The 72,089-nt window shown below is 42.3% G+C and overlaps 2 protein-coding genes and 1 long non-coding RNA gene across 4 annotated transcripts; 2 read left to right on the forward strand and 1 right to left on the reverse strand.

Moving 5' to 3' along the window:
• Positions 1–263: 263 nt before the first annotated feature.
• SLC41A3 (solute carrier family 41 member 3) lies at positions 264–28,847 on the forward strand. Of its 2 annotated transcripts, none has more exons than XM_075183647.1 (11): positions 264–372; positions 7,091–7,419; positions 20,915–21,022; positions 23,212–23,283; positions 24,334–24,478; positions 25,666–25,812; positions 26,946–27,090; positions 27,314–27,393; positions 27,533–27,667; positions 27,748–27,896; positions 28,402–28,847. In XM_075183647.1, the coding sequence occupies exons 2-11, from the start codon at positions 7,114–7,116 to the stop codon at positions 28,585–28,587; spliced, it is 1,473 nt and encodes a 490-aa protein (XP_075039748.1). In that variant the 5' UTR covers positions 264–372; positions 7,091–7,113; the 3' UTR covers positions 28,588–28,847. The 2 variants fall into 2 exon arrangements, with proteins under 2 accessions (XP_075039748.1, XP_075039749.1); XM_075183648.1 differs by lacking the exon at positions 264–372 and adding an exon at positions 4,216–4,274.
• A 946-nt stretch (positions 28,848–29,793) lies between these two features.
• Positions 29,794–54,487, reverse strand: ALDH1L1 (aldehyde dehydrogenase 1 family member L1). The gene is made up of 23 exons (XM_075183649.1): positions 54,411–54,487; positions 51,634–51,781; positions 49,414–49,648; positions 47,574–47,739; positions 45,877–45,978; positions 45,109–45,198; positions 44,614–44,751; positions 44,181–44,306; positions 43,686–43,777; positions 42,915–43,059; positions 42,158–42,277; positions 41,799–41,926; positions 40,638–40,788; positions 39,478–39,548; positions 39,191–39,296; positions 38,840–38,927; positions 37,086–37,179; positions 36,028–36,127; positions 34,797–34,895; positions 33,603–33,768; positions 31,200–31,305; positions 30,490–30,689; positions 29,794–30,091 (listed from the first exon to the last, which is right to left on the reverse strand). Exons 2-23 carry the CDS (start codon positions 51,758–51,760, stop codon positions 30,036–30,038), a joined length of 2,706 nt encoding a protein of 901 aa, XP_075039750.1. The 5' UTR covers positions 51,761–51,781; positions 54,411–54,487; the 3' UTR covers positions 29,794–30,035.
• LOC142099791 (uncharacterized) lies at positions 47,582–56,349 on the forward strand. The gene is made up of 3 exons (XR_012678611.1): positions 47,582–47,871; positions 51,955–52,021; positions 56,299–56,349. It is a non-coding gene; the product is annotated as an uncharacterized LOC142099791 (long non-coding RNA).
• Positions 56,350–72,089: the final 15,740 nt, after the last annotated feature.

The following is a 72,089-nucleotide window of genomic DNA, read 5'->3' on the forward strand; positions in this document are numbered from 1 at the left end:
GCTACGGATCAGTCTCTGAGAAATAAACGTATCTAAAATGATTAAATCAAAGAGCAGAGAAGCTTTTCTGGTGCAGTGTGATCCACTCTAAAATCTATCTGTCATCCAACTCTCTTCCAAAATCCCAGCACTATGTTTGTGCCCCCCCCCCCCTCCATCCTGAATCCTGCTTGGTTGTAAAAAAAAAAAAAGTAATAGCTGAGCCGACAGAAACTTAACCCCGTCATATTAGCCGTGACGTTGAGAATGTGGCCCCGTCGAGGGAGCAGCTGTCACAGATACGCTCACACCACCTCCATCCACAACTGTGTCAATCCCCAGCCTGACTACAGCAATCTGCCCGGCTGGATGAGGATTCATCGACACTGCCAGGTAATACAGATCTTTATCACGCTCAATGTACGTTACCTGACCCCCAACTGCTCCTGAACTTACCACTAGTTTCTTACTGCGGTAACCTGGGCAGAATTAATAGACTATAAAAGCGTTTTACTGTAACTAAATAGGCCCAAGTGGCTGCAAAACAGGGCCGGAGGGAATGCAATGGCTCCCAGGCCGCCTAGGATATCTGTATATAAGTGCCCCCCCCCCCCCCCCCTCCTTTCCCAGCTATTATATATAGCAGCTGAGGAGGGGTGTAATTGTGTAATATAACTTATTTTGCTATTAGTAGACTGTTACAGTCACAATGGCTCTATACATGCATAGTACATTGTGAAAGCTTCAACAGGTAACCGTGTATAAAGGAGGCGTTGCCCGTAGCAACCAGGTTCTAGATGCAGTGGTTTTATAAAACGATTGATCTGATTGGTTGCTATGGGCAACACCACCTTTTCTGCACCGTTGCCTTTAGAAAAGCTGTGGTAAATGTTTTTGGAATAAGTGATTTTACTTTCTTTAAAGCTAGAATGCTAGTTATCAGGAGACATAATATAGTCATATGAATAAGTGCTAAATTACAGAAGGTGGTGTTGAACTGTGGGACGAGGTGATGAAGCTAATACAAGTACTGCTTAAAGATGGCTGGTTATAGAGAAGCTTATAACACCAGACGCTGAGGAGAATTCCGCTTCTTCATAGTGATTCTCACGTTAGCGGCGTAACATAGAGCGCTGTAACACAATGTGTGATTGGGTGGTGACGTCTCGTACAAAGTCCAGCATGACCAGCCTGTTGTACCCTGTTTTACTGCCTGGGTTGTACTTATTACATGATCTGAGGTCATACTGAGGTGGATGGTGACACAATTGTGTAAAGTGTAGCTGCAAAGAGGCCGTCGTAGCCTGTCGCCTACAAACAGCGGAGGCAGCCATTTTGTAGACTGAACCAATGTATTAATGAATGAGTCTTTGTCAGCCTGTCAGCGACACACAGCGGACGCAGCCATTTTGTAGAATAAACCAATGTACCTATGAATGAGTCTGTGTCAGCGACACACAGCAGAGGCAGACGTTTTGTACACTAAACCAATATAACTATGAATGAGTCCGTGTCAGCCTGTCATGGACACACAGCGGACGCAGCCATTTTGTAGACTGAACCAATATACCTATGAATGAGTCCATGACAGCCTGTCAGCGACACACAGCGGAGGCAGCCATTTTGTAGACTGAACCAATGTACCTATGAATGAGTCTGTCAGCGACACACAGCGGAGGCAGCCATTTTGTAGACTGAACCAATATACCTATGAATGACAGCGGAGGCAGCCATTTTGTAGACTGAACCAATGCACCTATGAATGAGTCCGTGTCAGCCTGTCAGCTGTGAGAGCCAACCTCCCCTCCTTACACAGCGACACACAGCGGAGGCAGCCATTTTGTAGATTGAACCAATATACATATGTATACAATGTCAACTCACTAAGAATTTGTGACATCACTGAAGCGTGAGGCACTTAATGATTTCTAGTAATTGGTCAGTGCTCCTGACACATGACAACTGCTTATGCGCTGAAAGCCACAAAATTTAAAAATTCCTCTGCTGGCCGAGGCAGGAGAACCAGCTGTTCAGAGGAACCAGAGGGGGGGTAAAGTCTCCTTTAAATTGAAATGTATCACTTCCACCACTTGAATGAACAAGTGATGTGGTTTGTGGTGGCTGCCAAGTTCCTTAAGTTAGAATTAGCAAAGATAGGACCAGTAAGGTGCACCAAGTATACTGCAGCCTTCTAGGATCTAGTTCATGTAAAACACAGGATAAAGCATTTTTTTTGCAAGAATTTATAATCCAGTACATATCAGTCCCTGGCACTGTTTGTATTTGTTTTTTCCTCAGTTATGTCTGTGATTAAGCCTGAAGTGACTTTTAATATCAGTAATAATTGACAGTAGAAGAAGCATTATTCCTTATAATATAAATGTTTCACTAATAATCACTGGTTTATACAGATATTACTTACAGGAGTTTATATGTATGTCACCCCTAGAGTGTGTGTATTATAAGGTAATAATGAATAAGTACTGTATATATCAGTAATATACTGTACGAACTATGTGTGTATAAGGTACTATATAAGTAGTGTTATCCTTCAATAATATATTGTGTGTATATAAGGTAATCAGAGTACAGATCACACTGTATATAAGGAGGAATAATACTGTAATCAGTGATATATTAGGTGGGTATTAGGTAATAATGTGTAATCAGAGTATAGATCACACTGTATATAAGGAGATCACACTGTATATAAGGAGGAATAATACTGTAATCAGTGATATATTAGGTGGGTATAAGGTGTAATCAGAGTATAGATCACACTATATATAAGGAGATCACACTGTATATAAGGAGATCACACTGTATAGAAGGAGATCACACTGTATATAAGGAGGAATAATACTGTAATCAGTGATATACTGGGTGGGTATTAGGTAATAATGTGTAATCAGAGTGGAGATCACACTGTATATAAGGAGATCAACACTGTATATAAGGAGATCACTCTGTATATAAGGAGATCACACTGTATATGAGGAGGAATAATACTGTAATCAGTGATATATTAGGTGGGTATAAGGTGTAATCAGAGTATAGATCACACTATATATAAGGAGATCACACTGTATATAAGGAGATCACACTGTATATAAGGAGGAATAATACTGTAATCAGTGATATACTGGGTGGGTATTAGGTAATAATGTGTAATCAGAGTATAGATCACACTGTATATAAGGAGATCACACTGTATATAAGGAGATCACACTGTATATAAGGAGGAATAATACTGTAATCAGTGATATACTGGGTGGGTATTAGGTAATAATGTGTAATCAGAGTGGAGATCACACTGTATATAAGGAGATCACACTGTATATAAGGAGATCACACTGTATATAAGGAGGAATAATACTGTAATCAGTGATATATTAGGTGGGTATAAGGTGTAATCAGAGTATAGATCACACTATATATAAGGAGATCACACTGTATATAAGGAGATCACACTGTATAGAAGGAGATCACACTGTATATAAGGAGGAATAATACTGTAATCAGTGATATACTGGGTGGGTATTAGGTAATAATGTGTAATCAGAGTGGAGATCACACTGTATATAAGGAGATCAACACTGTATATAAGGAGATCACTCTGTATATAAGGAGATCACACTGTATATGAGGAGGAATAATACTGTAATCAGTGATATATTAGGTGGGTATAAGGTGTAATCAGAGTATAGATCACACTATATATAAGGAGATCACACTGTATATAAGGAGATCACACTGTATATAAGGAGGAATAATACTGTAATCAGTGATATACTGGGTGGGTATTAGGTAATAATGTGTAATCAGAGTGGAGATCACACTGTATATAAGGAGATCACTCTGTATATAAGGAGATCACACTGTATATAAGGAGGAATAATACTGTAATCAGTGACATATTAGGTGGGTATAAGGTGTAATCAGAGTATAGATCACCCCATATATAAGGAGATCACACTGTATATAAGGAGATCACACTGTATATAAAGAGGAATAATACTGTAATCAGTGATATACTGGGTGGGTATTAGGTAATAATGTGTAATCAGAGTATAGATCACACTGTATATAAGGAGATAACACTGTATATAAGGAGATCACACTGTATATAAGGAAGAACAACACAGAGATCAGGGATATTAGAGGCCACGTTCCTGGGTCTGATCTGCGGGCGGGAACCGGGAATCTCCCTCCTCCCCCCAGACCTCGCCCCCTACTCAGACCCCGCCCCCTCCTCAGACCCCGCCCCCTCCTCCCGGGACACGCTCTGGACCAGGGTAAGTAGATGATGGAGCTGGGGGGGGGGGGCACCACGGACAGTGCCCGGATCAGACAGCCCCCCCGCCACGTGGCCCCCACTGACCTCCCCTCGGGTCCCCTCGTTATTGGTTCTTCCCGCTGATCACAGTGCCCCATTACCCCCGGCAGTGTTATAGTAACACAGACTCCCCCTGACCTCACTGTCTGCCCCCCTCCCCTCCCCTCCCCGTGACAATAGCCCCACTGGGGGCTTTATACTTATACCCGTTATTAGTGCTCCTCATTCATTTATAATTTTGGGACAGTTGCACATTAGGGGACAAACAGAATCACGTGGTGCCCACAGAGGTCCAGAGTGCTCCAAATATTACACATAGCTCACTGCGAGGAGCTCTGCTACACAGAACAATGAGGGTGGGAGCTTATACACATGTAATCTGACTGCTCAGTGCAGTCACTGTGAGGAGCTCTGCTACACAGAACAATGAGGGTGGGATCTTATACACATGTAATCACTGACTGCTCAGTGCAGTCACTGCGAGGAGCTCTGCTACACAGAACAATGAGGGTGGGATCTTATACACATGTAATCTGACTGCTCAGTGCAGTCACTGCGAGGAGCTCTGCTACACAGAACAATGAGGGTGGGATCTTATACACATGTAATCTGACTGCTCAGTGCAGTCACTGTGAGGAGCTCTGCTACACAGAACAATGAGGGTGGGATCTTATACACATGTAATCTGACTGCTCAGTGCAGTCACTGTGAGGAGCTCTGCTACACAGGACAATGAGGGTGGGATCCTATACACATGTAATCACTGACTGCTCAGTGCAGTCACTGTGAGGAGCTCTGCTACACAGAACAATGAGGGTGGGATCCTATACACATGTAATCACTGACTGCTCAGTGCAGTCACTGTGAGGAGCCCTGCTACACAGAACAATGAAGAATGGAATGTAACACACAGACATAATAATGATCTGCTCCTTATAAGTCACTACGAGGAGCTCTGAGGCTGAAAGGGATAAAGAGAAGACTGTTATACACCCATATTCCATCACCACGTACCCTCTCCTAATGTCACTGTAAGGAGCTCTGTTGCACAATATAACGTCATACACACAGACATAATCACCGGTCCGCTCATACAGACACTGTGAGGAGCTCTGCCACACAAAGTGAAGTGTGAAATGTCATACACACAGATATGATCACCAAGCACCACATCCTAATCCCGTGCTGGGTAAGGTCATACACCCAGATTAGGAGAACACTGTAACACCCAGTGGTGCAGAAAGTGGAGGTAAATTATCTTTAATATGGTGACACCTTAACTCCACATTCTATAGAAAATCCCCCTCATGTCACCTCCAGTTTATAACCAGAAACTGGGGGTATTTGTATAGAATACGGAGTTAATTTATTACCATTTTACAATGTGTCTGTATAAGGTGGTGTGAGGTGTTGTGTGCCTCGTGCCTCGTGCTCCGAATACAATTTGTTACTGAATAAACATCGTCTTCTGGTGTCAGCTCAGATACACGCTGCACACTATGGGCTACTGTGTGGTTTCATGGTCCGTCACCCATCTCCCTAATGAAGCCTGAGAGCCCTGAGTGCCAATATCTCCAAACATAGACTCCAAGCTGGGCAAACGTACCCACCCTCTAATCCTTGGCACACACCAGCTGACCCCTCATTCAGCCCCAGCTCCAAATATCTGCTTCCCACATTGGGACAGGTGTAGATTTGGGGGGTGCTCAGAGATTTTACTGATCCACATTTTAATTATTTGAGCATTTTAGGTTTTTTTTGGACGACTTAAGACCTTAGCATCTGTTTTATTGTTTTGTGATTGTACTTTAAAAAATATATATAGTTTAATTCCATATTCCAACTTGTTAACAGACTGAATCTGCGCTTAGTGCACCAATAGCAGGTCCCTAATGTGATCTTACACCCTCTCATCCCAGCTGGTATTGGCTGCGGAGATACAGAACTAATACATTATAGTTTATGTGACTCGTTGAGATTAAACGAATCCCTGATATACGGATCAGTCACATATCAGATTCTTTCTTTTTGCAAATGTGCTGCGTTCATAATGGTTCTAATTCAGCCACTTATTTAAAAGACTGAACTATATTAATTGATCTGTGCACAGGAATTAACAGATAGGGAGATATAATAATAATTATAAACCAGCAATCTCTATCCAGTCCATGCCTACAGTACATATATGCTACAGTCATACAGTTTTTTTCCATGTGATGCAAGTCCCTATGTTTCTCATGTTCCCTGCACCCGCACACTATAGATAAACAGGTGTGTGTGTATTTATAGCATGTTAGATCATCGTAGGGCCACTCTGGAATCTGATACAGATATCTTGTGGGACGCTGCTTGCGTCGGCAGGACAGTCTTTCCAGGGATTCTGTTTGGTCACTACCATGCATGAGATTTATATTATAGCACAGTGTTGACATAGCCCAGCGTAAATTCATCATGACAGATCATTCACAAATGCAGGAGTGCAGATTTGGGGACGAAAACAGCTTTTATTTTTCTCTTTCCTTGAATTATCCGGAAGTTGTACATTGCATGTGGCCATATTTCTATGAAAGTCTGTCCCCCATCCTTTGATAAGTAAATTTGCAATGTCAATGTATCTCCTTTAAATGTTTAACCATCATACACGAAAAATGCACCAGCATTTGAGTTAGTGTTGAATTTTCCTTTGCTCTTATAAACAAATGACCGGTGGCTGGCGGGACCCAGGAACGTGGTTCTCATGATCAGTAAAAGTCAATACTATCGTTATCTCTGCAGGGTGACGGATCCGTGTGTACAGAATGAAAGGTGAGGAGACCCGGCAGAGGCGGAAGGAGGGTCGTGCCAAAAACGAGGAGCGTCCCAAGCAAAAAGCAAAGAGGAAAGGCAAACAGAATGAGAGCCGGTCCGTCAGCCGGGAGGTGGTGGAAGAAGAGCTCACGCTCGTTCCAGAGAGGCGCCCGCCGGAGAGGAAGCCAGAGAAGAAGCCCCCCATGCGCAGGGCAGGAGATGAGTCCTCTCTCGCCATCGCCATGCAGGTCTTGTTACCGTACCTGCTGGCAGGACTGGGCATGGTCATGGCCGGGATGGTACTAGACATGGTACAGGTAAGGAAAGCAAATAGAAATAAAACCCTTTCATGTGTTGTAGTAGAGGACAAACAGCTTTCTGTCTACTTCTGGTACCGTCAAAGTCGTTGCATAGTTACACTACACGCTGCCACATTTCTAAGAATGTCCATCCCAAGTCACTGACTAGCTTTAAAGAGTTGATTCTGATTCCAATACTGACTATTGGGAGGGTGGGATAATTACAAACGATAAATACAGAATAAAATGTAATGGGACATAATGCAGGAGCTGATATACAGAATCATTTAATTGGAAGAGAAAGAATACATTTGTTAAATAATTATAAAGACGCTGGTGCTATATGTTTCCCTTTCGTATTTGTCTAACGTAAACATTAAGGGACGAATCTATAAAAAAATATCCATGTTAGGACACCACCTAGTTTCTATGGTGGTGCAGTCGCCATTCAGTACAGATGCCATGGTTTTACTCCTCTTCCCCAAAATCCTTATATCCCCCACCCCCCCTCCCCACGCCTGCTGCTCTTCTGGCAGTCTTATCGAGGTATGATAACCTTCTCAATATAATAGCTTGGGGTCGTGGTCTAATGTGAGCGATGTAATTGGGGGTGGAGTATCACGTAATTAGGGGGCGTGGCCAGATCTTTAAAGGACTGAGGAGGGCAAGAAAAGGAGAAACTGGACCAAATCTCTGAGTTTGATCATAGGCTGCATTGAATGACAACATAAACTATGTCTAACATATATATTCCCCTGTGTTCTGCACTGAATGTTTTGGAGGTTACTGTCCCTTTAAAAACGTTTGAACCAAATGTTAGGTATCCTTTAACACTATTTGGCACTGTGATCGGGTCACTATGGCCCCAGCCATCAGAGAAAGACACAGGACAGTCTGTGCTCATGCCAGAGACTTGTCAGCTTATCCGGATAACATGAAAATGAAACATTAACCATAGACTTCACTAGGACAGTGCCCCTAGTGGTTATATGTCTATATTATGATAGTTTTCTTAGCTACACTATATGGACAAAAAGTATTTGGCCAGACCTGTTAATTATTGAATTGAGGTGTTTCAATCAGACCAGTTGCCAGAGGTGTATAACATCCAGCATCTAGCTGTGCAGTCTCCATTTGCAAACATTTGTGATACAAAATGGGTCGTTCTGAAGAGATCAGTGACTTCTAGCGTGGTACGGTGATATGATGCGTGGTACGGTGATAGGATGCGTGGTACGGTGATAGGATGCGTGGTACGGTGATAGGATGCGTGGTACGGTGATAGGATGCGTGGTACGGTGATAGGATGCGTGGTACGGTGATATGATGCGTGGTACGGTGATAGGATGCGTGGTACGGTGATAGGATGCGTGGTACTGTGATAGGATGCGTGGTACGGTGATAGGATGCGTGGTACGGTGATAGGATGCGTGGTACTGTGATAGGATGCGTGGTACTGTGATAGGATGCGTGGTACTGTGATAGGATGCGTGGTACGGTGATAGGATGCGTGGTACTGTGATAGGATGCGTGGTACTGTGATAGGATGCGTGGTACTGTGATAGGATGCGTGGTACTGTGATAGGATGCGTGGTACTGTGATAGGATGCGTGGTACGGTGATAGATGCCACCTTTGAGACGGTTCGTGAAATTTCATCCCTGGTGGATATTCCACGGTCAACTGTAAGTGATATTATTAGAAAGTGGAAGCGTTTAGGAACAACAGCAACTCAGCCACGAAGCAGAAGACCATGTAAAATCACAGAGCGGGGTCACTGACTGCTAAGACACATGGTGCGTGAATGTCGCCAACGCTCTGCTGAGTCCATAGCTGAAGAGTTCCGAACTTCCACTGGTATTAATGTAAGCACAAAAACTGTGCGGCGGGAGCTTAATGGAATGGGTTACCATGGCCGAGCAGCTGCATGCAGCCTCACATCACCAAGACCAATGCCAAGCGTCGGATGGAGTGGTGTAAAGCACACCGACACTGGACTGTGGAGTAGTGGAAACGTGTTCTGTGGAGTGACTAATAACTCTTCTCTGTTTGGCAGTCAGATGGGTTTGGCGGATGCCGGGAGAACGTTACCTGTCTGACTGCATTATGCCAACTGTGAAGTTTGATGGAGAAAGGATAATGGTATGGGGCTGTTTTCAGGGTTTGGGCTATAGGGTTATGGTAATCCTAATTCTTCAGCATACCAAGTCCTTTTGGACCATGCTGTGCTTCCAACTTTGTGTAAACAGTTTGGGGAAGGCCCTTTTTTATTCCAACATGACTGTGCCCAAGTGCACACAGCAAGGACTACAAAGACATGGTTTTATGAGCTCAGTATGGAAGAACTTGACCGGCCCACACAGAGCCCTGACCTCAACCCCATCGACCACCATTGGGATGACCTGGAACGGAGATTGCGAGCCAGGCCTTCTCGTCCAACATCAGTGCCTGACCTCATAAATGCTCTACAGAATGACTGGGCACAAATTCCCACAGAAACACCCCAACATCGTGTGGAAGCCTTCCAAGAAGAGTGGAAGCTGTTATCTCAGCAAGCGAGGGACCAACTCCATATTAAAGTATATGTATTTGTATATAATGTCATTACAGTCCCTGTTGGTGTAATGGTCAAGCGTCCGAATACTTTTATCCATATAGTGTATATAAATGATATGATTTAGGACACAATCCAGTGAAGGACACTGCAGGGCAGCTTGTGTTACCCGACGACCACTGTACTTCACTGACGCAGGTTTCCATCTTTATTTTCATGTCAGTAGACACAAGATCCCGAGAGGTCAGATGGGTCAGATTAATTATTTACCTCAGGAATTGTCACCGCCTGGCCTCAAGTCAGTCAAGTTTGGAGGCCTAAAAAATGATTAATTAACCAACTGGAAGGTGCCCCAACTTTTGCACATGCCAAAAAAAATAAAAATCTGTTAAATTTAGCAAATAAATAGTAACTGTACAGTACAGTGTGCAGAAACAAGTCATGTTTAGGTTTGTACCCTGCGGAGTTGTGTTGCCTCCTTTTCACATAGAGCCTGATTTATGTTCGGATGTAGACTGATGAACTTGCCTGCAAGTCATGTCCGCAAAATGACATTTACAGCTGCCTACGACGTCAGCGGTGGAACGAGGAGGAAAGGGGCTGGTTGGCGTAGGCAATGTACAGCAGGGGCAATCCGATGCGGAGGTTTCAAGCCTCTGAACATGAATGGGGCTCATAGAGATTGGGAAACATGCAGTGTGACCTGGGGATGCGCAAACGTTCACAGTAATAAAATACATTATTTAACAATAATTATTATCACTAAGGGCTCGTTCACATATATTTGATGCACTTTTCAGTCACTAAGTAATGCCTGACATCTGTATTAAGGATGAATGATTTATATGGCATAGTTGCCAACCTTTAACAATTGGCCTCCGGGAGTCTCGGTGTAGAGGTGTGCGTGAGGGGGCGAAGCTCAGCGAATCGTGTCATTTTGGCCCCTGCCCCTGTGATGTAATGACGTCATTTTAGCACGGGGGGGGGGCGGGCCAAAATGATGCGATTCCTGGAGAATGGCATCATGGAGGCTTCAAATCTACCTAGGAAGTGAAGTGAGATATAATATCTGTTCTACATATTACCTTTGTTATAAACTACAGATGGCTTGGGGCAAAAACTAATCTAAAACTGTGTCGTGTAATAATATGATACTAATGTTTTTTTAAAGATTTTGTTCAATATGTCTACAAACCTTTTTACATGTAGTAAGAGAGACATAATTATCCTTTATATCCTCCTGCACGGTGTCTCCCCTACGCCCCAGTGCTTCAGATCTATCTATTTTTCAAGGTTTTTTTTATTTAATAACTATAATCTTTTGCTAGAAATCTTTTGCTCTAAAAGGAACCTGGTTAAAATGGTGACTGGTGAACAGCGAGGAACTGGGATCCATTAAACATGCGTCTGATTATTGATTAAAGCTGTGATTATTTACCGCAAGGCTGAGTGATAGATTTATTGTTATATTATTTAATCATTTGGTTTTAGCACTTGTGATAATGGTTTTGTTTCTTCCTGATTAGCTAATTAACAGATACATACACCGATCAGCCGCATCATTAAGACAAGTGATGTGAATATCATTGATTATCTCGTTACAACGGCACCTGTCAAGGGGTGGGATATATTAGGCAGCAAGTGAACAGTCAGTTCTTGAAGTTGATGTGTTGGAAGCAGGAACAATGGACAAGTGTAAGGATCTGAGCGACTTTGACAAGGGGCAAATTGCGATGACTAGACAACTGGGTCTGAGCATCTCCAAACGGCAGGTTGTGTGGGGTGTTCCCAGTATGCAGTGGTTAGTACCTACCAAAAGTGGTCCAAGGAAAGACAACCTGTGAACCGGCAACAGGGTCATGGGAGTCGAAGGCTCATTGATCATGTCTGGACCAATCCCACAGAAGAGCTACTGTAGCACAAATTGCTGAAAAAGTTAATGCTGGTTATGATAGAAAGGTGTCAGAACACACAGTGCATCGCAGCTTATGGGGCTACGTAGTGTGATGCTCTGGGCAATGTTCTGCTGGGAAACTTTGGGTCCTGGCATTCATGTGGATATTTGACACGTACCACCTAGCTAAACATTGTTGCAGACCAAGTACATCCCTTAATGGCTGTCACACATTGGGGTCTTAGCCGCATTTACCACATCCGCCGCTGTCATATCACAGCTATCGGGGCCCCTCCTGGTCCCTGTCCATTACATCTCCGTTTGTAAACAAACACATACTGTTTGTTCTGCTGCATGGGTGCGGCCATCTTGTTTGCAGTCAGGTGATCATTCCAGACCAACCAGATTCAGCAGCTGTGATCACATGAACTGTGCAGCCAATAGTTGTTGGGGACACCCTATTTAAACCTGCTGCAGAGATCTGTTCATTGCCAGAACAACACACTTCTCTCCTGAGGATAGTGCTTGGCTCCAGGTTCCAGTTGCTCCTGATTCCCTGTGTTTACAAAGTGATCCTCTACATCAGTGTTGGCTAACCTGTGACACTCCAGGTGTTGTGAAACTACAGTTTCACAACACCTGGAGTGTCACAGGTTAGCCAGCACTGCTCTACATCCTGCTCTACCAGCTACATATCTAATGAGCATATCTTCTACCAAGCACCCTGCATTATCCGGAGTCATCATTCTGCAAGTACTTTGCACTTTCAAGCTGCTCATCCTCCTGCAATATTCTACATTCAGCAAGAGAGCTCACCTCAGTAAGAACTTAGTACCATCCTGTATCTATTCTGCAGTACCAGTGGCTTTACCAGTATCACCTGTTCTGTTGCTACGGCTGGTTCTGAGTCTCTAGAGCTTATTTCCAGTTTCGTCTATCTGTGTGTGGGTTCCAGGTCTGTGGCTGCCACGCAGTCCTGAGTTCGCCCTTCTGTGTCACGGTTCTGAGTTTCTAGTCCCTGTCTTCAGTTCCAGTTCACTCTGTTCTGCGTTTCCGTGTATTTTCTATCTGAGTTCTTATTAGTGGGTTCCAGTCCCGTGTGCCTGGCCGCAGGAGCTAGGATTGAATTCCCATGAAAAGCTCCAGTCAGGTATAACATCGGATTCCAGTCCAGTACTCGGGAACATACTCCGGTCCTTACTCCTATACTGCTTGTGCTACTCTGAGGACTCTACATATATGAAAAGAACTACACTCTCAATTGCCTTCATGAGATTCTTATATAGAATATGAATGAATTGAGAGATGTGTACTAAATGACCTATACTATGGTTGTTAGTGGGTATCTAAAATAAATATTTATTGAACAAGTAGATAATAGGATACTAATAAACATAAATAAGAGGTGGGACAATAAAAGTAATCTCAGTGGCTAAAAAAGAGGGTAAAAAGCGATAAAAACAAGGCCAAATGGTCAAACATAGCCTAATGAAATTGTAATAGACCCAAGTGTTAACTGATCGATCTATACAGACCAACAGTACAACTAAATATGTATCCAAATTTTGCACCAAGTACCTGAATGTTCTCTCATTCGAAACCAGCCCCTGTATTCACAGGTATCGGAGTCAATGTGGTATTGACTTTAGGAATCGCAGTTTTAAGATCACTCGTTGTTATGACTGCGGCAGTCTTGAAAACGACTTTCAGTGTCTAAATAGAGTTTTAATGGGTCTAAATTAAAAAGTGTTAATTATACATTACCTACATCTTTTCTGAACTTACAACATAGAATTTATTAAGGATAAGGACCCCACGGCCCATCTAATCTGCCTCTTTCTATGCCACCAAGCATCCAACTGGCTTTCCCTGTTATTTCTGCATTGTCTGACAGTCTTTAAGTCACCTGAAATAGTGAAGTCCGAGCCATGGAGGCCTCCACCTCACAACTTACAGAACTTAAAGGATCTGCTGGTAACGTCTTGGTGCCAGATACCACAGGACACCTTCAGAGGTCTTCTAGAGTCCATGCCTCCACGGGTCAGAGCTGTGTTGATAGCACAAGGGGGACCTACACAATACTAAGCAGGTGGTTTTAATGTTGTGGCTGATTGGTGTATAGTTTAGAGATATGTCAGTCATATATTCCTTCCTTCCAACATGTGTGTTGCCCCTGGCTCTACGTGTGATTGACACGACGTAATCGCACTCACAAACCCGTATAACACATCTCTGGGAGTCGTTTTTCCGGTTCTGCGCTATAACTTCACCTTTCACTGAAAAACTATGTGTAAAGCAATGTATATGTGCCTGGGGATCTGTTATAGAGGGAGAGGGAGAACAGTCGGCCTAAACCAATATACACACATATATCCCCTGAAATAAGGATGTTTATATTCATTTCCGTGGGAGAGTTTGCAAATGTTCACAAATTGTATAATCCTCCGTTAGTGTAGAATTACACTTATAGAAGCTGAAATAAGATGTGCAAAACGTAACACTTTCTAATTTAAAACTGCAGCAGCCCTATCACAGCAAACCGGCTCCAACTCACACAATATCGATATACAGAGAAAAGATGCCGGGGCGGACCTAGAATTTTATTTAGGGGGGGTGATTTTTTTCCCAATAGGAGCATGGGGCTTCCAGCGACAGTTAACTGTACTGATGTTCCCGACGGATGACAGACAGACAGATAATGCAGCTCAGCTGCGCTGATTGTCTTACAACACAGTCAGAGCAGCCGGACAGGATTCTCTGCCTGTCTGTCATCCGTTGGGAACATCAGTATAATGAGCTGCCACTGGTGCTAGGGGGGACGATCGCGCCCCCCCTTCGCCCCCTGGATCCGCCACTGAAAAGATGGTAGATTCTTAGGCGCTATAGAGTAAATCAATAAGCTTTAGACAATATCACATTTGATTGCATTAACGCCGTGTAAACACTCGGGGGAATTCAATTGGCCGCGTTACTGCAGAAAGAAACGCGATATTACATTAATAGTGCGCGTAATTACCATTAATACGGTAAATTCAACTCTGGCTTTTTGCTCGCAGCTCAGAAAGCATGGTTAAAATTACCGTATTAACGGTAGTACATTTATCGCGACGCTATTCTGGGCGGAATTGAATTTCCCCCCTGAGAGATTCCACTGAAACCCAATCCAGACAAAATAGGATATAGCAAAAATAAATGAAAACATCCGTGAAGTCAGCGTAAAAGTCCTTCAACGAAATTCTGGGATTGACAAAGTTCTTGCAGCAATGTCTCTGTATCTTCAGGAGGTTACGGGAATAATCTTCAATATCTCACCCAAAAAACAATCAGAGCTTGTTGGTGACGCATGGATGTAAGTATACAGTGTGTAAACAATCACTTGTAATTTCGCTGATTGTTTTTGGGTGAGACATTGAAGCTTATTCCCATAACCTGAAGATACAGAGATATTGCTGCAAGAACATTGATAATCCCTGAATTCCGTTGAAGGATTAATACGTTGACTTCGTGCCTTTTGTTATATCATATTTTGTATTGATTGTTTAAACGGGGATAATACGATCAAATGTGATATTGTCTAGTTGACTTACTCTATGTGACAAGCTATAGCGCCTAACAATCTACCATCCTTTTTCTGTGTATGAAATAGGACGTGAGAATCAAGACTGTGGGTGCGAATAGAGATTTATGTTGGCACTTTGACTTTCGTGACCTGGGGGTGATGAGTGATTGGGGAGGCACTTGCCTACCGTTACGGCAAATGGGTTTGGTCGTTGAGGAGCTGGCACTTTTTTTTTTTACAATAGATGAAATGGTGAAAACACATAACATAAGACATAGTATGGCTGTGGGGTCTTCCTCCAAAATACAGATGCAACTGCCTAAATTCACGAAAAACAGATACCGTGACTTTTATATATAGCCAAATTCACAGACAAATGTGTCAGTAGCTCCTAATTTAACATGGAAATGTAGATATAATTATGTTACATCAACCCTCTGGCTGATCTAAGTTACATTTTGAGGCTGATTGAGAGTTAGGTGCAAATTTTGCACCAAGTACCTGAATGTTCTCTCATTCTAAACCAGCCCCTGTACTCACGGGGATCGAGTCAATCTGGTATTGACTTTAGGAATCGCAGTTTTAAGATCACTCGTTGTTTTGACTGCGGCGGTCTTGAAAACGACTTTCAGGGCCAGATTTACTAAGCTGCGGGGTTGAAAAAGTGGGGATGTTGCCTATAGCAACCAATCAGATTCTAGCTGTCATTTTGTAGAATGTACTAAGTAAATGAAAGCTAGAATCTGATTGGTTTCTATAGGCAACTTCCCCACTTTTTCAAACCCACAGCTTAGTAAATCTGGCCCTCGGTGTCTAAATAGTTTTAATGGGTCTACATTAACTACATCTTTTCTGAACTTACAACATAGAATTTAATGGGAGATAAGAACCCCACAGCCAATTTAATCTGCCTCTTTATATGCAACCAAGCATCCAACTGGCCTTTCCTATTACATATACATTGTCTGCCAATCTTTAAGTCACCTGAAATAGTGAATCCAAGACCCCTCTTCTCCTAAAAGCATTAGTTGCTATTTTTGCATATTTTTGACGATTCCTCTAATCTACCTTGAAAATCAATAATTTTATTCACCCCCCGGTTATTATCGTCCATTTCTATATTGCCACCATATTGTGCAGCGCTGTACAGAGAATATTTATCATTCGCACCTGTCCCTGCCCCATTGGAGCTTACAATCTAAATTCCCTACCACACACATAGTATTATACCAAGGTTCATTTAAGTCAGCAGCCAATTAAACTATCATGTATGTCTTTGGGGTGTGGGAAGAAAACTCACCACAAACACGGGGAGGACATACAAACTCTACACAGATAGGGCCAAGGTCGGGAATCGAACTCATGATCCCAGTGCTGTGAGGCAGCAATACTAACCACTTTGCCACTGTGCTGCTACAGAGTCCCTGCCTTATTACATATCTTTGTGTCCTCTGCAAAGATACTTTCACTTCAATACCAGTAGTAATGTCACCAATTTAGAGATATTGAAGAGGGGTGGTCTATGTACAGAGTCTAGAGGTTCTCCAATGGTCTCCTCTCTCTCCGGAATACATACTGTTTACTGCAAGTCTCTGTCGCCTTCAACCAATATCGTATCCACTCAACCACTTGTGAATCCACTCTCAACATTCCAATGAATTTATCAATGTACAATGTATTTACTCTCCGTTCAGCTACCTCAGAGAAACTCTGGAAACCAGAACCTTTATCTAGATACTGATAAACTAGACATAGAGGAAGGTGATGACGGCTGATTAGAATCTCCGGCTTGTGGAGATACCGAGCTCCTGATACTACCTTCAGACGTCTCCTTCTCGGCACAGAGCGAGTGAGGATTACTCCTCTCTCAATATTATATCTTATTCTCTGAACAGCGCAGTTTATTCTGAGGAACTGAAGGTGGAAGCTGTGCTGACATCCTGCTGATAGGAGGACAGAGGCGTGGGGCTGATTAGTACGTGACGGGATTCCAGACCTGCTTGTAGGGAGATATGGGGCTTCTGTATAGGTCTGTCTGACTACACAAGTACATTATCAGCTATGACACATTGGTAAAGTTATTGTACCCTGAGGCCCTTACTTAGATCTGGTCAATCTTGTTTTTGGCAGTTTTTAAGTGCTATATTGTAGAAGGAAACATCTCGGTAACCCTCTGTCTTGTTTCATCTGTTGGTGGTTGAGGTTCAGTCGGGTCCACAGAAAAGACTCGATCTTCATATTGCTTTCCTCGTATGGGTCCACACTCTTCAGGAAATCTGTGTCAACCCCACCGGAATGGTTTATAGAAGCGGTTCACAGAGAGTCCCAACGATGACCCGGCGATGAAGAACCGCAACGTTGAGTATCGACCCTTTGGACTGTGTGCGATTTGCAGGTCGTTCGATTCCGCTCTGGACCTGGTGATTATGAGTTGAGAGACATGGTGGTCACTCAGTTGGAATTGGAATTCTGCTTTCATGGAGGGAAGCTGAGAGGCTTCAAATGCAAACTTTCAAGGTCGCCCCATGGGTTTCTCCCGGAGACGGTCTTCTCCATTGCTGCCCAAGTGATTTTGCCCTTCCTGATGTCCGGGATGGGCATGGTAGCATCTGGATTGCTGATGGACATAATTCAGGTTTGTATTGCAGAGCGGATCAGTAGCCGCTGAGATTTCTACAGCCCACCTCGTCGTAATCTATTGCACATCATCCGGGTGCTGTTATTCAGTAACTAGGACCTTCCATCCCTTTATAGACATTCTGGATTGTACTGAAATGACCCAGTTTTATTGTATTTTAAGGTATTTATTAGGGCAATAGTTTTTGATTGAAAAAGTATCTTTATTTGCATAAAGGCACAAAAAACACACAATACATTACATTCAAGCGTATGCAGTACACCGTGAAACGTAATCATTCATTTTAGTACAATACAAGGCATAAAGTACAAGATATTATATCCTAGTACTGCACTAACCATGCAAACTGAAACGAAATAACATATTCAAAAAGCAATGGAATGGATGTGAGGGGACAGTCAAAAGCCCAGAGCTTTATTGAGGACAGACACAAAATTAGGGAAGGGTGCGTAAATTAATTATTTGTCAGGGCAGTCGTTACCCTACTTTATAGCATGTTATAATTGTTATTCATTATTACAACAGAAAAATTTCATTAGGGATATTGTACGTTCATTACACACTACTAGCAGTATAACACACACACGTTTAACTACCTCCTGGAGAACGGAAGACACAGAAAAACTTATAAGGAAAAGTTTAGTAAGATTGTTGCTTTGCCCCAATACAATCATGTAGAAAAGAAACCTATATAATTGTAATTGTGTCCTTGTCGTTTACACAGCTCGGTCTGCGCACTAGTGTGAACGTTTGTAGGATTATTGTGCATAGCTGAGCGCTCCAGCGTGCCAGCGATCGTTGTGCCAATCCGTACACGCTTGACTAGATGCTTCCTAAGTGCTGGAAACATTTCTTATATTCTGTCCAAGTGCAAAAATGAGATTTTGTGTTACGTTGGTAGATAATAAACTGAGCTTCAAGAGGGGAAGTTTGTGGGTTTAGCTCTCTGATTGTAGCGAGAGAAATGTAAAAATAGTAATTAATTAGGGGGAAGGTTCGTAAGTGACGCTGGGCCGGGATTAGAAGTGACAATTTTTCCGTTATTAGAATAATCATCGGGGACTGTGATCCTTCAGATGATCTCAGAAAGCGGATGCGCAGTCGAACAGGCGCGTGAGCGCAAAATTAGGTGCACACAATGTAGCTTAAATAGAACGTGTAAATGGTTGATCTTTGTACGTTGCTGGGGGTCTATCTGCTGGAGGAATACTTGATCAGTTATACCAAGCTATTCAGATTGGCAGTAACTACAAGTCCCAGCATGTTCTGTCTGCCTCTGTTACTGCCCCTAGTGGGCAAACTGTTATGGACAATGGTAACATCTACTTATTTCACCAAGGCATGATGGGAAATATCATCAACATTTATTTATATAGCGCCAGAAAATTTCATAGCGCTGTACAATTGGGAACAAACATTAATAAGACAATACTGGATAATACATACAGACAGAGAGGTAAGAGAACCCTGCTCACAAGCTTACAATCTATGGGACAATGGGAGTTTGAAACACAAGGGCACGTGCTACATCATATTGCACATTGGACCAGCTGGAATGCAAAGGTAAAAGTATTGAGTGGGCTGTGTGATCAGTCACACAGCAATGTTGGTCAGAGGGTTGTTGTCTTGTGTTAGCAGTGTAGAGGGTGGTAATAGGGTAACCTAGGGAGATTAAGATGCTGGTTAAGGAATATTATAAGCTTGCCTGAAGAGGTGGGTTTTCTTAGAACGCTTGAAGGTTTGATGACTAGAGAAAAGTCTTACTGTGCGAGGGAGAGAATTCCACAAAGTGGGTGCAGCCTGAAAAAAATCCTGTAACCGGGAATGGGAGGATGTGATGAGAGTGGAGGAGAGACGTAGATCTTGTGCAGAACGGAGGTGTCGAGTTGGGAGATATTTTGAGACAAGTGAGGAGATGTATGTCGGTGCAGTTTTGTTGATGGCCTTGTATGTTAGTAGAAGAACTTTATATTGGATTCGTTGAAATACAGGCAACCAATGTAGAGACTGACAGAGTGGCTCAGCAGAGGAAGAATGGTTTGCAAGGAAATCTAGCCGCTGCGTGCAAAATAGATTGTAGGGGTTCAAGTCTGACTTTGGGAAGACCAGTAAGGAGGGAATTGCAATAGTCGATGCGGGAGATGATGAGTGCATGAATTAATGTTTTTGCAGTGTCTTGTGTGAGATATGTGCGGATTCTGGAAATGTTCTTTAGGTGTATGTAACATGATTTAGATATAGAGTCGATGTGCGGAATAAATGATAGTTGTGAGTCAAGGATTACACCTAGACAACGAGCTTGCAGGGTGGGATTTATGGTCATGTTGTCAACAGAAATAGAAGTGTCAGGCAGGAAGCTTCTGTTTTTGGGTGGAAATATTACTAATTCAGTTTTTGAAAGTTTGAGTTCCTATCACTTTACGCAGCAGACAGATCTGTGCTGCAACTTCACTTTGTTTTAGAAGAACTTGCTGTTTTTGGGGCAGGTTCAGTTTGGCGCGAGGTGACGCCATGTGTGTCCAGGAACAGTCCGCAGAGACACATCGCAGCAGAGTTTTAAAGGCAATTTCCGCTCAATTTTCCATAGATGTGAGCAGAGAAACGAGCGGAGATTTCTTACCATAACAGCCAGCGATACGCACATCGCGGCCATGTTTAGCGCCTCCTCTCGCGCAGAATCGACTCTGCCCCTTAGTGTGACGTTTTTCATGTCAGTGATTTCAATCTTCTGATCTTTACTAACAAAGAGACTGAGAATGAAGCTGAAAGATGACGACACGTCGCTTGTCTGCCGACCTCCGTGGAGGTTACACGTGTTGTATGTGGCGGGAGATTCCTCATCCTTGTTCCCTCTGTCTTTATCCCCCAGCACTGGGATGTCTTCAAAACCATCACAGAGATCTTTATTCTGGTTCCGGCTCTGGTGGGTCTCAAAGGCAACTTGGAAATGACATTGGCTTCTCGGCTCTCTACTGCGGTAAGTCCTTACGTATGTGACAGTGTGTCTGTCTATCCATCCGTCCGTATATCCATTCATCTGTCTGACTATCCATCTATCCCTCCATTCCTCTGTTAGTCCAACTTTCCTACGTCTGCCCGTCTGTCTGTCCATCCTTCCATCCATCCATTCATGTGTCTGTCTGTCTGTCTGTCCATCCTTCCATCCATCCATTCATGTGTCTGTCTGTCTGTCTGTCCATCCTTCCATCCATCCATTCATGTGTCTGTCTGTCCATCCTTCCATCCATCCATTCATGTGTCTGTCTGTCTGTCCATCCTTCCATCCATCCATTCATCTGTCTGTCCATCCTTCAATCCATCCATTCATCTGTCTGTCCGTCCATTCATCTGTCTGTCTGTCCATCCTTCCATCCATCCATTCATCTGTCTGTCCGTCCATCCTTCCATCCATTCATCTGTCTGTCCGTCCATCCTTCCATCCATCCATTCATCTGTCCGTCCATCCTTCAATCCATCCATTCATCTGTCTGCCCGTCCATCCTTCCATCCATCCATTCATCTGTCTGTCCGTCCATCCTTCCATCCATCCATTCATCTGTCCGTCCATCCTTCAATCCATCAATTCATCTGTCTGTCTGTCCATCCTTCCATCCATCCATTCATCTGTCTGTCCGTCCATCCTTCCATCCATCCATTCATCTGTCTGTCCGTCCATCCATCCATTCATCTGTCCGTCCATCCTTCAATACATCCATTCATCTGTCTGTCCGTCCATCCTTCAATCCATCCATTCATCTGTCTGTCTGTCCATCTTTCCATCCATCCATTCATCTGTCTGTCCGTCCATCCTTCCATCCATCTGTCTGTCCGTCCATCCTTCCATCCATCCATTCATCTGTCCGTCCATCCTTCAATCCATCCATTCATCTGTCTGTCTGTCCATCCTTCCATCCATCCATTCATCTGTCTGTCCGTTCATCCTTCCATCCATCCATTCATCTGTCTGTCTGTCCATCCTTCCATCCATCCATTCATCTGTCCGTCCATCCTTCAATCCATCCATTCATCTGTCTGTCCGTCCATCCTTCCATCCATCCATTCATCTGTCTGTCTGTCCATCCTTCCATCCATTCATCTGTCTGTCTGTCCATCCTTCAATCCATCCATTCATCTGTCTGTCTGTCCATCCTTCCATCCAACCATTCATTCATCTGTCTGTCCATCGTCCATTCATCTGTCTGTTTGTCCGTCCGTCCATCCATTCATTCATCTGTCTGTCCATCCATCCATCCATATATCTGTCTGTCTGTCCATCCATCCGTCCATCCATTCATTCATCTGTCTGTCCATCTGTCCATCCATTCATCTGTCTGTCCATCCGTCCATCCATCCATCCATTCATTCATCTGTCTGTCCATCCTTCCATCCATCCATTCATTCATCTATCTGTCTGTCCATCAGTCCGACCGTCCATCCATCCATCCATTCATCTGTCTGTCCATCCTTCCATCCATCCATTCCTCTGTTAGTCCACTCTTTCCTATGCCTGTCCGTCCATCCCTCCATCCATTCATCCATTATTGAAAGATCCTGACAAATACCGCACCTAGCCTTGGTTTCTGTGCCTCTCCTTATTGGAAGTAGGACCTCCATCACTGGGTAATATCTACACCCTTGTAGGTATTTCAGTATCTGATGTATGCTGTGGGGCAGAGATGCCCAAACCCAGTCCTCAAGAGCTGCCAACAGGTCATGTTCTCAGGATTTCTGCCTGCAGAAACAGGTGGGATTGTTACTGACTCAGAAAAATAGATTTAATCGCCTGTGTAAGATTAAAGAAATCCTGAAAACATGACCTGTTGGAAGCTCTTGAGGGCTGCGTTTAAGCACCTCTGCTGGAGGTTTATGTACGTAAGGTTCTGCTAGACCACAAATCCTTGAATTAAATGGTACAGATTTTGGCATGAAGGATTATAGTATCTCTAAATACAAAGGTGACTGTTAACCCCACATATGCCAAACTCAGAATATCTGTCATTCTAAGCTATGGAAATGTATAACCGTGTAGCAAGATCTATGACATACGTATGCCCTAATTTAAATAAGGACAAGGATGACATAAGCGAGGTATTGATGTCAGTACTTCTATAAGAGAACCGTCTTGTTTCCTCTCCCCAGAATCCTTCACTCTGTCTCTATTTACAGGCGAACACGGGTCAGATGGATGAGCCGGGCCAGAGGTGGAAGATGGCGGTCAGCAATCTGGCATTAATTCAGGTCAGTCTGTAACTGATATCTATGTCTATGTCGTCTTTATATCGCTAAAGCTTCCTTTAAAGTGCTCCTATACACAGTACAGGCAGCCATCTTGTGGATGGAATCAATTGGCATAAGAATGCCGCTCAGTAGCATCACTGGAACATGTGACAGGAAGTGATGTCACTGGTTCTTAGTGAACGGTTAGGCTGACATTTGGTCCTGCCCATAACAATGGTTGAAGTAGGACAGTGGGTGGGAACAGTTAAGGTGTTTCCTATGATTATATGTAGTAGCCGCATCGATGCTCCTTGTGCAGAACCGAAATGTCCTTTTACAGAATAAAATTATTGAACTGTGATAAAGGGGCATTTTTGGGGCTGTTCCTATCCTTGTGGAGGGGCACAGGGCATCTCAATTCTGTAGAAGGCTTCAGCTTTACACCAGCTTAGAGCTGCTGGTCATCAGGTCTGATCCTTTTAATCTGATCCATGTTACGCTTCCGTGTTGCGGAAAAATCGCATTTCCAGACCTACTCTATGCAATGTAATGTAACAGCCCCTGTGTCCCAGAATTAGTGTGAGACATAAACTGAGCAGCACTTTAGGTGAAAATGGGAAAGTTTATTAAATGAAAGTGGTGACAGTAATGTACTTTAATGTGGCGTTTACACTTTTGCTCAGTGCGCCTCTTCTGATTTTCCCACTTCTTCGCACACATAGGCTCAGTTCTAGGTGGGGTACAGTAAGGGGTTAGGAAGCGATGGTCATTATTAAAATTTTCCAACCAAAACGTAAAGTTATCGTTTATGTTTTACGTCCACTAGATGGCAACAGAGCTTATAGTAATGACCATTTGCCAATTACCGTATTCATTGTGAGATGTGAATTGCTGATTATCAGGATTATATCCAAATGGCCTCATAGTAACTCTTTGATTCACTGGGATGTGATCGAGGAATCTGTCACGTTTGATAAAACACCAGCATTGGTTTGGGATGACTGTATCTTACAGGCTTTCTGTGATGCTCTCGTATAATATACATCATACGACTGTTCCGTGTTGTTGCAGGTTCAGGCCACAGTGGTCGGACTCTTGGCGGCCGTTGCCGCTGTCATCTTGGGTGCTTTGTCTAAAGGATACGTGGACCTGGACCAAGCGGCTGTCCTCTGCGCCAGCAGTGTCACCACAGCGTTCGTGGCTGCCCTGTCGTTGGGTAGGTTCTGCCATCTCTCTCTGTGCCAACTACCAAGGGCTGCTTTCTATTCCTGTAGCTTCAGAATTAACACCTTACGTGGACTTTATGTAGATCTAAAAGGTCATTTATCCCAGTGGCTTACAACTCGTTTTATGTGTTAAGGATTGGACAGTGAATTGTCAGTTCAGAATAAGTCTGAATGGAAGGTAAGCGTTAGATACACTCTTTAGAAGAGTGTATCTAACACACTGTAGTAGCAGCTAGACAGCTACCATTTGGGTAAAAGCTAGATATAAAATAAAAGACATGTACTCGCCTTCAGCCAGCTTGTCAGAGTGCAACACTTGTGTGAAGATGCCTTTAATACGGGTAAAATGCAGAGAATATATTGAATACAACAGGAAACATCTACTGTGAGGAATAAAATACAGAGACGTTGAACATTCCCTGAGCGTTTGACAATGTTCTTGGGTATAAGGGAAGACTAAAAACCAATACATTGAATAAAAATACAACCATTGACCGGACACGGGATTTGATGTTGATTGCACTGAGGGGTTGGGAGCAGTGTGAGGGGTTCTTGCTGGTAAAGAAATAATCAAAATATTACTTTTCGCCTCCTTGGCACAGGTGTTAAGTAGCAGTGACCTTTATTTAGTGTCATGCTGCCACCCTGTGGAGCGCTGTGGTACTGCGATCCAGGAAAATGTTCTATAATGCTATGTAAGCTCAGGAACAGCCCTGGCACAGCTGGTATAACAAGGTCGCCGGATTCCCCCTTGTCGTCTTGTATTCAGAAGCTTATTTATTTGTCACAGCCGTCCTGTGTCACCCACTGAATAACGTGAGCTGGTAAATTAGCTTCGGAATACCGCCTTTCATTGGTCGGATAACCACAGGTGATCGGTGACCATGTGACCCCAGCCTTAGGCAGATACATAATGATTGTGATAGTATTTAATTTATGAGAACACATCGAGGGACATTCATTAAAACGCTGTAACCCCCAGCAACCAATCAGACGCTGTTATTTGTATAGTACAATTTACAAAATTGAAACTGACGTCTCATCGGTTGCTACTGGTAACAGCGTCTGCATATTTACCTGTGCTCCGGTTTTCATGCACCTCCCTGTTCTTTACTAAGGCGTTCATTGTATTCTTATTTGTTTAGTTTTGACGCTGTTCTATCTCTGTGTCCGTTAGGTCTGGTGATGATCGGGGTCATCATTGCATCTAGGAAACTAGGAATAAACCCGGACAATGTAGCTACTCCCATCGCTGCCAGCCTGGGGGATCTGATCACACTCTCCCTGCTCGCCGGAGTCAGCAGCACCTTGTACAGATACGTAGGTAAGGAATACGTCACGCGCTGTGCACCGTTACTTGTGTCAGGACTTATAGCGTGTCTGCACGTAGATAGGATTCATTACCTCCATAGTAGAGACTTACGCCCGTTTGGGTAGCGAATCTTTGCGCTTTTTTCGCACTGCGTATGTTCAGAGAGTGAATGAGCGCAACTGACACTTTTTGCCACCTTACACCAGAAGAGGTGTGGCGGGGGAGGTAATGGGGTGTAACGTGGGTAAGCGTTCCAGCAATTGTGTACAGATTCAGACCGGGGCGTAGACACAGATACGGCTGAAGAAGAAGCGGTTTTATTTGTGGGTGGTCACAGGTAGGTGTATGTAGCGGATGATGATGACGGACACCCGATCTAGTGAACCGCTTGTAATTAGAGGTTAGTGAATGAATCGTAGTTGCTTATTGAGACTTTAGTAGTCGCTCGTCCATAGACCAGAATTTGCTGAGCGCGTTGTAGCCAAGATTAATCGATGTCAGGAAGTTGTTCCTGCCGTATTAGCTGGGTTAGTCCAGTTTAAATGATGCTTCATAGTAATTGCAGTCGTACATATTCGCAAGCTATATACGTAAGTGCCTGAGGGTGCGTCTGTTGTCCCGCGGACGTCGTCCAGATCATTCACACCTGGCCGCATCTTCATCTCTGAATACGGCGTACGTACGTACGTACGTACGTACGTACGCGTACACTTGCAACTCTTTTAATAGCAAGATGCTCTAAAGCTTGTGGACCAGGCAAATTTAATTAGGTAGCAACATACATTTAATGACACAGTTCTACAAAATTCTCCTAATGGGATCTGACGCAGGTCAGATTATGCAGGTTTTGGTTGCTGTGAAGTCATTGGCCCTGCCCCTGTGTCTGCATCCACCAATCCACAGTTTGCATTCCTGCAGATCACGGCTGTCAAACTGTCCGTCACTGGAAGAGTTATAGGAAACAAAAATATGGCCGGAGTTTGCGGAACAATATGGCGGCTTTTGTGGATAAGCAGAGACCGCTGCAGTGCAAAAATTAGATTATATTTTGCGTAACAAGTTTGTTATTATGGTTATACGTAGAGCTTTACACTGCTGTACAGTATCTTAGTATAACATAAAGCTTTCTCTGTGTCTTCCTGTAGATATTCAGTATCTCTCCCCCTTGATCTGTGCCGTCTTCATCATCTTGATCCCGCTGTGGGTGGCTGTGGCTCAGCAGAGTCCGTCCATAGCCGAAGTTCTAAAGTCTGGGTGGCAACCGGTGATTGTGGCCATGTCAATCAGCAGGTAATCAGAATATACTGCCCGCGGTAGCGTTGTTACCCCAAAGCTTCCTCTCCTGTTGTGAGGGCATGCTGGGACCTGTAGTGACACAGCAGCTGTGGCGTATACGATGCAGTCTTCCTACCTGTCATGTGACACAAGTGGGTGGGGCCTGTCGATGATGGGTGGGGCCTGTTAATGTCCTTTATCTGTGACATTTACCATTTGTTTGTTTGACCATTCCTAGCATTGGCGGCCTGATCCTGGACAAGACAGTAACGGACCCCAAATTCGAGGGTATAGCAGTGTTCACGCCGGTTATCAATGGTGCGTTGTTTGTCTCTTCCTCTGTGTGTTCTGCCATAACTTCATACAATACTCACCTGCAGTTATTGTAGCTGTTACTGTATAACAATGTCATTTATATATTGCATTACAGTATATATTGATGCTATTTGTTGCTCAGGTGTCGCTGGGAACCTGGTCGCTATCCAGGCGAGCCGGATCTCCACGTACCTCCACTTCTGGAGCATGCCCAGGGTCTTACCGTACAAGATGAAGCAACATTGGCCCAGCCCATACGCCACGTTCTTCTCTTCCGGTACGGCGCTAAGCACTGATTGGACGGGGGGTTGCGGGGTCAGGAGGTGATTGGTTCTCAGACTTCTCTCTCATTCACAGGTGTTAATTCCAAATCGGCCAGAGTATTGCTGGTGCTGGTAGTGCCGGGGCACCTAGTCTTCCTCTACACCATCCACTTGTTACAAGGAGGTCACACCTCTCTCACCGCCTTGTTTATCACCTTCTATCTGATAGCGGCTCTTGTGCAGGTATCACAGGGGGGCTGGGAGGGCTGCAATGCATTATGGGACTGAGAGGTCATTTTACCAAACTGAGATTAGTCCAAACTTGTGCACCGTGAGACCTGATCACCAATTTGACCCATCAGATAATGATTATTTGTTGGATATACCATCACTAATGGCTGTAATGGTTTTACACTTCTCTACTCTTACCGTTCGGGGTGTCGGTTGTCAATGCTCCTCCCCTTTTCTTTAAGTGATTGAGAAGTTCAAAAGGGAGGGGCGTAGACAACCACTTGGCCTGAACAGGCGGAGTGGTGGGAGGAGAGAACAGAACGGGATGGGATTATTACAGCCATCGGAGACTTCGGCAGTTCCAGCGCTTGGCGCGTCCCTGGTACTTAGACTTTAGTTTTTTACCGTAACTCTTTGAACTCCACGCAGACCTTAATGTTTTCTTCTAGTTTGATACAGACATTACCCGTTACCCTGTATTGCGCCTCTGACTAACTCCGCTGTGTAATTTTTCCAGGTTAGCGTCTTGTTATACATTGCCGACCTCATTGTGCGGTTCATGTGGCGGAGAGGACTGGACCCAGATAACTTCTCCATCCCGTACCTGACCGCGCTGGGCGACCTGCTGGGGACCGGCTTCCTCGCCGTCTGTTTCCGGCTGGTCTGGCTACTCACAGGAACAGAGTCTGAGTTGGGCGACTGAGTGGATCGAGCTTTTATTTTTGATACCAAATGTGCACTTGAAAGGAGCGATACAAGAATAACGGTGTATGTCACCAGCGGTGTACACCAGCGGTTTACACCAAACAGACTTCTTTACACAATGTAAATGGATATAGGAATATTTATCAGCAGGCAGGAAAATCTCTGCAAAAAACACTGCAACGGATTTATATGGAAAAATATTATTTGTATTTAAATCTGATGCTATTTGTTTACAATAAAACTAATTGTACTGAACAAGTTCCATTGTGTCACTCTGGGAAGTCTGGTGTCACCCTGTGTATTCAGTTTAGGGGGGTTCTACCTACCATATATCTCCTGAATTGCCTGAAATCGACTGGATGGTGAATGTATCGAAACGCGTTAGGAGGGACTTGTAGTTTTTGTGTATTTCTTTCAGTATCACTGTTTAAATAAATTGTTTGAAGGTGTCATTTTTGCAAATGGATAATTTAATTAGTTAGTGTGCTAGCTACACTTAGAGGATAACTACTGTAAATGGATTTTTGGTTGAAGGTCTAAGAGTTAATTAAAAGATAAAGTTGTACTTACCATAAATATGCCGCCCGCTGGATCTGCCGTAATCTACACGGCTGTAACTATCCCACGCACAGTCTCTCTCCTGTGTCAGCGTTGGCGTCATTGGTAAAACCTGGCGGATCACGGTGGCCTAGTGGTTAGCACTTCTGCCTCACAGCACTGGGGTCATGAGTTCGATTCCCGACCATGGCCTTAGCTGTGTGGAGTTTGTATGTTCTCCCCGTGTTTGCATGGGTTTCCTCCGGGTGCTCCAGTTTCCTCTCACACTCCAAAAACATACTGGTAGGTTAATTGGCTGCTATTAAATTGTCCTTAGTCTCTCTCGGTCTGTGTGTGTGTGTATGTTAGGGGGATTTAGATTGTAAGCCCCAATGGGGCAGGGACTGATCTGAGTGAGTTCTCTGTACAGAGCTGCGGAATTAGTGGCGCTATATAAATAAATAGATGATGATGATGATCGACAAGTGGAGCAATCCAGTTTTCTATATTATCTCTGCCTAAAAGTAGGTTTTTTTTGTTATGGGTGGAGTACATCTTATGGGCAGTCACTACGGGTGTAATTAATTCTGTAAATCATATTTACAAATTCACATCATTTCCTGAATATAGGACTAGATGTAAATAATCACATTATTCAATATTCTTATTCAAAGTGTTTTATTAATTAATTTTAAACAAATGTTACACAAAAAAAACAAATAGCGATTAGACAAAGACAAGTCAGAGGGGGGGGGGGGGGGGGGATTCCATAGTCCAAAATAAAACGTCCCTTAATTTCAAGACTGTTAGGAAAAGACTCCTTGAGAAAACGAGGATATTAATATTCCATGACGACGGTAATAATGTAATGTGATGATTCTGTACGTAATGCAGAGCGACAAGATGATTCTAGTACTCAATAGTAACTGCCTTTGTCTTTAAATATTCATTCAACGCATCTTCACCTGAAATATAGGAGGAGAGACGGCCGGTCAGCTTTAAACAGTCTTGACCTACACAACCAGTTGGTGGCGTCAGTAGCATTAAAAGCGCAAGTCTCTAATTATACCAATCTAAATTATGTTTATAATATCAAATTATTCTATTATATGTAAAAAATACTATATATAATATATTTATAAACATTACTTAGTGCTTTAATCACCTTAGAATTTATTGTTAACAAAGAATAACATTCTCCAAGTGCATTTTAGAGGCAAGTTGTTCTATGTCCTGTTTGCAATAACCTGGCTAGTTGCCTGGTGACTATTTATGGCCGCTGGACCTGTTTTGGTGACTTTTAATATCAATATAATTCACATCAATGTAATGTCCAATACACAATAGCAATTATGATTCTCACCCAAGTCCTTTCCAAACCCAGACTGTTTGAAGCCCCCAAACGGAGCGGCCACGTCCGTCTTATTGTAGGTGTTAATGAAGACGGTTCCGGCCTGGAGTTTATCGCTGACGTACAGAGCTTTGCTTATGTCCTTGGTAAACACGCCAGATGCTAGGCCGAACTCTGTGTCGTTGGCTCGTTTCAGAACGCCGTCGATGTCGCTGAAAGAGACAAAATATCGATCTCACCAGGAGACACTCAATCCCCCATTCCTAAAAGACGTATTGTTTGATCGCCAGATTGGTGATGATAATAATGTATAATTAGAATGATAATGGCATGAAAGTTTAATGTAAGCAGTCGGCAGGTTCTTGAGGCTGCAGTACCCTTGGCCTTCTGTAAGGTGGCGCTGTTGTTTGTATGACGGAGACATTTAGGATTAATAACTAAAAAAATTGCACGAATATCTCAGCAACCAATCAGCAGTTGGCTTTTTATGTGTAATGCAAGTTGCAAAATGAAAGAGAGTGTTTGATTGGTTGTTGTTGGTTTCAGTGCACTGATATTTTAGTCATTAGATCCAATGGAGGATTGACTGATACTTTGATCCAGTCACTTGATCATCCATCTGTAATTGATCAGTTAGTGGAAGCAGCAATTGCCCCCTGTCAGGGTATTGATACAGGGCTAGGCACAGAACTATCAGGTGTAATATAGGGACAGTCTCCTACCCGTCATTAAACTTGGATATGATCATCACAGGACCGAAGGATTCTTCTTTCGCAATGAACATATTGTCAGCGACATCTGTGAATATCGTCGGCTCAAAGAAAAAGCCTTAAAACAAAAAAATAGTAATGATGTAAATATAGATGGCGATTGGCAGATAAATATTTATTCACCTTCTATTGGCTCCACCCACAGACATTTTTTATTATCTTCTTCCTTTGGGCATTTCAGCAATTGCTTTTATATCATCAGGCAGAACTGTTTATTTACATTGCCCTGAGATGTGATACAAAGCTTCTGGCTGGGTATAAAAGCAGCTAATGCAAAGATCAGCGGTGTCATAACAGATCAGCAGCTCCGCCTGATACTATAAATTCCTGGTTGCAAAGCGAAGAATCAAGCAACAACCAGATGTACCCAGTCACGCCCTGATCCACCAGCCACGCCCTGATCCACCCAGCCTCACCCTAATCCACACAGCCACGCCCTGATCCACCCAGCCACTCCCTGATCCACCCAGTCACTCCCTGATCCACCCAGTCACACCCTGATCCACCCAGCCACTCCCTGATCCACTCAACCACTCCCTGATCCACCCAGCCACTCCCTGATCCACCCAGCCACTCCCTGATCCACTCAACCACTCCCTGCTCCACCCAGTCACACCCTGATCCACCCAGCCACTCCCTGATCCACCCAGTCACACCCTGATCCACCCAGCCACTCCCTGATCCACTCAACCACTCCCTGATCCACCCAGCCACTCCCTGATCCACCCAGCCACTCCCTGATCCACTCAACCACTCCCTGCTCCACCCAGTCACACCCTGATCCACCCAGCCACTCCCTGATCCACCCAGCCACTCCCTGATCCACTCAACCACTCCCTGCTCCACCCAGCCATACCCTGATCCACACAGCCACACCTTGATCCACCGAGCGATTTCCTTATCCACCCAGTCACATCCTGATCCACCAGTGCAGTCCCTGACCCACCCGGTCACTCCCTGATCCACTCAACCACTCCCTGATCCACCCAGCCACTCCCTGATCCACCCTGCCACTCTCTGATCCACTCAACCACTCCCTGATCCACCCAGTCACACCCTGATCCACCCAGCCACTCCCTGATCCACCCAGCCACACCCTGATACACTCAGTCACACCCCAATCCACACCCTGATACAAGCCATAACTACATGTCTCTCACATCACACCTAATCTTAGGTTAGTGTCACATGAGCCGAGTTTTAAATACAGTTTTGCCACTTCAGCGCTGACACACGGAGATGAATGTAGACTTGGAGCTGACGTTCACCTACTTGCATGATCATTTCAGTCTCCGTTACGGTGTCTACTAGAACTGACACAGCAGGATAAGGGTAAAGCAGATGTTTGTGTCCCATCCAGTTCATTATATATTCCAGCGACAGTATGTTCTGTCCTGAGCCTCTCTTCCTGCATTAATACAGCACATGAGGCTCGGGCTGGCTCAGAGATTGGATTAGACTGTCCGACCATTGTAACCGGCTCCATGAGTCAGTGAATATCAGTGGTTAGCACTTCTGCCTTACAGCACTGGCGTCATGAGTTTGATTCCTGACCATGGCCTTATCTGTGTGGAGATTGTATGTATGTTCTCCCCGTGTTTGTGTGGGTTTCCTCCCACACTCCAATAACATCCCAGTTGGTTATTTGGCTGCGACCGAAATTAACCCTAGTCTGTGTGTGTGTGAATTTAGACTGTAAGCTCCTATGGGGCAGAGACTGATGTGAGTGACACATACTGTACTGTACATAGTACAGTGCTGAGGAATTGGTGGTGTTATGTATATATAATGTGTATATAAATGGTGATGAATATTAAACGTAGCTTTTGGGGTGATACCGAGCCCACCAGAGAGAATTATATGATCTGTCGCTATCCCCCAATGTTATTTCCAGTGATGCATCTGAGATAATTCCACCTAAAAAATCTCTCTTTATAGTGAAATGATCAATAACTTTTAATTATGATCAAACTGTGTTTTAAAAACATTAAATAAATTTATTTTTATTGATTTGTTATGGCGCACATTAACTTTATGATTTTGTACGATCTTATAGCGGACTACAGCTACCTGCGACTCTCCGTCTGTCCTAGTACTACAAGACACAGTATTCATAACAAAAAGTTTATGATTATAAAATCATTAGATTGGAGGCAGCTATAGCACCACCTGCAGGCACTAATAAGGAACTACACTAAACAATATTTGACCAAAGGTTATGAGAGACTAAAATGACCCGTCGTGAAGTCATCTCCGGATCTCGCTAGAGACATGTTTAGATGTCCCTGTTTGAATACAGGGACTAAGCAGACAACAGAATACTTCAGCCCTCTCTACAATATGATATGGACTCACCTGGTCTCGGGAGCTGCTTTCCGCCATATATCAGGGTAGCCCCCTCCTTCACCCCGGTCTGGCAATACTCTACTAGCTTATCTAAGTGCGCCTTGTGGTTCTGGGGTCCGTGGTCTGTGGACCTGTCCAAGGGGTCACCGATCTTCATCTTTTTCACCTCTTCTGTCTGACAAAGGAAGGAGAAACATAAATGACCAATAGTGTAAATATCATTCCTGGGAATGGCCCACAAGCGCGGTGGCTCAGTGGTTAGCACTTCCGCCTCACAGCACTGGGGTCATGAGTTTGGTTCCCAACCATGGCCTTATCTGTGAGGAGTTTGTATGTTCTCCCCGTGTTTGCCTGGGTTTCCTCTGGGTGCTCCGGTTTCCTCCCACACTCTCAAAAAAACACTAGTAGGTTAATTGGCTGCTATCAAAATTAACTCTAGTGGGTGTGTTAGGGACTTTAGATTGTAAGCTCCATTGGGGCAGGGACTGAGGTGAACGACAGATATTCTGTGTACAGTGCTGCAGAATTGGTGGCGCTATATAAATTATGATCCACAGAACCAGGGGTCTCTGAATAGATATTTAGTGCTATGGCCATTTACAAGTCCCAACAGTGCAGAGCCAAGGGGCAAATACTGTTTAGTGACTTCATGCACAAACTTTTGCACAATTTCCAGGAAAGCGCACGGATCCGTGGGCGCAGCTAGAGGCATTTGGAGGGTACGGAAGTTCGCACAAGCTGATGTTAAGGGTTTGGGGGATCGAGGGCATTCCTTACTTTTGCACTTAAGTGGGTGGAGAAGGCACATTTACAGGGTTGTTCCCAGCTCCCCACAAAAAAAAAAAGATGCTGGAGATATCCCCACTGTACTTATAATCTTTTAAGTCTATTAAACATTTGTTTTATTGTTTTGTATTTTTATACAATTTTTTTTATTTTTATGTAAACTTCATCATTGCCGTTGCAGCTGATTGAATTGAAGAGAGATGTCATTAGGACGCACTAAGAGAATATCAGTTTAAAATGTAACTTTTAATTCAAATCTCTTGAAAAAAAAAAATGACTTCCATTGTTTCACAAATACTTCAGCGAAATGTTACATTTAGATAGAAGGAAACAATTAATTAGTGAGAAAATAAGTGATAAGAAAAAATTAATTAGTGTCAAAATGTAGTCCCCCTGCCCTGTGTACCCAGCACTCACCACTCTCTGCACAAACTCGTCGTGAATTGAGTCCTCCACAAATAGCCGGCCAGCAGCTATGCAGTTTTCGCCCTTGTTGAAAAACACTGCACTCATCCCCTGATAGGCGGACGGAGAGGGGGCACAAGAAGAGAACATGTTATATCCGTCCTCAGTACTTTATAATGATGTCAGATAATACACAGTATGTATTTCACAGATGCTCATTTACATAGTGGTAAAAAGGACCCAATTGTAAAGTGCTACGGAATCTGCTGGCGCTATATAAATACGGTGGCTCAGTGGTTAGCACCTCTGCCTCACAGCGCTGGGGTCATGAGTTCAATTCCCAACCATAGCATTATCTGTGTGGAGTTTGTATGTTCTCCCCTTGTTTGCGTGGGTTTCCTCCGGGTGCTCCGGTTTCCTCCCACACTCCAAGAACTGGTAGGTTAATTGGCTGCTATCAAAATTAACCCTAGTCTGTGTCTGTGTGTGTGTGTGTTAGGGAATTTAGACTGTAAGCCCCAATGGGGCAGGGACTGATGTGAATGAGTTCTCTGTACAGCGCTGCGGAATCAGTGGCGCTATATAAAAAAAATGATGATGATGATGTGAGTGACGCAATACAGGATGCTCTTTGGGTCCCCCTAGTGGAAATATAGCAGTATAACCACTGATAGTGACTAGTACTACTAATATTACAGGGCTAAACAAATAAACTGACCCAGCTACAATATTATGACTATTGATGGTATTGTGCCCACTTTAGTGTGTGGCACGGATTAAGCTGCAGTAGTTGTTTCCCTGCTGCCCGTTTCCACTCAGTATCATTGTACAGCTTAAGTTTACGGTTAGGTCTTGTATTAAGCTAAGAGGCCCGAGATCAGAGATAGAGGGCCTGAGTCATTAACCAAGGCAAAGCAAAAAAAAGGAGTAAATTTGCTCCTGGATAAACCGTGCGGCAATTCAAGGGGTGCAAATGGCTGCTTTTCATCTAACACACAAATACTTGACAGCTTTATTTTTACACTGAAATCTAAAGTTGATCTAGGACACCCAAACTATAAATCTGCCCCCACATTTTAAATTTACCTCCCCCTCCAATGCAACATGGTTTTGCCAAGGTGCAAATTTACTCTTTTTTTTTTTTTTTGCTTTGCTTTCCTTAATGAATCAGGCCCAGGATCTCTTTCTGTCCCTTTATAAAAGCACCGTCTGCATGTACTGATTATTAATTCCAGAATCTTACCATCCTCACGGCTTTATCCAGGTCACAGTCTTTGAAGATAATCAGCGGAGATTTCCCACCTAACTCCAGAGACACTTTCTTCACGTTGCTCAGTGCGCAGCTGGACGAGAGGACAACACAATGAGCGTCACAGGTTCCTGGTATCACGATTATTATTTGGGAAAGAGTCAACTGGTCGACTAAGGTAGAAGTCACTTAAGCTGCCCCCTCTCAAAGTGATTGTGTCTTGTAATTTGATGATGTTTAACCAGATTGTCCAGACAGCGCTCAGTCTGTGAGTTCAGCAAAATGTAATCAGACTTTTAAAGGACATATGAGCTGACAATCGGATTGGTACAATTTACTTATGTGGCAAAATTGGACACAGATTTGGTTGTCTGATGACTAAATCTGCCAATCTGTCTCATTTAATATGTGTTTTATAAATGTTATGCAGTTCAGTTGTGTAAAAATCAAAATACATATAAGGGCCCAAAGATATTATAAGAAATCTCTGCTATTGGTAATGTGTATAAGGCATTATCCTGGGGGGAAATGTATCAAGCTGAGAGTTTTGTGGCTGGTTTGAAAAGTGAAGATGTTGCCTATAGCAACCAATCAGATTCTTGCTATCATTTTGTAGAATGTACTAAATAAATGATAGCTAGAATCTGATTGGTTTTTCAAACCCGTCAGAAAACTCTCAGCTTTATACATTTACCCCCTGGTGTTTTATAGAATAAAATGTTTAATGTTTAAACCTGCACAACAAGCAGACACAGAGGTACTATATCCGATGCATCGGTGCACTCATTTTATGCTAGTTGGGGTTAGTGGGGTTTGACATTAAATACAATATTGTAAATAGACATCTCCCTTAATGTTTAGCAGTTAAATATAATTAGTATTATAACTTTGATTTAATAGGGAGGTTTATTGGTATGTAATATTGTAGATAAGGTGAAATGTAACAGAATATTGGGGCAGCAGTGAAGGGGCTTTTTTGCATACAAAGATAATTGTTACATTATAAAATTATTGTTACACTATGTTAATACATCTCCCACCACGCATTTCACCTCTTCATGATATGTTTTCCTATGGGGGTGGAGCCTGTGAATCCGATTTTCCTGACATCCGGGTGGTCAGAAAGTCGTTGTCCAATGAGAGATCCTGATTGGAGAAACACGTGTTGGTCAGTTAAATGGTTATGGTCTATCTATCTATCTATCTATCTATCTATCTATCTATAAATCTATCTATCTATCTATCTATCTATCTGTCTATCTGTCTCATATCTATCTATCTATCTATCTATCTATCTATCTATCTATCTATCTATCTATGTATCTATCTATCTATCTATCTGTCTCATATCTATCTATCTATAAATCTATCTATCTATAAATCTATCTATCTATCTGTCTCATATCTATCTATCTATCTATAAATCTATCTATCTATCTATCTATCTATCTGTCTATCTGTCTCATATCTATCTATCTATCTATCTATCTATCTATCTATCTATCTATCTGTCTCATATCTATCTATCTATAAATCTATCTATCTCTATCTATCTATCTATCTGATTCATATCTATCTATCTATCTCTCTATCTGTCTCATATCTATCTATCTATAAATCTATCTATCTATCTATTTATCTATCTGTCTCATATCTATCTATCTATCTATCTATCTATCTATCTATCTCTCCATCTGTCTCATATCTATCTATAAATCTATTTATCTATCTATCTATAAATCTATCTATCTATCTCCTATCTATCTATCTCTCTATCTATCTATCTATCTGTCTCATATCTATCTATCTAACATCTATCTATCTATCTATCTATCTATAAATCTATCTATCTATCTATCTATCTATCTATCTATCTATCTATCTATCTATCTCATATCTATCTATCTAACATCTATCTATCTATCTATCTATAAATCTATCTATCTATCTATCTCTACATCTGTCTCATATCTATCTATCTATCTATCTATCTATCTATCTATCTATCTATCTATCTATCTATCTATCTCATATCTTAAAGGGGCTGATCAGTATGGTTACCCCCCCCCCCCCTCCCCACTACAGGGTGGGAGTAACCATGCTGATCAGCCCCTTTGGTGTCTATGGAAGGGGCCCCATGAAGTTTCTGTACCGGGGCTCAAAATTTCTCTTGGCGGCCCTGGGAGTACGGGAGGACATGGCAGGATGGGGCAGACAACGCCTGGATACTTTGTTTTATGGTTTGGACAACATTCTATCTGTGTGGGACGTTTTTGTATAACTGTGTTGCCCCCGTACAAGATGCTCAGTGTCACCCAGACTGTGTAACACTGTACAACGCTGCTGGGGCTGAGCAGGGGGAGGCGCTGGACTTTATTTTACTGCCATTTTTCTTTTTTAGGATTTGTTAGCTATTCTTTATTTTTCTAGTTTAAATGTTATTTTAATTCTTTTCTGTGTTTTTCTTGAACAGAGGAAGCAGTCGGACGGCCGCTACCATTAGATCAGTAGAACAAGTGATGACTGTTTGTTGGAGTGCAGAGGGGGCCTAGACGGAGCGACGGCTTTGTGGAGTCCGTGTGATGTTATAAGTTGGGTTCCCACAGCCACGGTGAGCGCTGTGTTTTACTGATCACAAATAACCTCTCTATTTGTAGAGCATTCGGGTAATAAGTTGGTACCGTAACAATAAAGAATATTACTAATGTACTCTTAAATACCCCTGTCGTCCTACAGACTATTGTGGATGTTTATACTCCATTCCCTGCAGTATACAATGGATCCCGCTTCCGCGTCACTGACGTACCAGCGCCAGGTAAGATATTAACCACGCCTTTTGGAAATCCCGCTTTCACCGTTAACTCTGCAAACTTCAGGGCTGTTAGTGGGGTCACCTGCAAGCAATAATCAAAACTAATAAGTAATTCATATGTACACGACTAATAACAAACTGTCACATGACAACTATCTTATAATTTACAGGTTAATATATTTTATATCATTTCAATCATCTACACAAATACATTAATGCTCTGTCTGATTTGTCCACATTACTTATTATTAGGTTGCTGTAGTGCGGACGTAGTATCCTAGATTCACCTAATTAATAAGTTATACATCTCATCCGTAAAACCTAGTTATTATGACTATGACTCACCTGAGCCGGTTTCAGCACCACCGTGTTACCCGCAGCCAGGCACGCCGCCGTTTTCCACGCCAGCATCATGAGTGGGTAGTTCCACGGGATGACGATTCCACAGACACTGTAGAAATCCGTTAGACAAAATGCAGTTAAACCGCAAATCGTTTTGCGGGATCAAAAGTCACGAAAATACAAACACACATGTTTACATACATGTTTACAGAAATACCGCATGAGTGCGATGGGTGATCCTGGCCTAAAAGGACAATGATTTGTTCAGCCAATCACACTAATATGCTCACCCTATTGGTTCTCGCTTGGTGAAGGTCAGATTTCGGTTTGGACGAGCTTGGTTAATCGGGATGGTAGAGCCCTGTAAGACACACGTATGTATTCTCTTAGTTGCTGCTAAACACGCGCATGGAAAAACAAAACATTTACACGGCTGGATTAGGAAACGTTCTTTAAAGGGACTGTCCACCTTCAGATAACTTTAGCCTGTTGATTTGTACATGCTCTCCTGCAACATTTACAAAACACACTGATTTATATTTCTGTCTAACTTGTGTCTTTTTCCACTAAAGCTTTTATAGCATCAATGTTGATTTTATTTGCCCTTGGATATGACACAGAACTGCTCTGTGAATATAATTGTATCTCAACAGTGTCACTAGAAATAAATAGATTTACCATCCAACAACACTTACAAATCTCATGCAATTTGCCCACTTATGTGTGTGTCTGAACTGGTTTGTACTGTGGAGCAGGTTATTATTTAGGAAGCCTCGAGTTGATGGCATTGCTCGATTATAGGTTTCTGTATAATTATCATATATTTATGTGCGGTGCTGTTTGTTCATCTACCAGTATTGACCTCGGCTTGTGACACTCAAAACTGCCGTATGATTCTATCTGCGTTCGCCAGAGCTGTCAATAACCCGTCTATATTCCCGCTTCCTTCCATTCATCAACACTTGTCTGTCACTCTCTTTATCACGAGTTGTGCAGCTAATTTCTAGTCAATGCAGACAACAGAAAAGTGTTTCTTTCCACCTTCTGGCAACTTTAACATGTTGGTTTGTCTGTTTCGAACTAAATATTTTATTTTTTATTGCTTCCCAAAATAAACATTTGTAGAAGCTTGTGTTATTTATTTTTTTATTGCCTTTGGATTCAACACATAACTGTTCTGTATTTAATTGATCCAAAGCATAGAGCAAAATGAATCCGTGTCATATCCAAGGCCGACGGAAATAAAGAAATTCTGTCTGAATGAGATACGTAAAAGAAAGCCAGAAAAAAATAAAGCGATGTATTTACCAAATATGAGAAGGATAAACTAATACATTAATATTGTCTTAATGGGAGTCTCAAAAGTGTCTATTTTATAACACGTATCCTGTGTGTGATCATTGACTAGATACACTCTGAGGCGATCATTATAGGGGCAGCTGCCAATCACCTGGATTTTATCGCACCAGCCGGCAAAGTAGCGGAATGTTTGGGTGGACATCCCCACGTGGGTCTTCAACGCCAATGTGTACACAGCCCCCGAGTCTATGGATTCGATGGTGGCCAATTCTTCCTGGTGCTCATCCATGAGGTCCGCCAGCCTAGGACAACACAAAGTGGCCACAAACTCAACAAAGTACATATATTAATGGAAGTCATTTTAGTTTTTTTGCATTTCTTTGTTTTTATTTTTTTCTCAAAAGGATCCTTCCACCCCAAAAATGAATGACCCCCATGGGAAGATCCACCCTGGCCACCTTCCAACCTGCCTAGCCATATCAGCCTTATATGTCATTTATACAGTGACCCAGCTGACAAGCAAATCGGAGATGTCCGGATTCCGACACAGGAAATGGGGACTATCCAGAAAAGGTGAAGATATGGGAGAGGATGTATATAGTCCAAGGTCCAAGGCCAAAGCTGCACCTTCTTACAACATAAATACTCCTCAGTTATAGCTACCCTACGATTATAGTAGTAATTAAATAAGCAGTGACTCAAATTTAAAGTGTGGCGGTAACGTCCTATACAATGGAGGAGATCCATGACCTCACAGTATCTATACAGGTGACTAGTGTCTCACACGGCAGCCTGACCTGCCCAGAAGGTCATATCCGGGGCAGGAGGCAAACGCAGGATTTGTAGAGGGGGGTTTCCACACCACACGGCCAGTGGGCGTGACCAACATGCATGGGGGCGTGGCTATAATATTAGACAGTGCTTGGCTGCTCTCCAACTCTTCCTATCCCCATAATATACATGGGCAATGCTGTGTGCACTACTGTTAGGTACACACAGCTCTCCCTTTTCGAGCAGAGCCATGTGAAGCGGTGGCAGGGTCCCGTCACCTCAATTATACAGTGCCGCAGGCTTGGAGGGGGGTTTACAGGCATTAGAAACCCCCCCTCGGTTTGCCTATGCGGGGCTACCGCCAGTATGTCAGGACTAAGCGGACCAGCAATCTCCTATGCGGGATTCCCCCCCCCCTACCTCCCTGTCCTCACAGACGGCTCAGTAGCTTGGCCTAATTTTTAATGTCCAACACTTTGATCCAGAGCATAACTCCCAATATAAACAAGGAAATAACATTAGAGCCGGACGTCGTTCTCACCTGTACAGCAAACGGCCCCGATCCCGTGGGTTCATTTTGCCCCACTCCCCATTTTCAAAGGCGTCCTTGGCAGCTACTACTGCTTTATCTATATCAGACACCTGGGCCAGAGACACTTTGCAGATGGCCTATGAAAAGAGAATATATATTAAATTACAGCAAGCTATCACCTCCGACTGATCATTGCGGGTTGGGACTAGTGGTACTTAGGGCGTAATGTGTGGTAGGGGGCAGAAATATTGTATGAGAAGTCTATGTGAACTATGTTGGGCTGTTAGGGGTCATGAACGGAATCCACGTCTTCCCGTTTGTGCCGTTATCGCAGCCCCCGTCTCTCCTTACCAGAAATTCACACTTACGTCTCCATCTGTGGGATTAATTGTGTCGTAGGTTTTCCCGCCCTCAGCGTCTGTGAACTGTCCATTAATGAAAAGCTGGTGAGGCATCCTGACGGTCATGTTGTTGATGTCCTTCTCCACCTTAAGGTAACAGCAGATTACTTGTGAATACAGAGTATCCATCTAACATACGGTTACAGCGCCCCCCAGTGGAAGACATTGTGAGCCCTAACTATTTTGTGCTTTTAAATGAAAATTTATTAGTAGTAAGTGCCCACTCCACAAAAAACACACAGCATCCCTATAATATATTATGGCATATTGGCTAGTGCATCTTGCTAAAAAGAAATATTTATTAGACACTCAAATAAGTGGCATCGCTTCCCAGGGAGACTAAACATTTTTTCTATCTATTTCATGACGGCAAAAAGTAGGTGAAGTGTGTAAGGAATTACTTTGACATTTGCACCTCCGACCACTAGAGGGCTCTGTATTTGCAAACTTGCCCTTAGATTTGCCCTTATCCAAGATGGCCAGTTTGGAATCAAAGAGAAACCATCTTGGTTCCTGTTTCCTGTTTGGGCCTATAAATGGCACTTCCTGGTTCAGACATGTGCTTGAGTATACTGCTTGCTCAGCTCCTGCTACTCTACCTTGCATCTGTGACTACCTTCTTGTGTACCGACCCGACAAACGTCTGACTACTCTCTGGATATCTACTCGGCTATTGGGCTTCACATAATACCACTGGTATCGTTACAAAGTGATTGTATCTCACATAGTCGATGACTATTTCCTCCTCCCCGTCCCCTCTCAGTCGCCTCACGAGCATCTGAATGAATTCCTGGAACGTTGTGGCCATGTAGACATCCTCGTTCTGTAGCTGCAGACCGTTACACTTCAGCTTCACTTCTTCCACCAGCCTGGAGATAGGAGAACACTGCACCAGTATAAGGAGAGTTATACAATCATCTACAATGCTTCCGTAACCTGCGAATCCCAATAACTTGGATCAGGAGTTGGACAAGTTGGGTGACTGGACTTTGTCCACTTTGAGGTTGAAGCCATAATGTTCCCGCTGATGGTAACGTTGAGATGCTCAGATTGGCTAGATGTTGACCTAATCTGTTCTAACTCTATATAATGGCTGAACTGCGACCCTCGGGGTTAAGAATCTAGTGCTCTGATTGGCTACCGGTTGTTCTAGCCCTAATCATATCGTTTCCTGCACGCCCCATAGTGACCCATTTTTAAGAAGGAATCAAAATCACCCAACATCAATTTGTAGAGGAGATTTTGGAGACAAACAGATGAATGGACAAAATACTTTGCTTTATGTCTCAGTAAAATGCATCTCGCACCCGATACGCTATAGTTTGATTTTCTTTCTGCGGATGAGTTCAGGGGCTTCATGTGGATTCAGGGGCTACAACCTACCTATGTTTCTAACAACCCAGCAAGGGGCACATATTGAAGTTCGAGCAAGCAGAGATAATAACCATTTCTTGCTAGATATGTATTCCTTTGAGGTAAGTCATCCTGAACTAACCTCACGACGTCCATAGACGCTGCTCCAGCCTTGAAGAAATCAGTGGAGTCTTCAATCTTAGCGGCATTAGTCAATATCCGCTTCCACGTAACCTGTAACACAAATACTTGTTAGTATGGATGCGGGTGAGTCGTGTTTCCTTGGACGATGGACGGACAGCCCAGGGGACTTTGGCTAAAGATGCTTCTCATCTCTGTAGGAAGCTGAGGATCACGTAGTCCAGGAACAACCGATGTGGTGAAAGCCGCCCAATCTTGTTAAGGGATAATTTACACACCTGGATAACTGTGACCTGCCCTAGGCAGCGCTGGGATTATAACCCACACAAGTCCCACAAGTCTTTAGAATCCAGGATTGTTTAACCAATATACCGTGACTTCCAGTTTACACTCAACATTCATTAATCCATCCATTTACCTGTCTTCATTAAATCCGAATAGCAACTCTTCCATAACACTTAAACCATATTATTTGACTAAACGTTTCCTGGCGTACCCTGATCTCGGCGGATATCGCCTCTTCTTCCTGTGAAAGTTGCAGGGCGGTGCTGTTGGATGATTTGAAGTACTGTGAAGCCGGAATCATCTTCCCATCTTCAAACTTGATGTTCTTCACTGTAAGCTGCGATCAAACACAGGGTTAAAAAATAAGTGGAGAAATTTACTAATGACTAATAAAAAATGAGCTTCCTGGTGAACCGTATATATGAATCCCGCTTAATTGCGGCACTTGATTTCTTTTACAATAAACATTGGGCTTTATATAGCATCCCAGACGTAGTTTTAAACCAAAGGCTGCACTTATTGTGAGTTGTACATATCTTACGACACGCTCTGGTGCACGGACGCAGACGCAATTAAGATACGGCAGTCATCCTGAATCCTGCTAATAAAATATATGTGACCTTTTATCTTTACAAAATACCCACCGATTTTCCATCATTCCCAAAGAGCACAAGACCGTTCTTGGTCACCAAAGCTTGTTTGGAAGCCCCAGGTATCTCCAGAGGGTCTCCTTCAGGGTTCGGGCCATTGGTAGTAAGCGACGAACCGAAAAATGTCAATTTCTGCATAAGAAAAACACGGTTATTGTAAAGAGTGAATTGTATTCTAAATGGGTGCATCTATCTATCATCGTCTATCTCTGCTGTAGTACCACTTGTGGCCAAGAGGTGGCATTAGAGAGCCAAGCCAAGCTTCCAATCTCTATATATTAGATTTGCAGATACTTAAGGTAAGTTGTAAACTATTTTAAAGTTATATGTATTTTTTTATTGACATTTATATATTTTTCTCTATCCGTATAGCACAGAAAGAGTGTAATGTGCCATTTGCATTTTATTATGCTACTTGATCATTAAGGTAAAATTGGCTAATTGAGAAGGCCCTCTATTGTGGAAATTACAATGTGCAATGTTACTCACAGCTCCGTCGACCTCTGTCCAGGCTCCAGGCACCTTGTCGTTCCCTCTTATAAAGTTGTGTATTTTTTCTGCGGGCTGGTCCCAATTGATCTACAGATTAAACAACAAAGGCATAAAAAACTTCACATCACCTTTATAAATAAGCACCTAAAATAAAAAGTATGGTCAATAAAATACATTAAATCCAATTAAAATATGGTTTATCTATGAACAGGGTTGAGTTGAGTTGGTTTCATCTTACAGAAACATTATGAAGGAAATTATTTAAGTTTTCCATAACTTTTATGGAAGAGCGCGTGAAGGATGTTTTGGTCAAAAGTTCTTGCATGGCCGGAATCTAACGGTGTTCTGTGTTCTAAGGGATGGAATGAGGTGTCGATCGCACTATGAAGTTTTATTTCTTTGGGCTGCGATGTTACTAAGGATGATTTTACACGAGAGGCTGATTCACTGTGTTTTCTCTCCAGAAACATGCAGCATTTCCTACTGTAAAGAGTTTTGTCTAGGTTCACACGAGCAGATTTCCAGCAGGAAAACTGCTGAAGCAAATATTTTTTCTCTGTTAATACTTAAGTTTTGAATCGAATTGGGCATTCACTAACTCGTCTAAATCTGAGTCTAGCTCTATAGTTGTCGTTGCTTAAGATAATAGTAATTAAAAGAAACATAAAGCCAGTTCTATTCTGACCCCTGCAGAGAGCTGTCATACGCCTGACGGTGGATAGAGAGACATTCTGTCCTATATTACAGAGTAGCCCACAGACCTACCTTGGCGTTCTCCTTCTTCTGTATCGGGTCATAAGTGGCTCCCTCTGTCGGCTGAGGGATTCTCGGGGCTGTGCCTTGTGCAATGAGTCTCACAGCTTCCACCTAGAACAGAGACATTTTTAAAATTACCCCGTTGCCCCTGTTTACCCCTGTGAGGCTGAATAACAAAATAAGGCAGCTCTATGTAGGTCACAGATCATGCCCCTTCTTGCAGTTTACATTTGTGGGGTTCGGACAATAAGGGGGGGACTGCCAGGTGGAAAATCTTTCTGAACCCTGGAGGTCAGATGTCATCAGCGGGTTGTTTGTAGATTGTTACTAATAATTTGTGGCCCCAGTGATGAAAACCATCACATACACACATGATTTTCAGGGAAGACGGGGCCCCCATCAGCGGCACGAGGGCCAGGTCGAGTGAAGGAACGGCTGAGCAGATTGTGCCGTGGCCAATGTTTGTTCCCAGAATGTTAGCAGTTAGGGACAAATGAAGGGACTGTCTATATGACATTAATGTGTCATTTTTGTAAATGAAGTCTCGTCATTGAATTGTTTTCCAGTGCAGACAACAAGCGAGCCAATCTTACTCTTTCCCTAAAAATTATGACTTATCTCATATAAAAACATACACATTTGTATATGAGAGACAAATAATGCTTTTATTAAACAGTTATAGTTTGATCAACAAGGTAAACGTTAAATTCACACTTTTGCATCAACAAAAATGATCATCATTTAAACAAATTCCCTTCTTCCCTGATTTTACTGCCCCCCCCCCTAAAACTTAGCGCCTTAGACAGCTGTCTGTTAGGTTTACAATATGATTAGTTATTGCTAGCTTTACAGGACTAGTAAGTCGCTCGTTACACACCAATAATTTCACCACCCAACACCACTCCCCCCCCTCCCCCCTCTCTAACAATACGCTGAAGCAGGAACTACCAGCGCCAAAGGTTATGTAGGAATAAACGTTTCACCTGCACAATCCCTAATCTTACTCATGTGACAGTGAACGGACTCAGATTCAATATTGAACCATCTGACGAATGAGCCAAAATTAATATGTACTTAACCTATGAATGAAAGAGGATTTTTAACTTCTGAGTCACTTGCTAAAATGATTATAGAGGATGATTAACAAATTGGAGCTGAATTTTATAACTGAAATGTTCAAACAGATTAATGGTCGAGTTTTGTACCTAATTTATGTAAATGATTGTTATTCTAATTGCTAATTTCTAGATGCAAAACACTTACATTGACCAGGTTCTTCATAATAATATGGGTTAAGTGTTTTGCAGAATGTAGCAACATTGTTTGTACAAAGTAAAAAACAACAAGCTATTGTAGGGATAAGTATATTATACAGAGTAGGGGAAGGCAAGGGGATTTGAGAGCTCAGACCGTTATCTTTTCAAATTCACTTGAACACAGGTTGACTTAATTCCATAGCTCACAAGTAGATATGTTTGAACAACTTTTATATATACGTTGTTCTCTACAGAAACAATAATATCAATACATTCCAAATCATCATATTATGCATAAAATGATATGGGAAAAATGTACTTTTTAGTGTCATTAAACAGTAACCAGATTAAGCTGAAAATGACATATTATGACCATTGGTAACTTCGGGGTTGGTCTGGAAATTCATTTTTATTGTCACATTGTACATATTAGTATAGTTGTGTACTGACCATTCCTTTCACTCCCTCAGGAAACAGGAATCTGTTGTATATGGAATTTACTGTGTCATCTATAAGAACGTCACACTCTTTCTGCAGAAGAATATCTCCCGTATCCAGCCCGTCATCCGCCCAGAATATTGTGAATCCCCCCGTCTGGTCCCCCTCCATCAGTGTCCTACGAGGCAATGATTGCAGAAAAACAGGGTGTGAAATTAATGCACAACTGGATACCTGGAAAGAACACACAGTACGTGACTTAGAGCGGCTGTATTTCAGGGGGCGAGAGGCTGCCTCTCAGTTCTTGCCGGTCAGTTTTAATTCATTAATTTATTATCATTTGTCAGATTGTCTTTTTTCTTTATCTATCTGTTCTTCTGCTGTCGATGAAGGAATGAGTATGGTGGGACACGTGGTCAGTTTTAATTACTGGTCGTCCAAATTGGTCTTTTAAAGCATTTAGAAAATGTGGCCATATTTAAATAATGCTTTCTGTCAATAAGTTGTGACAATATGTTTTATATTCCTCTAAAAGTAAAAGGTTCCGTTTGCTTCCTTAACGGTCCTTTTTTAAACAATATTATATGGATGGTCCGGCTGCAGAGTGCGGTTTTGCTGGACTGGATTATATAAGTGAGATAAAGGAGTGAAAAATGAACATCCCCCCTGTTTTATTCCCCAAACAGACTTGATTTTTCAATACCTCTGAGTTGGGCGCTGTACCGGCAACGAGATGTATTTTGCACATTTCTGCTGCACTTTTGCAGATAAACGCAATTTCATCAACACCATCAAAGACAAAAGTTACATTTCTAATAAAGACAGTTTCGATGTCTTATTATTTATTTAAGACATAAATGGATATAAGCAGGATAACCCCACCTTTTCAAGCATCTACTATGAACCTATAAATTGATTGAGCAACTTCCACTTCTGTATTGTTGGTCTGAGAGGCATGTTGGTGTCAGTAGCTGAGGGGGAGTGCTGGTGCTGTATTGTGTATTGCCATTTGGAGGATCCTGGGGCACCTCTTGGTAAGTTAGCTCTCAATTTAAAAACACACATATGTATGGCCCAAATATATGGGACTCTCACTGTTTAGAGTTAGGACCACCCTATTAGCAGAAGTGCCGTGACTGGGCGGGTGGCTTATCATACATTTGCTACAATTCCGCATCGTGGGCCTGATTCATTAAGGATCTTAACTTGAGAAACTTCTTATTTCAGTCTCCTGGACAAAACCATGTTACAATGCAAGGGGTGCAAATGAGTATTCTGTTTTGCACATAAGTTAAATACTGACTGTTTTTTCATGTAGCAAACAAATATCAACTTTAAATTTCAGTGTACAAATAAGCTATCAAGTATTTGTGTGCTACATGAAAAAACAGTGTCAGTATTTAACTTATGTGCAAAACAGAATACTCATTTGCACCCCTTACATTGTAACATGGTTTTGTCCAGGAGACAGAAATAAGAAGTTTCTCAAGTTAAGATCCTTAATGAATCAGGCCCTGTATGTATAAGTATATAAGCAGTTCTTTTACTGGCTCACTGCAGTGTACTGGGGGATTTTTCTCTGTATAAACTGAGCAATATTTAGGGAGAAAAACAGAATAGCTGAAATGAATTAAGAAGGTGATCATAAAGTGACAGGAGCTTGGACGATGAATTGACGATCCAGGGTGGATCTGCAAACTAGGAAAGCCAGGATGGGGACAGTTCCAAAGTGAGTGGGCAGCTTGAAATGTGCGCGGCGGACAACTATGTGCACTTGTGCAGATAAAGAAAGTGCAGTATGTATCCCCTCTACCATAACCACAGACGGTGTAACTGCGCTCTCCGCACTTACCAGTTAATCGCAGAGGCTCCGCGGTGTCGTGGCAGGATTGAGGGATGGTAGATAATAGAACCGTGTTTGGGGGCATCGATGACTTCCATGGGGATAAACTGGGAACAGAATGGCAGCACGTTCAGCTCAGCCTCCAACGACTTGTACTTCTCCACCACTTCTGGGAGAGCTTGACCCTTCACCCTCCAGCGGGAAAACTTAAACACCGGTACTCCATCCTTCTCCGCCTCTGCTCCTGCAGGCACATGGAATGGGGAGAAAGCATTTATCACACTCTCAGCGGGATTCACCAATGCCTCCAGCAGGGGGCGCTGCCCTAGAACAGCCAGGCACAAACATTTTCCAGCTTTGACACCAGGGGCTAGATTTACTAAGCTGCAGGTTTGAAAAAGTGGGGATGTTGCCTATAGCAACCAATCAGATTCTAGCTGTCATTTTGTAGAAGGTACTAAATAAATGATAGCTAGAATCTGATTGGTTGCTATAGGCAACATACCCACTTTTTCAAACCCGCAGCTTAGTAAATCTAGCCCCAAGTGTCAATGTTGCATTGTTTTGGGACCCCAAAAGAGGCAGCTCCCAATACAATGTATTGTACATCTGACCATCAGGGGCCACCAGAAACAGGTTCTAGGACCACACTTGGAGTCCATGCACCTAAGTCTTAGGACATAGCGTATGATTCCTATTGATTTGCACTGATTTGTACCTAACAATGTCTTACCAGACCCCCATAGCCGTAACTTAAAATGTTAGCGCCTGGGCCAGATGGAAAACTGCCGTCTTCATAGCCCTCAATATTTAGCCAAATAAACCTAAAATATTCATAAACTGCGCCCCCCTGCAGCGGTCACCCCTCTCACACAGCCCTAGTTACGGCCCTGCCAATCCCTACACATAGGCAAACCGAGGGGGGGGGGGGGGTTTCTAGTGCCTGGAAACCCTCCTACAAGCCTGGGGCACTGTATAATTGAGGTGGAAGGACCCTGCCCCTGCTTCAAACGGCTCTGCTTGAAAAGGGAGAGCTGCGTGCACCTAACAGTAGTGCACGCAGCATTGCCCATGTATATTATGGGGATAGGAAGAGTTGGAGAGCAGCCAAGCACCGTCTAAAATTATAGCCACGCCCCCATGCATGCTGGTCACGCCCACTGGTGGCGTGGTGTGGAAACCCCCCTCTACAAATCCTGCGTTTGCCCCTGGCTACACCTACTTATTACCATGTTCTGCGTCTGACCACATGCAGTCACACCTAGAGCATCCTAAATTCTCCTCCTGAAAGCTTCAAATAGACCGAGGGTTCTTAACCTTCAAGTCAGGTCCCAAAATATAGATCACTGTCGTCCTATTTTGTGAGCACTAGTAACTGATAAAGCGATATATGCGTCATATTTACCATTATATTAGTACATTTCCCATTTTCCTAACCGTTACAATTAAAATAAAAATAATACTGACACTCAAGTATATACAGGTCTATCATATCTATGCTTTAAACATTGTTTCACAGGTCTAGCACTCTGTTTTGTACATAATATATTTATACAATGATCACTTTTATGGAATACAAAGAGATGTGTTTATGTCCAGCCAAGAACTGGTTTTAACTAGCATCAAGGGGAGGGGGGTTGGATACAGAGTATATCAGGTAGCTAACATTCAAATAGTTTCAGCCTCAACTGGAGCTTTGAGAAGTCTTTGTCCAGCAGATATCCTGATTTATTTTACTGAGTGCAGTCTAGAGACGGGCTGCTCAGGTTACGACAGTTCTCAACAATCAAATTGTATTGCGCAGCTATGTACCTATTGATTTTACATTTATCTTGTAGAATACACATTTGTATGATCCTTTTTACAATTATTGTTGTCCGTCAATCATCTCACACCAGAACACGGGCGTTAATGTCCATCTTGTGACAATATTACTGAATGCTAGTAAATAGATTCACCACTAAGGATCCTGGGTTGTCGTCTCATCTAAGCTGATTATAATATAAGCTTTAAAAACATAAAATCATATATTATTTCTGCAGTACAAATGTCACCAAACAAAATCTAACTTTCTGTAAATATTTCTGTAATGCTTCTATTAATTTACATTATACTATTGCCATGTTTGCATTACATAATATTTCTTAATCACTACATTGATGTCAAATTTCTAGGTTTATTTCTCTTGGAAAATAAAGTAAAATAATTGTTACACAAAAAGACTCATACCTAATAGATCCGCTTTGCCATCTTTATCGGGGATAGTGAATACTCCCACGACTTGGTGTCCTTCCTTTACCAGTTCCTTGTATACTTCTTTCCCAAACAGACTCTGTCCAATCACTGCTATCCTCATGGCTCTGGTTGGTGCGACAGACTGAGGAAGAACACAGAATATTTTTTAGAATGTCAAATGGTTCTTAACGAGCAAATAAGTGGTGTTTGCAATTAATATGCATTAAAGGCTATGTATTACCGAACTGAATTATATACATGAAATAACTGGAGTGTTTATAACTAGCTAACTATGTCAACCACACTCTCTTTCAGTCTCTGCAGTTTGCCGTGTTATTAGTGAGGGGCTTCTCTGAACAAACAGGCGGACAGTAACTGACAGGTTGGTCAACTTACACTGTGTGGATTGGTGGATTCATACCCAGGGCGGGGCCAATGATGTCACAGCAGCTAAAATGACTGTAGTCTCAGTGTTTTGACCTGCATCAGGTCATATTAAGACACTATCCTAAAAGTATGATGTCTGCAGTAATGGTGACAGGAGGTAATACTTTACTTTTGAATAGCACGGCAGTGGAATGTCAGGTTAACAAGGAAAAATGTACAGTGGAACAGACAGAGGTCTGAGATGCAGCCTATTAGAATATTTGGAAGCAAGGCCTATGTAAATGTTTCAAAAGAAAAGTGTGACAATGGGAAGCTCATGTAAAGAACATAATTCTGGTGGGCTATAGACGTAGAATTCTGCACCAGGGCAACAACAAGATAACAAATTAGCAGAATCAAGGTGATTGACAAAAACTCTGTGTCAAAATTTCACAAAATATCATCCAATATGAGACCTGGGAATGCAAGGGAAGATAACACTGGGCATGTTTGCAATTGGATGAACATTGTTTTTTAAGACAAGACCAAGTGCAACTCTGAAGGCAATGTTCACAGGTTCAAGGCAAGATTAGTCACAAAGGGATATTTGCAAACATATGGTGAAGGTCATGATACCACTTTTGCTACAGTTACAAAACAAAATACATCCAGAACCTATATGTCAATGGCCATAGCTGATATCAAAAAAGGATGATCTTAAACTCACAGACAAGTGCTCGCAAGTCAAAAATTGGTCATGTGTTTTTACTAGAGGATAGACCAACCTCCTGGGCCAGCAGAAACCAGCTGTCCGTTTCATTACCACCTACAGCTGCCGAATATGTGTCAGCAGCTTATGGTAGCCAAGAGGTGATTTCATTGGTGTTCACTGTTAGAAGATCTCGGAACGCCAACAGCTCGACCAATATCATTATCAATTATTTATATAGCGCCAGCAAATTCCGTAGCGCTTTACTATTGGGAACAAATACAGTAATAAAACAATACTGGGTAATACAGACAGAGAGGTAAGAGGGCCCCCACCGCAAGCGCCTAGGACACCAAGTGGGACAGGATACAACTGTGTTTGTATAACGTGAGACTGACAAGATTATAGCAGCTGCTCACTGCAAGCCCAGAACAGAAACTAGAAGTCACAGATGCTGAGCTGTGCGTTGCTGCAGAGTATGAAACATATTCGTTCTGCTCTGTAATAAAAACCTCTTCTCTAACATTAACACTTCCTGACAAGACATTGACATCACCATAAAATATCTTTAACAATCGTGTACATGAGCGCTCTACGGCAATACACATTCTGTGTGTGCGAGGGAGCTGTCTGGCTCTCACCAATCAGGAAAGAGATTACCTCCAGCCTCCCAGGGGCTTGACCAATCAGTGGAGAGCATGCAAATGTATCAAGAAATGTTTTCAAGGATTATTGTAGTTCAATGAACTCAAAAACTAGCAAATCCACATAGCTGGTTTTATATTAGTCATAAAACCGCCAGATACACTGGTAACACATCAGACAAAAGATATACATGGGGCTATAGCCTTAAATAATACATCTATCTCTAGTAGGCTTCATATACAGAGACAGCAGGACTGATATATGCTGGGACTTGCAGTTTCACAAGAACTGAAGAACCACAATAGTTAGTGGCTCCTGGTAACCAAGCAGGCTCCCTGTTCTGCAAATTCCTACATTCCTGTTGGACACTAAATGGCTGCAAGGTACAAACAAGACCTTACGACCTTTCAGATGCCAAAACATTGATAATACTGAAACACTTTGTTGCAGGTAGAACAAGTCAGCCTAGACATAGTGCTTTCTGTGTATACAACCCTATCATTGCTGACTGATCTATATTGCTCTTGTTTGTTACTTGCAAGTGAAAACTTGAACGTTATGTATTGCCTTAGACCAGGAGATTCGCCGCTCTCCTGTACAGCAGACACACCTCACAGATAAGCAGCGACCACCCTGTTTTACAGTAGATATACTGAGAGCTGGCATCTGATGCTGTTTCTGGCACCGTGCTGTGTACTGAATCCTCCACACTTGCTGACATCAGTGACTAAAAATACCGTTTTAACGTATTAATGTCAAAAGTCAGACACAGGGCAGCAGAAAGCGCTGTACAAATGCACAACTATCACCAAAATAATTGCATTTATGATGGAAACTGAATGTTATCCATAGTTCTTGGGAGGAGGACATTGCTGCAAACAGTGTAAGTAACAGCTCTTTACTTAAGAGCTTGCAATCTATCAACACAAGACTTCTTGTCTATACTGGTATAAGACATTTCCTTGTCCCTGTTATTCATTCACGTGCTGCAGAAATACTACCACAGACCTTACACAATCACAGATAGAAGTCATAGGGGCAGATCACTCACCTGGAGAGAGGGCTCTGCAGAAAAATCAACTGAATAGAATCTCTCAGCAAAGGTGTTTTGGTTTCTTGTCCTAAGGCGGGGGGTGGGAATGTTGAGGAGGAGTCAGTGAGCCTGGATGTGATAGAGGGAATGGATTTACTGTTGGTTTACAGTACACATTACAGTAACAATGCAGATCACCTACACTGTATACAGTGGGGAAATCAGAATCTTTGTTTTGCTTCCTAAACCTGCCACACTTGTAGTACACAAACCTGTATTGCATACCTGCTAAATCCAGCCCTATGTGTTTCAATAAAAAGCAATTTTCAATTAAAAAGGAAAAAAAAAGCAAACTTGTGTTTTTAAGTTTGAAAAGTAAAAGTGACCTGCAGGTTGGAAAGTTATTTGCTTAAACACCATATGTCGCCTACAGGTACTGCAGCAATAAAATATACATGCTTCATATATAGCATGGGAGGAGCACCGGGAGGTTGCCCTGCTCTCTCGGGAGGTCTCCCAGAAATGCAGGAGTCTCCCGGACATTCCGGGAGAGTAGGCAACTATGCGTTAAAGAAAAGCAGCTAATGGATCTATAGAGACTGAAGTGTCTTTTACATTTCTGTCTCCATTACTGAAGTCATGTTGTCTTACCTGTCAGTCTTTGATTAAATCTTGGTCTCCATGAAAATGGCCACCTCCATAGGCATCAATACATGGACATAGGACACAATTTCTGAACTGTGTCATCATGCCACAGATGGTGAAGCCAACCACGTCTTGTACTGGCTCAGAATCAGGGAGAATGCCAGACTCTTCAGGGAGTGAGGGAGATCACCCCTATTTCAGGGAGTCTCCCTGACATTCAGGGAGAGTTGGCAAGTATGGGGTTATAGTTGACTAATAAGTGTCCTATTTGAGAGCTCTATTCTTAGGATCTTTTACAAAAGAGGAAGAACACACAGAGACACAGGACAAAGGCATTTTTTTTTTTATTTGCAACGTCATTTACCTACTTTTGAGCAGTTGCATAATTTTTCGATATACAGCAGATATTGTAATGAACTTTAAGTGGTGCATAGTGAGTATTTTTGGATCTCTTCCTGTTCTCGGTGGTGTTTGTTTTTTGGTTGTGTAAAAAGGAGATACAGTATATTTGCACCACCTCAAATTTGGTAGCGATCGGGCCTTGGCCACTACTTCCGACGAGGAGCAATTTGAACCACCTAGGAGCGTTTCATAGCAAAAGCGCATTAATATGTGCACATAAAGTAACTTCGATACTAGTGATAATACTGCATTTGGGTGTAAAACATGTGCTGAGTCCCTGCATTTTCCAGTTTGTAACTGACCCCTATTTTTGTACTACAGTAATCTAACGGTACCTTATTTTCCAAATTTTCATGCATGGTATTGCAAAAATACATATTCCCTCAAAAGCCTCCATAACGCGCTGCAGTACCACTATATATCCCCTTAATAATTACATGGCTTCATAATGATCATAACACCGCCCAGCCCGTGATACCAGCAGAATGTCAGCCTGCTCGACTGTAGGAAAGGTTTATACTGCATGGAGTTTACTTTCGGTTATTTCTGTAGACAGATAATCATGACTATGCAAGTTTGTATTGTTGTCCAGTAAAAATTAACAAGCCATTCAAGTAGAAATTCTACTGTGATAATAACTGCACCTTTATTGTGCATTCTAGTAATAAAATAGTAACTTTGTACAGAGTCGTAACTATGTCAAAGAGATAAAAACCTTTGCCCGAGGTAAAAAGATCTTGACATGTAAATAAATATATATATATATATATATATATATATATATATATGATAAGCAATTGTGATGTTGGTTTCCCTATGAGTACCTAAGGTATCTCCCTGCGCTGTTGTTCTACCTTAGTCATTTTCGATGCCCTGGAGGTTCAACATACATCATACAGCGACAAGGGAGGCACCCAGAAGGCATTTCTCATGAAGTCCCCACTCTTCACGCCAAGTTCTTTATATTGTTCTGCTTAACAATAATAAGTGTTGACTTTGGGTCCATAATCAGGTGCGTTACTAAAGTTATTTGCTTTCAGGAATGCTGCGTGCCATCCAAAGGCGCCAACAGACACACAAACCACCAACGGGCGGAAAGACACAAAAAAGGAAGACGACATCCAGACTGAGCCTCTGAATTTTATCGCATTTGTAAATGATCTTTTAGGGCTGACAGGTATAGATGTAATGTGGTAACATAAATAGACAGAAATAGATGTTATTACAACATCCAGTTTTGTAGCACAATATATTGTGGGTGTAAAATGTATTTTACGACAGACACCAGGGGCTAGATTTACTAAACTGCGGGTTTGAAAAAGTGGAGACGTTGCCTATAGCAACCAATCAGATTCTAGTTATCATTTATTTAGTACATTCTACAAAATGACAGCTAGAATCTGATTGGTTGCTATAGGCAACATCTCCACTTTTTCAAACACGCAGTTTAGTAAATATACCCCTGGATGTTTTGTAACACAAAGGGGTTTTTCATAGCGCATCCATTGCTACAGATCTATCTAGTAGATCTGATTCACAATTCTATGACATAATATATTGGCTATGTGATAAGTCACAGATTTGCTGTGACAATATGCAACACCAAATAAATATATAGTACCTATATTCTAAATATACAGAACTTATTGACCGAGGATACAGTACTTAGATCACAAAGTTGTCAAAGGTATAACACAATATTGCTTATATTTCTTGAGTCTCACCTAGAATATGGACTAATTCCAGCTAACGGCTACAAGGGGTAGAAATGCAACTTTTTGCATGCAGGGAAATTACTGGCTGCCTTTCCATGCAGCAAACAAACACCGGACAGCTTTATTTTTACCCTGCGATTTAGAGTTGAGACAGGAGAGACTCCCTCCCAACTCTAAATCTCCCATTTCAAATTGTATTTAACATTTTACATTTACACAGCTGTATAGTTTTGCCAAAGTGCGACTTTGCACCTTCTAGCGGGATCCACTTATAAGGAGGCCCATTATTGGGATACGATTCCCTGAAATAATTGTGTTTGCAGAAAATAAGAAGCTACGAATGCTTTGCATATCTCGTCAGCTGTTATTACAATGCTCGTGGGCTTAAACCAGTGACATTCTCATTGTACACTAGGTCAGAGTAACTGGAGAACAAGGAATACACTCAGAGATCACTGTGGTCTCTAAAAATGTATCAGTGGACGAGTTATAGCACCATGCACAAAGTACACACAGGCGGGGGTATGTTACTGTCTGTAGAATGCATGGCGTGATTTTGGGGGGATGGTACACAGTATTGTGGAAGTATGAGATGGTTATGACCGCTAGTTTTGTGGGTAACGCTTTAACAAAGCCAAAAGAAGACTCATGGGCCCTCATGCAAAATCTGTCCTGTGGCCCCTGGGTTTGTAGAAGTACTACTAGAATCTTCTGAATTTTATTATCTATTCATATAGCGCCAACACATTATGTATGTCTTCTCTGGACTGCAGGAGGGAAATAGGGATCACAGCTGGCTCCCCCTGGTGTCAGGGGCTTGGTATGGCAGGTAGGCTCATGTTAATTTATCAGAGAGTAATTGGCGTCTGGCATGAATTATAGTCAAATCATTCTAAGAGGGACCTTGACAATCAGTTATCTCACAGTGTATTCCCCATTGATTCTCCAGTAACAATGACCTGAGTTATATAAATGTTACAGATGAACAAACATCCCATCTAGTTTTGCAAATCAACCGAAACCGCTGGATCAACGGTTCCCAGTTAGTCAATCATTTGCTCAAGTATGGCCACAAATTTTTAACTTTGCATGTTATACTTGTCACATGTTGCGCAGATATACCCGGTGCCCTTTAAAAAATAGAATTTTAGTTTGGGGCTCAATTAGGTACATTTTTTAAGGGAAAAAAATGCAGGTAGCCTACTGACCCAGCCCAAAGTAGCCCACTATGGGACCGGCCCACCTACCCACAGCCCAGTCTGCCCCTGGCATGTCTATAAATGTCTAGAAGGTACACCATACCTCCTGATTTGAGGACAGCTTAGCACTTCAAAGAGATGTGGCCACGCCCCCTGTCCCAATGTTGGATACCCAACTGTTGGGAGGTTTGGTACACGCAGCTACCTGGTACCCAGAACCTTATCTTATTACTAGATGTGGGAGCTGGAGGGTAAGAGAACAGCGCCCCCTAGTGTTAAAATAATCACAAAAACTCCTACTTTATATTCCAGACCAATAACTATTACACAAAAGCACCACTTACTTTTCTCGAATAAGAAGAAGCCACTAAAATTAGGGATATCTCTATGCAGGTTTAAAATCATCATTAGGCCAAATACTAAGAACTTTTTAGAATACGGGCGACAAAAATCTAAATCCAGTTACAACGTCTTTTGGAGCGAATCTCACAGATGAAACGTTGAATTTACTTCCTACAAAACTTTAATATGTAAACTAGGGCTCAGATTCGGTTTGGGCAAATATTTTGTGAAATTATTTAGCAGTGAGCAGAATCATAGCTTATTGGGTGCATCCCTATAAGATACATATCTCCGGGGTAGTTGTACTGACTGCAAGCACCTCCGTATAAGATACCTGATTACATTGTCTGCAAAGGAAAAAAAAACATTCAGAACACAATTTAGGGGGTACGGTGAATATGTAGCAGATTCAAAGCTATCCCAAGTGACACCCGGACACAGGAATGATCATTAATTCACAGCTGCAGGCCCGGCGCTCCCATTAGGCAAGGTTAGGCACTTGCCTAGGGCGCCGGGCTCTGGAGGGCGCCTGGAGAGCGCCACAGAATGGTAAATGACTTTAAAACTGTGCGGCGACCGCTGACCATACCTGTCACGGCCGCCGCACAGCATTCAGATGCACGGGGAGGGGGGAAGAGGCTATTGCTCACCACCGCCGCCTCTCTGCTCTGTCTCCTCCCCTCCACTTACTAGTGTCAGTGAGTGGAGGGGAGGAGATGGTGCAGAGAGGCGGCGGTGGTGAGACAAGGTAAGGAAAGACGGGGTGAGGGGGGGAGGAGGGAGGAGGGCGGCGATTTTTGCGAGGGGGGGCACCGATTTTGTAAAAATGCCTAGGGCGCCATAGACCCTAGCACCGGCCCTGCACAGCTGGGATAATAACCTGCAATAATCCTGGATGAGATCCAGCCCTGTCCCTGGCAGTTACTTATTCACAGGTAGTTTTACAAGGACAAGGTCAGCCCTGGGCTTATCTACAGCAAACACTGGCTGCTATTGCACTGCAGAGTGCAAGGACCTACACAACGCAATAATGCAGGCAGTAATATATATGTGTATATATGTTCAATTGCCATTGGGGAGAATGAGAATGAGTGCTGAAGGCACACTGTTTTTGTATACACTGGCACCAGATGCCTTAAAGGGCAGTAAATTGTAAAATGAAAGTGGAGTTTTTAAAATGCATATTATATGCGTTTTTAATGAATGTAAAACATAAGTAAACAGGTCTGGCATTAGAAATCAATATTTATAGTTTTATTTCACCCAATTGTGTATTATTTGTGTTTTTCTGAATACTGCTTTTTCCATTTTGTGCATTTAAAGCATGGGAACGTATATGGGAGCCTACCTAGGGCTCTAACATGTTAAAAAAAGACAGGTAAAAGCTAATATCAAATGGCATTGGCAGCTCAGCTGCTCTCAGTGGTACAACGTTCCCAGTGGAGAGAGGGGCACATGTAAGGTGGAGAGAGGAAGGGAGAGATACGTACCCGGGGAAGATTTAGTATGCAGGTTGACCATATTCCAATAGGAATTGCTAATGTTTCAGGCCTTGAGGGAAGGAAGCCCCCGTTTCAGCAGGAGCAGTACTGAATGACATGCCTTGTATCAGAACTGCCCAAATTGCGCCATCGGATCGTGGTGGGAGGAGCTTGATTATGCAAATCTCATCATCACAATAGACAAAATGCATCTTTTACAATTAACTAATTCAGCCCACATAACTGTAATAGGAAAATTAGTGGAAAAAGCAGAATCAGACTGATATACTTTCGACAAACAGAGGCTGATTTACATCCGGTTTATGCCTTTGTTTTGGTTTGTAAGTTACAGTTAACTTGACTGTTTTCTTCCTTCTTTTTACAGGCTGGAAAGTGAACTTTGGGCCTTTACAATCATTCTTCTGTCCTATCTAAACATTGTACTAGGCGTCTCACAAATACACATAGATTTCTGTCCATGGATTGTCCTTGTGTCAGGGTTACAGGTGAGCGGAGAGCCTTGAGCTTTATCTATAAGGGAAAACAACATGTTTTGAAAATCATAACACCAGTCGCAACTGGTACATGATATAATGGGGGGGACTGAACAAATACAAACACAAATTTACTCATTTACAGCTCTCTAGATGTGCACCAGGAGTCACAGGGGCGGTTCTCCAGCCTACAGAGGCTGTTCTTGATTAAATTGATCACCCAAGTAATTATTCTGGACTACTGTATGAGGACTAAATAAGATCTTGTAAAATAAACCAATCAGGAGGAAGAAGATGGAAAGTTATGTGTGTATATATATATATTCATGGACTCCATAAATTGACTTCAACTTTCTACAACCGCTACCTTGATAAAGATTCCAGTTAGGAAGTGAAACGCGTTGGTGGAGCGGGGGATTTCTGTATGTCACCTCGTACCAAGTCGCCTGCAGCGGTAGAAGGTGGACTAACCCGGGTATCTATACCCCTTCGAGATATGAGCTGTGACAGAGACTGTCTGGTATGAGTGTATAGGACAATGTCCTCTGTTATATCCTTTTGTTTTTATGCACCAGTGTTTTTACATCTCTTTTATATTATTTAATAAATCGGAATTACACTAGAGATGTTTTATCTTTCCTTATCTGCATGCTGAGAGCGGCGGAGTATTTGGAAAACAAGAATTCCCAAGAGATCATTAAGCCTCATTGTTGATGTGCCGCGTATCTTCAGGGTTCTGTAAGCAGATTTCCTTGGGGATTTACTCGCTGTGCATCGTACACTCAAGAAGAGGTTTTCTATGTTTTCATGCACCCTGGAAGGAGGGTCTATCTCTCTTTGGGAGTTATATTCTTTGTATGTGTTTATGTCATGTCATTACATGTCTAGACTTTATTACGCTATGTTTGTGTATATTTAAGTTCACTCTATAGTGTCATATGACACTTTGACTACATTCAGTCTTGCTAGGAATTTGGTGGTCTTCCTGAGTGTCACCTAGGCTGCAAATTCTTAATATTAGCGCCAATCTTTGTCACTAACTTTTCTTCTATCTGGTGCCCAACTCCTGCCTAAAATATAATGCAATTATATCACAGGAAGTGAACAGTAACAATGTAACAGCTGCACAGTCCCAGGATCTGTTACTGATTTATTGAAAGAAATGTAATGTTTTAATCCTTCTGTCCCGGGGATATATTCACTGAACTGGGAACAGCAAACATTAGTCCAGTAATATGGAAATATATGATCTGTTATAAAACCTCAGACATTTAAAACAATCGTACGGTGATAAACATAGGTGAAAGCAAATGTAACTCTTGATATATAAAGTATATAATACATCCCGACATGTATCTATACATAAATTTCATCTTCAGATTCCACGGTTTATAACAAACTATTTGTTAATCATTTCTGTCGCTTGTTCCAGGAGTCTCAGTGATTTGATTGTGACGCCCAAAATAACCTCAGGAACGCTGAACGAAAATGGCGATAGGCTTGTTCGTACCCCTGATACACCCAGCCCATCCCAAAAATGTCATCGCTCTTGGGAGGTGCTGAAAGAATGGACCTCAACACCATATTCCTGGTGCTGAACACCCACTAAAATATTGATAATTCTGTAGCAAGTTCCTCACCTCATAGACACTGAGCATGTATGAATACTGATACACAGCATAGAAAACTAAAATTCACTGTGCACCCCTACAGTCAATGGTCCTTTGGGCTTAGCCCATATTTCGGCAAACCTCAGCTGCTCCCCTTCCTTTTTGGGCAGAATCTAAAAGATATAAGCAGAACGGGGTGGGCCCAGGACAGTGTATATCTTCCAATTTTGGAGGGGCATCCTGTTTACCGGACCGCAAAAGGGGTGGGGGTCGAGTTCTGCACAAATGTGCCCATTTTTAGGCGGGGTTTGGGGAAAATGGGGGAGGGTTTTTTTTGGGCCACATTCAGGGATTCTAAATGTTGGGAGGTATGGGATAGTGCAGTATCATTTTATTCAAGTTAATAAACCAAGATTAAAAAATGGACATTATGAACAGTTTTATATCTCTCTCACCAATTGCTGTAAGAAGGAATGACATAGATCAATACCGTCACACTAAGTCCTTATACAGACAGTGTTATTCTAATTGCTGTGTTTTCAATCCTCTCTCTCAATATACAACCAGCCCAGCACCAGCACATCACTTCCAACTCCTCACTACGCGTTTCGACACTTTCTGTGACTTCGTCAGGGCCACTGTTCACTTATACTATCAGCTCCATTAGTATAAGGACCCAATTATTTCTCAAATTAGTATACAACAACTCATTCAAAAAATACTTTATAGGGACAGTATTAAAAAAACGTGTTAGCCAAAATACCTTTTGAACAATAAACGTACAAACAGAATGAATGAAATGGGGATAAAAACTAAAGAAAACGCTAACATCTTCCATTTTTCTGTAGTCCTACTGAGCACATGAAGAGCGCCATTTTCCTGTAGTCTCATATACATATTATACAAAAAAAGAAGTACTTAAGCCATAGCATCAACTCAGAAAGTGAATTGGAATATTTACTGGTGCTTTGTTGTCATGTATGGGAGGAGAAGGTCACAGGGGCGTATTAGGAATGCAGTGGGCCTGTGTGCAAGAGTAATGATTGCCCCCCTTGCAAAAATAATAATAATACTCAATTCTGCTGTCTCCTTTGGCATTCTATGATCTCTAACCTGAAATAGAAATAAAATAAGTGTACAGATAGAAAACTGTGCCCAGAAGAGGGACACATATAAGTACTTTAATGAGTTTGGTATAGAAAGGAACAGATAATATTTTTGACACGTATAATTCCTTATGACCAGTAGGGGGCAGCACAAGCATGTAAAATATAGTACTATACCAATCATCACACTTGGACATCTACCAGGATATCTATCGCGGGCCTGGAAAATATAAACAAGATTTTTTTATGGCTGTAGTTAATTTTGCATATCAAGCGCTTTCTGGATACAGAATGACTGTAGGATAAAATTGGTCAATACTCAGTATCTGAATTATTCATTTACTTAATGTTTTAATAAAAGGAGTCCACCAGGACAAACAATCTACAATTAGGGAGGAATTCCATTGTCCGTGGAGTGCCTCCGGAACGGTCTGCCGCGATGTAACAATGTGGATTTCTCCTTGAAACCCATAGAGGTCCTGTAATCGCTTTGCCAGGCATAAACCACAAAGCATCATAACTATGCTGGCAGATCGCTGACTTGCAAACGGTGCTGGGGTGTCATGTACAAAGCTCATTATCATTAATCAGATGTATTATTGTATGTGTTAAATGCAATTGGTGCAATATTGACAACAGATAGAGGCACGGAGGTCCCAGATTCTCTCTCATCCCGGACAGAGATTGTGCCTGGATGTGCCATACTTCCTTAGGGGTCCTCTAACGGACTGTACGGGCTCCCCCCCCAGTGTTGTATATGTCTGCATTGTATAAATTCTTATTATTATATCAGCATAACTGAAAATAAATTAAAATATATATTTTTTAACTTCCTGAATTATTTCCTAGTTTTTATATTGTATGTTTGTCAGCTAATTGCATAATTTATCCTTTTTTGCTCCAGTTTACTGCTTTTAATTATTCAAAATGACCTCGTTAACAAAGACACATAAACAAACAACAGTGCAAAGAACAATTTTGGAATTTTCCTAGAAGTTATTTGACGTGGTCATCTGTCCGGGTCTGAGCTCGCTCCCTGGACAGTCCCATTCGTCCGGCTGCGGTGGAAAATATTTGTGTCCTCTTGTTTCCTACAAGACATCCATCCTGTGTTGGATGAAGGACAGAAGTCCGCCTGTTGTGTCACACCACTAAGGATTATTCTTGGAGTCCCCGTTCTGGATCAAAGTGTGAGGACACCGGGTCCCAGGACACTTCTAGGAATTAGCCGGCATCTGTGTGCCAAAATACAAGCCTAACTCTGCCTAATGTTTACCTGTCACTGTAACTAGTGCCCAAAGCACTTTAACCCATTCACCACCACAGCGCCCCCTAAAGGCGATGCTTAAAAATGCAGCGATTGTTACTTACAAAACTACTAGTAATGTCATCATCATCATCATCATTTATTTATATAGCGCCACTAATTCCACAGCGTAATATATAAAATTATATTAAAAGATAAGGTTTTGAATCATTAAAAAGACTTTGCAATAAGCAGATCTTATTATTTAGCCTAAACTCATTTGGTTGTAAAAATCTCTCTTATGCATTTCCCTTAGTTTTATTTAATACCCAAGTTTCTATAGATATGTTTTTATGCTGTATTTTATAGAAGACTGGTTACTAGTGCACTATCCATAACACATATAAAGGTACTTGCAAAGTGCTATGGGACTCACCGCAAACATTAGTTCTTATTTCAAGTGAAAATTCTTACTTTGAAATATCATCATTTTTTCAGTCTTTTCCAGCACAAATGATTCACTTCATATATGCAAATAAACTTCAGTTTAAATTAATTGTCATTTACCTGGGGAAGAGATGGCACCAGGATGCACTATGGGAAGAAGGCAAGGCGGCGGAGGCAGTGTGATGCTCTGGGCAATGTTCTGCTGGGAAACCTTGGGTCCTGGCATTCATGTGGATGTTACTTTGACACGTACCACCTACCTAAACATTGTTGCAGACCAAGTACACCCCTTCATGACAACGGTATTCCCTGATTGGCAGTGGCCTCTTCCAGCAGGATAATGCGCCCTGCCACACTGCAAACATTGTTCAGGAATGGTTTGAGGAACATGACAAAGAGTACAAGGTGTTCACCTTGTCTCTCGTTGTACCTGTCCCGTATAATTGGGGCACCCTTAGGGCTAGATTTACTAAGCTGCGGGTTTGAAAAAGTGCGGATGTTGCCTATAGCAACCAATCAAATTCCATCTTTCATTTATTTAGTACCTTCTACAAAATGACAGCTAAAATCTGATTGGTTGCTATAGGCAACATCCCCACTTTTTCAAACCCGCAGCTTAGTAAATTTAGCCCTTAGTCTCTATATTCAACTCAATGAACTGTGCCTGAGACAGCCGTATCTCTGCTGGGGATTGGAGAGCTACTAGCTGAGTAGCAGAAAGGAGTAAGATAACTCTGTCCAGATTTGAACACACAGACAGTAGTAGAGGCTCTGGTTTGATTTTGCAGGTAAACTTCCTTTTAGTATCTTGGATGTTGCACTACTAGTCTCTGATGACATTGAGAAGCTAGGCTCAGTGATGGCACTGAGAAAAGTATGTGCACTGACACAACAAAGGAGCTGGTTTAGTGGACTAGTAGCTTGGTGCTCTACTGACAGCAATGGAAGAGTTCATGGTTTGAGTCCCCAGGCAGGTTTCGTTTTTAGGAATTTGTATGTTGCACCTGCCTTGTTGGTAACATTGAGAAAAATATCCAGAAACACCGATGGCAAAAACTAGCTTAGTTGTCTAGAAGCCCAGGACTCCCCTGGCTATGATGGAGATGTCTAGAAGCCCAGGACTCCCCTGGCTATGATGGAGATGTCTAGAAGCCCAGGACTCCCCTGGCTATGATGGAGATGTCTAGAAGCCCAGGACTCACCTGGCTATGATGGAGATGTCTAGAAGCCCAGGACTCCCCTGGCTATGATGGAGATGTCTAGAAGCCCAGGACTCCCCTGGCTATGATGGAGATGTCTAGAAGCCGGGTACTCTTTTGACTGTGACAGTGGAGCTTGTTACTTGAATCCATAGGTGAGTTCTCTCTGAGTACCATGACTGTTTACCAAGCTGGTTTGTGATGTTGAGAAAAGTACATGAGCTGGTCCAGCAAACCACCCCCAGTGATGGTAGAGTCCCAGATTTGAATCTGCAGACAGGTATCATTTTAGTACTTAGGATATTGCACATGCTTGGTGACATTTAGAAAAGTGTTACCTTCTAAAGATACTGTGCTGGGTCACTGGACCAGTACCCATGTGCTCTACTAGCAGAGATATTGAAATCTTGGTTTATGTTCCCCGAGAAAGCATTCTGTTAGCACCTTGTATGTTGCTCCCGGCTGGATGATGACATTGAGCATAATCTCCCCCTATATCTAGCAAACAAGGTGGCTCTGTAGACTTGTGTCCAGATTCTCAGTTCAGAGCTAGGAGTAGAGTCTCTGGTTTGAACCCCTAGACAGGCATCTTTCAAAAACCTTCCCTGATGCACCAGGATAAATTATGGCAATGAGGAGCAACACTTCCTTTAGCTGGTTCAGAGGACTAGTACCCTGGTTCTCTGCTTGTAAAGATGATTGAGTTCTTAGTTCAAATCCACAAACACCTGTAGTTTTTGTACCTTGGATTTTACAACTGACTTGTTGAAGACATTGAATTAAATCTCCCCACTTGCTTACACCCTATGTGGGCAGTGCTGGAGTCATGAGTTCAATTCCCAAACAGGGACCTTAGAGTGGAGTTTGTATGTTCTCCCTGTGTTTGCCAAAAACATACTGATGGGTTAATTTAGTCCTATCAGAATTGATCTGGTCTGAGTTCCCTCTTTGTACATTGTTTGCTGCACCTGGCTGGTTCATGACATTGACAAGAGTCTGTCTTTAGTCACAAGTAGAGTAATTTAGCAACACAAGGAAGTAACCCAACAACCAGCCCCCAGAGCAGGCTGATGACATAGGAAAGGCCATCAAGTCTGTCTGGGGATTTGAACCAAGACCTCCAGCATCACAGTCAGCAACCCCGGCCACTAGTCCACTGAGCCAGTACATGACATAAGCAGCAGTTACACTTTTATCAATACCATCAAGGGGTCTGGAGCAAAATCAAAGGAGATGTAAATGTTACCTGGTTGGGGATTCAAAACAGGAAACCCATATACACTATAGACAGATCACCTATGTACTGAGCCACTAAGCTAGATCATTCAGTGAGGATATGAAAAGACTTTTCTCTTGGATTTCATCAAGACTGTTGCAACATTAAATGTGCTAAAAAGGATGCCTTTCGGAATTCACAGCAGGACTGACTGTCCATGGGCACCTCACTACTAGTCAGCTGAGCTAACTTATACTGTTCTCAATGTCTTCAATCAGTCTGCTGCAACATTCAATTTACTAAAATGACACCAGACAGGGGATTCAAACAAGAAGCTCACCTGTTATTACAATTAAAGAACCTGGTAACTAGCCTGCTGAGCCATTTCTTTAGTAGATCTGCTGGTGAGATATTTTTCTCAATGTCTTAAATCAGTCTGCTGCAACATTCAATTTACTAAAAAGTAACCAGACAGTGGATTCAAATCAGATACTCCTCTATCACTGCAGGGAAAGAACCTGGCTACTAGCTGGCTGAGCCATTTACTTCTTTACAAAAGGTCAGAGACTTTTCTCACTGTCAGTAACTTTGTATCAGGAATGAGTCATGATTCTGAACTGCAAGTCCCAGCAAACTTAGACCATCAGTGCAGAGAGTCCAGTCACAACTAGAGTCCTCTACTTCTCTGACTGTAAAAGCCTTTGGTATCTGATTATCTTATATTTCCACATAGGTACCTTTAGAGCTTTGAAACAATGGTGTCAAATCATTCTGCTCTGTGGTGGGGTTTGTACATGTCAAGGACTATAGGACGGGGAAGGTGACCAGTGATATGTGGAGTGATAATGATGATTTTGGTGTGGTCACCTCTCCAACAGGTAAATCACGGCTGGGGGCAGTTTGTGGTAGTGGTTAATGAGAGACCTTTGGGGCCTCCTCCCACTTGGGGCAGTTAGTGAGAGAGACAAATATTTATTTTAAGTACAATGAAGTTATAACTAAGTTATATACAAACCTGAAAATACCTGTGTGATGAATTTCAGATGTTACTCTATAAGACACAAAGGTCTGATTCATTAAGGAACTTAAATGCCAATACGTGCCGAATTTTGCGTAAAATCGTTCTGCATATGCCCAGAAACAAACCATACGCCAGAGCGTGCAGCAACGTCCAATTCATCTACAAGTGCAAAGGACCCCACTACAGACTACATTTTCAGGGGCGGATAGGGAGGGGACTGGGCGTATGAACGTAGTCAGTGTACAGTAAGGACGTGCCAAGCTCCAGTGCACGCAGCAGCGTCTGATTCATGCTTTGGACATCTCAAAGGTACGTTTTATTCTGTCGTATCACTTGCACCAGCTACAGGTCAGGCGTAAGTGCTGATTACTAGTGATGACGGCTGTGTATACAGCTAGAACATGTGTTTGTAATCAGGAGAAACGGCAAAAATGCATTTTATGTACAGTAGACATTAACAACATCCTAATAAATCTATTCTACGGAGAGAATTTTTTTTTTTTTTTTTTTTAATGCTTTGTCATTAATAACTATAACAGGTGACATTAATGGAATTATTTTTTTGCTGTGCGTGACTTTATATTCCACATATGTATTGGACGTATCCTGCAGTGTATTGTCTGTTAGAGCAGAGCGGACCTAGACCCGTATTCATCACCAGAGCCTGGCACGTGTCCTGAGCGCAACCCGCGTTCAGTGTTATACGCAAGTTTTTAGGCTTTGCGTAAGTGGCAATGTGGGGACCCCTAAGGTTAAGTGTTTAAACACTTAACCCGACATTGCCGCTTTAAATGTCTATTGACAGACGTCGCGATGACTTCAGCCTGCAGTGCCAAACACTTGTCCAATCGAAATCACTTGCTGTCAGCATGGTGATCCAATCGGAGATCTCCAGCGTCGGGTTGAAGATAAATCTGTTTATTTTCCAATCGGTTTTTCATGAGTTAGGATTTTCTTTGTAGGCCTTCTCCATATTGGAGTAGTGGACATCGGTAAAGTGTACCCAACCCCTGACAAATAGGTCTAACAACACTGAAGTAGCAATCTTTGTGTTTTATGTGTGTCTATGTTATGTTGTTTATGTTGTGTGTGTATATGATATGGGTGTATATTTGTATATATGTATTTGTTTGCTTAGGACCTTGTTGCATTACGTCCTGCAGGGCTCCGTGTTGAGTGACAGCTCATGTGTCTCTTCATCTCTTAGATGCTTTACTTTTCCAAGCCAAAGAAGGCTGGAGAGCGACGCAGTGTCACATACCACTTCCTAGTCACCAATGTTTGTCTTTCCATAGCCAGCCGTGAGGACGGCACGTGAATCAGTCTGGAAGCTGCAGACTCCTTTCTGATATAAGGACCTCACACAAACCACAGAAGGCGCAAGACAAATTATTCTTAAGCCCTGCTAACCCCAAAATAGAAGCTGCCCTATGTAAAATGAGCTGCTAATAACGTTTGTAAAATGTATATATGTAAAACTTCCCATACATTGACAGAAGATGAGATAATGTCATATTGCTGGCCCCGAGCAACTAACTTCTGCAAGACAACAAGCAGGCGCAGAATACAGATGTACCCTGATTAAGTGTGAAAATGGAAACAGTCTTGTTATAATGGCCGGGGCTCAGATAGATTACAAGCAGAACCAAAGCACAATAAATGGAGTTATCTCGTCTAGGGAAACCGTACATCATTTTTTTCTCCCCCCCCCCGCTAGCCTAAAGTGGCGTTAAATTACGGAATGGGAGAGTCAAGTTTAGGATAAAGGAGGTCACCGGGGTGAAAAGCAGGGATGCAGTGATTATTTATTATTGCCAATTAACGGGGAAAAATAATTACTTCAGACTCATAATCGTGTAATTGGAAAGTACCGAGAGTGTTCACCTGGTGAATATAATATCACAATCAGATGATGGCTGGTGGCTTTATGACTTCAGGCAAATGTAATTAAACTGGTTCACATTTAATACCCTTAGTAATTCAGCTTGGACTTGGAAAAAGTGGTTCTCTCCCCTCAAGAAAAAAATAAGAATAGAAAAAATAATATATATATATATTTGTTGTATTTACACATGCTATTATTCTGTTCACAAGAGAGAAGGAGGTAAGAGAAGGAATTAAAATTTAAGTGTAGTGTTCCTTACTAGGATTACTGACAGGAAGTCTGCTGTGCAGAGGAAAAATATCTACCCCCATGATCACAAAGTCATCTGTGGGTGGTTTAAAGGGGTGGGAGATAAAACATCTATAGTATCCTGCAAGACGTAGTGCAGAGTTATGTGCTTTCCAACAGATACAATGTTTCACTAGTGTCAATTATTTTATAACTATGGATGAATGTATTTCCCTAATATATAGGGAATGTAATATCCTAAAACGTTATACCCTCCTGCACTGATTGTCACGTTCCAATTAGTCTTTAAAGGCAGCTGAAGCACATATTTTTAATTTTCATATATGAAGAAGAATAAATTGCTCAGTCTAACCTTTTCTCTGTTCTCTATCACAAACAGTTAGAGCTAATTAGAGCTATTCTTGTAGAAAGTGATGCAGACAAAAGGGTGAAAAGATAAAGCATAGCATGTCAGTTATACTTTCTATGACTTTTCTGGCAGTGTCACTGTGTATGAAGTCAACAGTCTGCAGTTTTCACAGCTTAATGCAAGATACAAAACTCCAGAAATTACTGGAACACAGAATGTACTATAAGCAAAGAACCTGATTGGTTACATTGATAAAATGTGGAAACAGGTGATATTCACTTTTAAAAAAAAATAAAAAAAATCATAATTAAATGATTGTCAAATCATTGTTTTATATTTGTTTCCTGGACAACATTTGAACCTGATCAAAGGGGTTATCCATAGGCTAGCAACATTGTTTCAATAAAGTAAAAATAAACAGTAGCTCTAGTTGCCTCCCAAGTGTTACTGTAGTGAAAAAGAGAGGAAGAGAGGTGTTTGTGAATGTTACTATGTTTCCAAACTCACTGGATGCAGTTAAGCAGATGTGTTAACACAGTATTATTTCCACCGTTTATTTCCACTGTTTATTTCCACCGGTAGAGAGCAAAAATAAAAAAAAGATTGTAATTTGCAAATGCATCTTATTATCAATGATGGAAAACGAATTGTGAAGAGCAAAAGATGGAGATAACCAATAAGAAGAGGACACTGAGGTCCACTTATGAAGGAGCGATGACGCCTCCTGCTCCAAGTTTGCCTTTGTATGAGGAAGTAAATTTATCAAGTATCGCATCTCTTATCTAGAACAAAAGCACTTTAAAAAATGCTTTATTCTAAGAATAAACCATCTTGAAATGACGTAAAGGTTAAAAAATATTGATTTCACTATTAAAATAAATAATATAGGGATTTAACACAGTATTTAATGCATATTTTTTACTAGAGAAGCTAAAAGCCCTTCCCGTCTCATGCACCCCGCCGCCCAACGCAGACCGGCCCGGTGAATCGGTACATTAACTCCAACCGCTTAGCTGCCTCAGTTATATTTTTGGGGATAAATGCAGGTGATAAGTGACTTTAGGAGATAACCAAAAACCTCACTGAAGATT

Source organism: Mixophyes fleayi, chromosome 8, assembly GCF_038048845.1.
Source record: "Mixophyes fleayi isolate aMixFle1 chromosome 8, aMixFle1.hap1, whole genome shotgun sequence".
In the NCBI taxonomy this organism is placed as follows: domain Eukaryota; kingdom Metazoa; phylum Chordata; class Amphibia; order Anura; family Limnodynastidae; genus Mixophyes; species Mixophyes fleayi.

What these genes read in the sequence shown, in the direction of transcription:
- SLC41A3 (XM_075183647.1), top strand. Translation starts at nt 7,114, where the DNA reads ATGAAAGGTGAGGAGACCCGGCAGAGGCGGAAGGAGGGTCGTGCCAAA. An exon ending in CGTGGCTGCCCTGTCGTTGG is followed by an intron (nt 24,479 to 25,665) that starts GTAGGTTCTGCC and finishes TGTGTCCGTTAG; the next exon opens with GTCTGGTGATGATCGGGGTC. An exon ending in TGATAGCGGCTCTTGTGCAG is followed by an intron (nt 27,897 to 28,401) that starts GTATCACAGGGG and finishes TAATTTTTCCAG; the next exon opens with GTTAGCGTCTTGTTATACAT.
- ALDH1L1 (XM_075183649.1), bottom strand. Translation starts at nt 51,760, where the DNA reads ATGAGGATAGCAGTGATTGGACAGAGTCTGTTTGGGAAAGAAGTATAC. An exon ending in TGGCAAAGCGGATCTATTAG is followed by an intron (nt 49,649 to 51,633) that starts GTATGAGTCTTT and finishes ATGTGCCTGCAG; the next exon opens with GAGCAGAGGCGGAGAAGGAT. An exon ending in CTGAGGGAGTGAAAGGAATG is followed by an intron (nt 45,979 to 47,573) that starts GTCAGTACACAA and finishes TCTCTGTTCTAG; the next exon opens with GTGGAAGCTGTGAGACTCAT.